At 35.2% G+C, this 72,089-nt stretch overlaps 5 protein-coding genes across 5 annotated transcripts; 2 read left to right on the forward strand and 3 right to left on the reverse strand.

Annotated features, from left to right (window-relative positions):
* Positions 1-959: 959 nt before the first annotated feature.
* LOC126773222 (myogenesis-regulating glycosidase-like) lies at positions 960-7,968 on the reverse strand. Its single transcript, XM_050493973.1, has 9 exons — positions 7,901-7,968; positions 7,012-7,128; positions 5,033-5,239; positions 3,939-4,599; positions 3,328-3,520; positions 2,727-2,836; positions 2,184-2,457; positions 1,767-1,923; positions 960-1,283 (listed from the first exon to the last, which is right to left on the reverse strand). The coding sequence occupies exons 1-9, from the start codon at positions 7,923-7,925 to the stop codon at positions 1,006-1,008; spliced, it is 2,022 nt and encodes a 673-aa protein (XP_050349930.1). The 5' UTR covers positions 7,926-7,968; the 3' UTR covers positions 960-1,005.
* A 2,727-nt stretch (positions 7,969-10,695) lies between these two features.
* Positions 10,696-18,126, reverse strand: LOC126773225 (myogenesis-regulating glycosidase-like). Its single transcript, XM_050493976.1, has 9 exons — positions 18,020-18,126; positions 16,473-16,571; positions 14,737-14,904; positions 13,978-14,638; positions 13,009-13,201; positions 12,780-12,889; positions 12,441-12,696; positions 11,625-11,781; positions 10,696-11,010 (listed from the first exon to the last, which is right to left on the reverse strand). The coding sequence occupies exons 1-9, from the start codon at positions 18,042-18,044 to the stop codon at positions 10,823-10,825; spliced, it is 1,857 nt and encodes a 618-aa protein (XP_050349933.1). The 5' UTR covers positions 18,045-18,126; the 3' UTR covers positions 10,696-10,822.
* A 2,098-nt stretch (positions 18,127-20,224) lies between these two features.
* On the forward strand, positions 20,225-21,449 carry LOC126773309 (tubulin-specific chaperone A). The gene is made up of 2 exons (XM_050494139.1): positions 20,225-20,488; positions 21,153-21,449. The coding sequence occupies exons 1-2, from the start codon at positions 20,280-20,282 to the stop codon at positions 21,280-21,282; spliced, it is 339 nt and encodes a 112-aa protein (XP_050350096.1). The 5' UTR covers positions 20,225-20,279; the 3' UTR covers positions 21,283-21,449.
* LOC126773276 (virulence factor-related M protein-like) lies at positions 21,333-24,037 on the forward strand. Its single transcript, XM_050494100.1, has 4 exons — positions 21,333-21,884; positions 21,973-22,159; positions 23,191-23,401; positions 23,853-24,037. The coding sequence occupies exons 1-4, from the start codon at positions 21,333-21,335 to the stop codon at positions 23,935-23,937; spliced, it is 1,035 nt and encodes a 344-aa protein (XP_050350057.1). The 3' UTR covers positions 23,938-24,037.
* Positions 24,038-24,066: 29 nt separating this feature from the next.
* LOC126773252 (DDB1- and CUL4-associated factor 12 homolog) lies at positions 24,067-33,145 on the reverse strand. The gene is made up of 10 exons (XM_050494060.1): positions 32,758-33,145; positions 31,629-31,785; positions 29,998-30,150; positions 29,718-29,839; positions 29,292-29,391; positions 28,800-28,953; positions 28,424-28,581; positions 27,468-27,624; positions 27,128-27,225; positions 24,067-26,684 (listed from the first exon to the last, which is right to left on the reverse strand). Exons 1-10 carry the CDS (start codon positions 32,853-32,855, stop codon positions 26,532-26,534), a joined length of 1,350 nt encoding a protein of 449 aa, XP_050350017.1. The 5' UTR covers positions 32,856-33,145; the 3' UTR covers positions 24,067-26,531.
* Positions 33,146-72,089: the final 38,944 nt, after the last annotated feature.

Here is a 72,089-nt window from a genome sequence, read left to right on the forward strand (position 1 = left end):
GTACTAGGTAGATTTTACTTGGTGATAGGGGTTTGTAAGCTCGTCTGGGTAGGTACCACTCAATCGTCAAAAACCCATCTTATTAAGTAATGATCTCCTGTTCTATGTGAAGGGAATTTGTGATATTGTGTCATTGGCTGATACATCCTTACTCTTTAAAGTTGACAGGGAGGGACTAAATAAAAGCTGTGACTTTAACATTAGCGAAGTTTACCGTTGAATAGAAGACACGTATTTTTGTTTCTCCTTTTTTTATTTAAGGAATAAAATATCTAAAATTCTCAGGAAGAATTATTTAATTTGGGACGTTATGTATTGTGTGTATTGTATTAGTTAATGTGTGACGGTTGTAAGCGATTGTAAGAGCACCTTCATTAATACGTATATGAATTCATATAAATAATTCTCAAACAATAATATGGCTAGCGAACATAACCGTAACCGTAACAGCCTGTGAATGTCCCACTGCTGGGCTAAAGGCCTCCTCTCCTCGTTTTGAGGAGAAGGTATTGGAGCTTATTCCACCACGCTGCTCCAATGCGGGTTGGTGGAATACACATGTGGCAGATTTCAGTGAAATTAGACACATGCAGGTTTCCTCACGATGTTTTCCTTCACCGTATAGCACGAGATGAATTATAATCACAAATTAAGCACATGAAAATTCAGTGGTGCTTGCCCGGGTTTGAACCCATTATCATCGGTTAAGATTCACGCGTTCGTACCACTGGGCCATCTCAGCTTTAGCGAACATAAGAATAACAAATTATATGTTAAATAAAATGACATCATTGTACACTTTATTCAAGTAATCGTTTGCGTTTAGTATGATTAAAGTTCTTTACTTAAATTACCTCCCAAGTGTATGAAGAGAATTAACCTATTTTAAGAGACGATGGACGAAAGTTGCTGCTTTTAACAATATCACTAGTGGGTTATACTTACAAGAAACAATAATAATTGAGTAACCGCTTATTTATTTACAGTAAATACATCGAAAAGAACTTAAAATTGATTGAAAATATTTATCAATATTCCCGTAAGTACCAACAGAGCAGAAACAATGGGAGCATTGCTCATATTTGTCTCATTGGATTTTTCCCTCACAAAGTACGGCAGGACGTCGAGGGGAGCTGGATAATTGTAAATCCAAATTGGACCTTCGTAAACCTTATCAGGGTTGCCCTCTTCTAACCAAGTTCCTACTGGAAGATATACGTCTCTGGAAGTTGCACCTTCATTGAATATCGGGGCAACTAAAATGTTCTCGCCCAGGAGATACTCTGCAAATAATTGTGTTTAAATCAAATTATTTTGTTATTTTTCTAGTCATTTTATGTTTTTTTTTATGTTACAAGTAGGTGGACGGGAAAATGAGCCACCTGATGGTAAGTGTCCACGACCGTCCATATATATTGGCGACGTAAGAAATAACTACAGTTCTTACAAAATCGCACTACTGCCTTTTTTCCCTTCCTTTTCGAGGTTTTACTTTTCGATGTTCTGTGTGGAAAACCTGGGTTAACCCTGGGTTATAGCATCACGGAGTCTGGACATTAGCACTGTGTGCTTCGCTATCAAGTAAAGCCGTTGGTCCTGGGCCTGAACTCTTCCGGACATTTACCGTTACCGGGAATTACCGTTCCATCGGATTATGAGATTGGGGGATAAAGACCACACTTGTGTTTGCGTACACACTTGTGCACCATAATATCTCCCACATAGTTGGCTAGTCTCTCCTGAGAATGGTATTATTTATATTTTACCATCCCATATTCTGAGCGCTTCTTCATCTGTAGGATCTATCCACCACAGTGGCGCGTTGACAGGGGTGCCGTTATCCACTGAGGCTTGCATTGCATCGTAAATATCCTGCGCATGCGCAGCATGGAGGTCAGTGTACTTTTTGCTTATGGTCACCGTCTGGAATTAAACATCGTTATGTAGACACATATATGATTATCATTGTATAACATACATACGTATGTAACGTATAATCATGTATTATTAAATTAAATATAGCGGTCAATAATATTTTTTTAAATGTCTCTATGGGATGATTATTTTATTTCGTGGAGAACAAATATTAATACCAAACTAAATATTGTTGCTTACTATATGATAGACCTAAGGTGATCAAAATAAAACAGTAATTTAATGCTAACTAACTAAAAATTTAATACCTCGTTATCAAAATTCCAAGGCACGTACGAGTACTGCATTGCAGGTAAGAATGTGTTCGCTTGCACCCATCGTATGAACAATTCCTTAGTCGGCAGATCGGCTTGGGGATGGTTGAGGTTATAGCCATTACCACCGATCATATCAGGCAAGACTAAAGTGTAACCGTTGAGGTTCATCTGGATGGTGGTGGTGACGATTGTGGGAAGACCATTGTTTAAGCCCCAGATGGAATCTCTGTCTACCATGCGAACGAAGATCGGGAGGTCTTGAGTTCTAAGAAATTTAATTAATCTTATTTAATACTAGCTAGCCGCCCTGGCTTCTTGGATAAATATATAATAATAAAAATCAAAAGAGAGAGGAATTTAAATAATACAGCAGTAATATCCCACAAACACGCTAACCCACCTACCCAGATACCACAAAGCCTTACCAAGTGTTTACGTAAAGGGGTTTTTACATTTGATGATAATATATGTGTTTAACTAATTTACCACAATTATATTAATTTGTATATTATAAGTTAATATACAGATTTTTACCTATATGCAGCACGAACTTCGATCATGTCTCCGAATCTTGCGCATGTCCTTACGTATGCGTCGACGATATTATGTGGGTGGAGATCGATGTCGCCATTTTGTACAGGGATCTAGAAAATTACCACATTAATATTCTAACCTCCCGTTTCTTAAGTACGGATTAAATATTTTATACAGACAAATTAAATATTTTTTTATTTAATCTGAATAATCAGTAATTTGGTTATATTTATTAATTTTACTTTGTAGCAAGTATGGTGAAAAGTATTATTATATGAATATTTTGGGGCAAAAATAATTTTATATTCAAATTTATTGAGTTTTTCTATCAGCAGTTCAGAGTTTATGAGTTGTCATTGTTAATACAGTTTTTTCTCGATAAACACGCATAGCCTTGTTATTGGGCCTGAACTCTTTCCGTTGTCCGGATGTCGTCATTGGAGTAAGAGTATTAGAGTTAGGGAATAAAGAGTGAACTTGTGTTTGCGCACACACTTATGTACTAAATGATGTCCTGTGTAGTAGTCTAGTCTTCCTCAAGATTGACCGTCTTGGCCAAACTCAGGAGGGTAACAGAATCTCCTTTCTGTCGCTAACTTACCTGGGGCGAGAAACTGCTCTCACCAGCATCAAATTTAATACTATCAATGTGATAAGTGTCGATGAGATTCTTAACACGGCTGTACCACCATTCCGCTGCAGCTGGGTTAGTAAAGTCCACCAGACCCGGAATAGAACCATTCGGATTCCACCAGTTTGCTTCTGGCGTACCGGCCTCATCTAGCACTAGGTACCTGGAGGATTTATTCATATATATTGTTAAATAATATACGAAAATTCTTTCTTAACACTAACACTAACAACACGGTTTAAGTGCCTTTATTGGCGATGGAGCGCTGGGTCAATTTTCATCAAGAGGACAAGAATTGCGATTAAATAGGTAGTATTCTTATTATATGTTTTTTCACCATAGTAGATTGTGCAATAAACTGAAAACTTGAATAGTGAAGTGTGAAAAACTAAGGGTGTTTGTCTGAATTTAAACCACTGTTGGTACGTCACAAGCATTCGACTTCGAAACTTACGAACCATTATGGAGACCATACGCTTTGTAGAAAATTTTACTCACTGTAAACAATGACTATTTTTTTAACAAAGTAAACAGGCTTTTTATGGTATAGTCATTAAATAAATTAGAGTTAAAAAAGTTACCCATTAGACAGAGCTTCGGAATACCACGGATCACAGTCGCTGTTAATAAACGGATGAACCCAAATCGTCACACGAAAACCTAAAGCCTTGATCTCCTCCACCAAATGCGTAAGATTAGGGAACTTTTTCATATCAATTTCTAAAGAACCGTAACAAATTTCCCAAAGATCATCAATTTCAAGTTGCGAATCATTGAATCCACTCGCTCTAATTTCTGTTGCGAATTCCATAACCTTTTCTCCGGTAATGTTTTGGGAGTACTGAGCCCAAGTCGACCAGATTGGATGTTGAACCATTTTAAAGTCTGGGAGTCCGGTCGGCTTACCCAAATAATTGGCAACAGCGTGTTGGTGGGCTTTTTTCACATCAGGAAGGAACCAAATGTCATAAGACAGCTCGGTATGGTTTCTTCTGGTCGAGTATGGGTCTGTTATTTGAGCACCGAAGCAAATATGGTTGGGTTGGATTGAATTGTAGTCCACAAATAATGGCACTTGTGGATGTACATAGATGTACTCTCCGGCGGAGTTGAGCCAGTATCTCTCGACAATCGCTCCATTGTCTTGTTCTTTCGAGACGTAGGCGCTGTAATTTTGCTGAGCTTTTTCTATTGGGTACACTTGATTTACTTGCATCGGACCTCCATACCAATGATTGCTTCCTAAAACCATAAGCTTTGATTTGAAATATTCTTTATATAATGCGTAGTTTATTACGGTATAATGAATAACCATTACAATATATAAAAGATAAATATGGAGCTGAGCCCAGTTACCACAACACGTGAATCTTAACCGTAGATTACGGGTTCAAACCCTTGGCACCATTAAGTTTTGGTTTGCTTAATTTGTGTTTATAATTATTATTTATATCGCCTTTGGCGGTGAAGGAAAACGTCGTTACGAAATCTGTATGCGTCGGATAAAATTCTGCGACATGTTTATCTACCCACCCGTATTGGAGTAGCCTGGTGAAATAAGGCCCAAATCTTATTCTCAAAAAGATCAGCTATTGCTTAGAAGTAGGACTGTGAACAAGGCATGACAAAAAATTGCCAATGTGAACATAGTTTGCAGAAATAGTAAGACAGTTACCGAAATTGAAACAATCTTCAAAACGAATAAGATCTTTCGTGTCCCATTTAATCTTAATGCCTCTTGCTTGTGCCAAGTCGTCGTATACGGTATTTAAGGTCAGGTTTGTATTGCCCATCTGGATGAGAACTCCTCCTTCCACCTCCTCGGATACGTACACGGAGTACAGAGTGCGGCCTATGTGACCGTAGACTGTTCTCTCATCTCCTGAAATATATTATTGAATTATTAAATAATAAAATACAATACGTATAATTTTTTTTTGTAATCATTATTAATCCCGATAAGTTTTGATTGTCTTAATTTATTTACGCGTAAGTATCAAAAGTTGTAGAACGGTATACAAAATACTCAACTAACGTTTACCTTATTATTAATGGTCACTGAGTTAACTTACATGACTTTGATCACACTCGGTCTTGACGCGGATTCATAGATAATACATGAAAGATATCGAGATGAGATCATGGAACAATTTTAGTACTTTTAATAGTTTTGACATATTCGTAACAGTTTGTATTAGTAATATAATTAAATATTGGGATTTCAGTCCACTTTGTAAAGATTTGCATACTCTATATGGCGGATTGTGGCGATTTATCTTTATGTTTGAAACACTTATCTCTATCTACAATCATGCAAACGGACGATTTGAATTTGAATTTAACTTACAAAACCCTCAAAGTAATATATAACTTGTAAAAGCCGGTATCGATATATCTATATATATATCGATTGTCAATAAAATAGTTTGTTGTTGAACAGAATAGTAGTTGATGTGCTGCAGCGAAATCTACCGTTGAATTTGAACAAAGTATCAAAAATTTTTCCTTTAAAAAATTAGTGTACATGTTAAATTTTATGGAAATCGTTCAAGTCTCAAGTGTATATATCAACATACTTATTTACCTATCTAATATAATGATTTTCTGTATTGGTTCATAACGATTGCATAAATATAATGTTACAGCATGACTTTTTATTTTAATAAGATTAGAGAAAGGTATTTCCACACTTAAGCAATGTTAACAGGTACTTAAATAGCTTATATGTTTCTAAGTGGTATGTTTATTTGACTATGGTAGGGCTTTGTACAAGACCGTCTAGTCCGTTATCACTCAGTCATTAGATATTGTACCACAAAACAGCAACATAATATAGTTGCGTTCCGGTTTGAAGGGTGAATGTGCCAGAATAACTACAGACAAGAGATATAACATCTTAGTTCCCAAGGTTGCTGGCGCATTGGCGGTGTTGTGCTGGTTAATATTTCTTGCGTTACCAAAGAAAGTGGTGACCACTTACCACCAAGTGGCCCATTAGCCTGTCTACCAGGTGGGTAGGGTTAACATAAAAGAACACAAATGATACATATATTCGAATACACTTTCACAGATCACTTATTACTTAATAATTTTTAAATGTTGTATTTACAATATATAACCTAGACCTCATTTAAATGCGCCGTTTAAATAAAAATCGATCGATGATAAAATAGCGATGACTAGATTAAGATGCTTTTTTATCTTAGTCTAGCCATCGCCACTTGATCCGTTTTGCAACAAAAGTCTATTTAACGTCTTAATAATGCACCATACTTTTTATTTAATATTTTCCTTAAGTTTAGCTTACTTTATAGAAGCTACCCTTGGTCAGGTTAGGTGTTCAGGTACGCATGCGATCGAGCTAAGCGCAACAATTACAACAACCGACACCTCAGTAAAAAATGGATAACAAAACGTTCAAATGCTTTAAATACCGCGTTCACTATTGAAATTGTATTATTGTGATTTTAAATAAAGTTTGTAACCTATTTGCGTTACTGATAAATATCGCCAGATCCCAAAATTTAAGTTCAGTCCGGGTCGTGACCAAAAATTTATCGAGTAATGAAGTTGAGAGTGTTGAGTCTCCGTTAAGAATTGCCGCCGTAGCCGTAATCGGTTAGGAAGATTAATAATTGGCTCCATTTTACTTACCTTTGGTTAAGACGAACTGGAAGCCGCCAGTCAACAGCGGTTCAAGAGTGAGATCTACATCATCAGCGCGTAATGTTATATCCGCCGAGAATGCCCGATTGGTTAACGTTAGAATACCTGTTAAAGTGTCATTTTGATTTTTTAAGCATTTCCATATTTTAAGCCAACACATTTTAGCCGAAGACTGCGGCTTCAAGCGGGTGAGTAGCATCGGTTTTTTATGTGATTAGTTATCTAATTCATTTCGTGCTCAGCGGTGAATCAAAAATTGAAAACATAGTGGTGAAATCTGGATGTGTCGATTAATCTGCCAAATCTGTATCCACCAACGCGCATTGAAGTAAAATAAATATAAATATTAACAATTAAAGCAATTAACCTAAAATTAGTTAATTTTAAACAAATCTTTGTACACTAGATAAAAACAAAATTGAGTTTATTTAAATTTCATTTGCTTATAACTTTCTTACGTTAAATAGAATTAGTTGTCAGGAAAAGACAATAAAAAAACAGTTTCAAAATTGCACTGACGAAACAGTGTGATGTGACACAAAATGTAGTTTTACGCTTTGTAAAATAAATCATTTTTAATGGTTATTTATTTGATAAGTGCCTGAAGAAAGCGAAACAGCATTATTTGATAACGCTGGTTGGCTTTACTTCTGTTCTGTTTTCTTTTTCAAAATCTTACGATCGGAATAAGCAGCTATGAATATCTTACAGAAAAGATTTAGTGGAACGGAAATCGTTCAGCAGCGATCATAAACGTGACTTACGTATACAAAGGTATTATCACATACCACATCTGTTTTGTCTGATAAAACTACAAAGTAACATCAATTTAATATTAATTTACGATTAACTCTAACAATATAACTAAAACAATTACCCAGAAGTATCCCTAAGACCGCCATCACAGTTCACACAGAATCAGCCGTTTAACGTTGACTGTTATCCAAAACCTTGTGATGATATCAGAAATAGCCAATTGTTTCATCTGTTATCGGACTCTCAAGATTTCTTTTTGTTTAGATAACCGCCATAGTCCCTTCTGTGTATGAGATAATTTTTCAAGAAAACAATTGTCGATTATATATGTTTATTTGCAGTAATCCGATCTGACCTTATTCGTTTTAATTTTAATTTTTACGTGGTGGTAGAGCTTTGCGTACCAGTCTGGATATGTACCACCTATCAGATATTCTACCGTAACTCATTCATATTCGGTCGGAAGGGTTAATGAGCCAGTAAAACTTCAGGCACAAGGGACATAGGTAATATCATAGTTCAGAAAGCCGGTAGCCTAATGGCGATGTAAACAAAAATATATTTAGCGGTATAAAAATATAGTAAAATAATATTATAGTGATATTACAAAAAAATTGACAAACGATAAACATTAAATAAAATGAAAAGTATAACACTTAATACGGACCCCTTGCGTTATTCCCTAGATATTTTTACAACATTTTCGTAGTTAATTTCAATTTTTAAATGTGCATTGAAATATATTTGATATAAAAGAAGAAAATTTGTTCGATAAGGTTTTTGACAGACTATAGTTTAACAGAGTTGATAATTAATATATTATTGAATCCAAATATTCATTCACATGCTAAAGATGAATCTATGAGTACAGTACTTTACACAGTCGGAAACTTAGCAGCCATGTCAAATATATTCCGATTTTAGATATTTAAGTCAGTTTAAATTATGTTAAATTAATAATATTATTTATATTTGATACATGTACTTTAAATTTAATATAATATTAATTGTATTAATTGTATAATGTTGATAATAATAATACGTTTAGAAATATATCTTGGAAAATACATATTCATTCGATTTTTCATCGGTGACAACATACGTAGATCTGATAAGCTACAATAGCTATTGATAAGATATCATTCAATAGTTATTGAACCATTTATAAGTGGTTATAACCATTATAGGTGGTATATATAGGTATTATAAATATATATGTTTATATTATTGAAAATTACACTTTTATTCTTGTATAGAGCACTTATCATAACTCCCTGGAATCAAATTATTAATTTCATACAATCAGTGGTAAAATAGACGGAAAACCGCTAAGATACAATGGGAGTCAAAAAAAATAATTGCCTAACAGAACAGGTTAAATTAAAAAAAATTAAGTTAAAGCTGAAGTTGAATTTAAAGCAAGAGTCTAATTAGCTTTAAAATCATATGAAACGGAAGCAACAATATTGCAGTTAAAAAAATCCTGATTATTCAAGAAATAAAACGACTAACGATAAGAATCAATAATTTCTCTCCCTAAACTCCCTCGTAACGTCCGTTTAATTTATTTATTTATTCAGGAACACAAACAGTATATACATTAAAATTATAATTTTATACATTTTTAAGCAAGACACTCAAACATGTTTACACGGCATGCTATAATATTAATACAGTCAGGCGGCAATTCCTGCAAATTAAAATTACACATTAATGTAAATTACATACGTCTATAAGTCAGACAGTACTCATCAGATATTCTACCGCAAAACAGCAGTACTTGGTATTGTGGTGTTCTGGTTTGGATGAGCCAGTGTAATTACAGGCACAAGGGACATAACATCTTACTTCCAAAGGTTGGTGGCGCATTGGCGTGGTAAACGATGGTTAACATTAATTACAATACCAATGTCTTACAATATTTTTAAATTTTGGGAAATTTGGATTGAAAATGTCTAATATGTTACTGTGTTTTTAAAATTAAAAGTAAATCGTTGTAAGTGTGGTAAAATGTGACTATTGAATTATAATATAATGTTGAATCTTTCTTGATGCTTGTGTTTAGTCCGGCCGTGGCCGAAATCATCGGTCTGGAAGACGTCATAGCCATTAAATTTTCTTTTCTCGGTCAGTAAGGTAATAATGGAATGTTGGAATAAGAAAATTGCGTTTTAATAAATAGTGACCTAGCTTTACAAGGATATTAAAATTTATAAAGTGAAATTGGACAGGCCATCACGGTCTTACCACACAAAGCACAAGGAACATAATATCATAGTACCCAAAATTGGGAGCGCATTGGCGATGTAAGGAATGGTTAATATCTCTTATATCGCCAATGTCTATGGGCGGTGGTGACCACTCACCGTCAGGTGACCCATTGGCCAGCATAAAATCAACCGTATTAATAATATTCGGTAGTTTTATTTGAAAGGTATCACAGTACAGTACCGGTACTACCGTGTATCCCAAACAATTGAAAAATTATTTGATAAATTATTTTATTTAAATAATATTTTATTAATTAATTATCGAACTATACAATTATTTATACATGAACGTAAAAAAAAATATTTCAAAATTATTACTGAATATAAACTAACAGGGGTGACCACTTACCACCAGGTGTATCATTTGCCAGTCGAGAAGCATAACCATGCTTTTACTCTTAAAAATTAATGGAATATATAGAATTGCTTTAGTATATTATATTTTTGTAATTACCTACAAAACATGCTAAGATACACCAATCAGGACCTAACCTTGATAGATAAGAGTAGTGTAACACAATCGTGTCCTTATAAATAAAAATTAAAAAAAAAAACAAAATAATATTAACTTAAGTCTGTATTTCAGTCATTATTAAATTATTAATAAAAAAAAAACCGTTTAATTTTAGTTGATCAATTAATTTATTTTACACTAATCGATCCATTACTTTTGTCATACGACCATTTGTTTTTGTTTTTTTAATTTCGTGTCATCGGCTAACGTAGTCCGTTGTAGTTGTTATATAGTCTGTGGATTTTGGTTTCTATATAGTTTAGTCTTCAAGAGTGAAATAGGGCAGAGTGTCAAGCGGTGCTGGGTAATCTCTGAGCCAAATTGGGCCCTCGATCACTTCATTTGTTACTCCGTCCCGCCACTGTCCACGTGGTAGGTAGATGTCACGTGACACAGCACCTTCTTCTAGAACGGGAGCCGCAAGAATACGCTCTCCAAGGAGGAACTCTGGAAGAATGATATTATATATATATTTATGGGACAGGTACATTCCTTATATCGCCAATACGCCACCAACCTTGGGGACGAAGATGATATGTGTTAAGGATGAGATATTAACCCAGTGGTAGATTTATAACAATCAATAAGTAAGTGTAACGTTTCTATATTGGATGCAGATTTTTTACTTTGACTTGAGTTTGACTACGTCCCTTGTGCTTATAGTTACCCTGGCTCACTCGCCCCTCAAACCGGAATGCAATAATACTAAGTATTTCTGATTACAATATCTGATGAATGGGTGGTACCTACACAGACGGGCTGGCACAAAGCCTTACCACATAGTATATAAATAATTAACATTAATATATTCTATAAATGGATTTAATTGTTGAGTTGCCATCAAGGTGTTGAGGGCTCGAGAGAGCTTGAGAGTGGACATTGATTAGTTATACTTATGTTAATATAATATAAGCTTTGGTACCTACCACTATTTCTTCTAATCGTATGTAATCGTATAATAATAAATCGTACCGATAAAATAAACTCAAATGGCTTTTTAGGAGCAATGATTGTATACAATTATACATTAATATCTTGTATAAAATAAATATAAGTCCCACCATCCCACACGGCGAGGGCGTCTTCATCGGTGGGGTCGACCCACCAGATGGGAGGATTGACGGGCGCGCCCGAACGCACCGACTCCTGCATGGCCGCCGCGATCTCGTCAGCGAATTCCGCGTGCAGCTGTGTGTAGCGCCGGCATATTTCTACCGCCTGGCATTTTAATTTTTAAAAATAATATGTAGCTATAAAATGCTCATGGTAATATTCATTTGCTATATAGGAACAGGTGTTTCCGGTCCCTCGCAAAGTATCTTACGGGGTTTACCTTCTCTAAATAATTACTGGTTAATAATAATTTAGAGATTTATATACTCCTTTAATGGCCAAAGGGATGCCAACGTTAAGAGTTTTAAAACAGGTAGTTTAGTCATTGTATGTCTATGTACAAAAGTAGCCGAGATGGCCTAGTGGTAAGAACGCGTGAATCTTAACCGATGATCGTGGGTTCAAACCCGGGCAAGCACCACTGAATTTTCATGTGCTTAATTTGTGTTTATAATTCATCTCGTGCTTAACGGTGAAGGAAAACATCGTGAGGAAACCTGCATGTGTCTAATTTCATTGAAATTCTGCCACATGTGTATTCTACCAACCCGCATTGGAGCAGCGTGGTGGAATAAGCTCCAAACCTTCTCCTCAAAAGGGAGAGGAGGCCTTAGCCCAGCAGTGGGACATTAACAGGCTGTTACTGTACAAAAGTATAAATTGTTGTTGAATACTTGATGTGCTTGCTCAAATCTATCAATACAGTGCTATTTTTGAGGTTTTAATTCTAATTGAGAACATATAATATTGACTAAACTACAAACCTCGTCATCGTGATCCCATGGAACGAACGAGTATTGAAGAGTCGGCATGAATACATTAGCCTGAAGCCACCTCACGAACAGTTCCTTGGAAGGCTTCGCGTTGTATCCATTACCACCGATCATGTCGGGCAGAACCAACGTGTAGCCGTTAAGGTTCATCTGCAGGAGGGTGGTGACCAGGGTAGCGAGGCCATTGTTGAAGTCCCATAGAGTATCTTTATCAACCATGCGGATGAAGACTGGAAGGTCTTGAGTCCTGAAGTATTGTTGGTAGAACATTAGACGGAGGAAGTTCCGAAGTTCAAATGTTTATGTAAAATTGTCAATAAAAAATGTTACCTCATTCCAGATCTGACCTCGATCATAGGACCAAACTTGGCGACGGTCCTCACGTAAGCTTGAACAATGTTTCCAGGGTGCAAATCAATGTCTCCATTTTGAACTGGGATCTAAATAACAATAAATATTGCTAATATATTCATAATAAAAAAGTTCATAACAAAATTACAAGCAAATGTCAATATTGCTAAATACTTAACCAGGTGATCCAAAAGTCAAAATAAATTACCTGAGGCGACCAGCTAGATTCTCCAGCATCGAACTTCAAGCTGTCAATATCATAAGTGTCAATCAAATCTTGTATTCTCGTGGTGTACCATTCAGCAGCTTCAGGGTTGGTGAAGTCGATATAGCCGGGAACTGATCCATTGTTGTTCCACCATGTCGTGTCTGGGCTACCTTCTTCGTTGAGGACTAAGTAGCTGTGGAATGTTTATAAAAATATATTATATCTATTATATATTATAAGTATTTTATATAGCTTCATAGGATAGCTAATAGATGGGTATATTTGTATTAAGATAAAAAAATGGGCTAAATGCTTGTCGGCCACGCGCAATGTTGGGTTCCGTAGTTGCCTATCATAGTAATGGGGACAAAGAGGAGGGTATTTTGTTGTATCATACTAAAAACTAAAATAACATTAACGGAATTAATTTATTAAGGGTTATGATTTTATTCTTGTGTATATTTTTACATGATACATATTTACTTCCTGTTTTACAGAACTAAAAACGTTATATCAGTAATTTTCAATGGAATTTGTACGACTATCGTACATTTTATAAGTTGGGCGATTATTATTACTCGTAAAGCCGTGATAGTTTTCTTTTCACTAAAAAAACTAACTGTTAACTGTTAGGCCTTAGAACAACGTTGGTATTTCTCAATAAAATATGTCTGTTATGAAATTGACTATTTTTTACCATTATATTTATGTGCATCAGCGCGCGCGAAGAGTTATTGATCCGGCGCTTAATCGCTCTTCACGAGAGTTAAATTGCCGTTCCAACAGGCTATGAGAATAATTACCATGAGAGGCATCTGTGTTTGTGCACAGACTTTCATACTATATAATTCTCTCGTGAAACCAATCACCATGACCGAAATCGAATCGAACCGATTAAGAGTATATTGGATATATTTATATATTTTAAAATAAATCTTATTTCGATTATTCGATTTTTCATTTACTTACCCTTTTTCTAAAGCTTCCGAGTACCAAGGATCGCAGTCCTTGTTAATGAAGGGGTGAACCCAAATAGTCACTCTGAATCCGAGGCCCTTGATATCTTGAATTAGTTTTTTAAAGTCAGGCAATTTCCTTTCATCAACGGTAAGGGAACCGTAGCAAATTTCCCAAAGGTCATCGATTTCAAACTGAGCATTTGGAAATCCACTGTCGTTGATTTCATTTGCAAATTCCCAAAGGCTGTTCTGGTCGATTTCTCTGGAGTATCTTGCCCATGTAGACCATACTGGGTACTGAATCATTCTGTAGTCAGGAATCCCGGAGGGCTTGCCAAGGTAAGTGTCGACAGCGTGTTGGTGGGCTTCTTTCGCGTCATCGAAGAACCAAAGGTCGTATTTGAGAACATTTCGCGTACGCTGCGTTGAATAAGGCGTTGTAACTTCAGCTACGAAGCAAATGTGGTTATCGAGAATATTGTGATGATCTACGAAAAGAGGTGCTTCCGGTTGAATGTAAATATACCAGCCCGCTGAGTTGACCCAATATCTTTCAGACACAGCGGAATTATCATCTTCTTTAGATATTATAGAGTATTTCTGCAGCTTAGACTTCTGAATCGGCCAGTATTGTTCTTTTTGTTCCGGACCTCCGTACCATTGTTTCGTACCTATTTTTTCAAAATTATTAGATTATATAATTAAAAATAATAGTAGGTAATACTATATAATTTAAAAAATATGCTTTAAATTTTGTATTTAATCTTACTAAAGTTATAACAATCTTCGAAGATTTTGTCGCTGGGTCCTTCCCAAGAGATAGTTACTCTGTATCCGCCGCTGGCTTGGTCACGTCCTTCAGTGATTTCGAAGGTAACATCTTCATCAAGAAGATTTGATTTACGTCCGATATGCCCAAGAAGGAGGCGTTTCGAATCTGCGAAAGAATATAAGAGTGGTTTATGATGTGGTGATATTTAGTTGCAGTGGTGGTAAAGGAATCTAACCAACCACGGATTGGCGTTCGGCAGGTTTGTTGTGATGACTCCATAATGACTTCTTTGGGTTGAGACCAGACGATGTATAAATTTAAGTGTATATGATTATTAAATAAATATTTTTTTATGAAATAGGCTAACTACAACGTTCCTCGCCGGTTTTTTTTATATTCTGAATCGATGATGGCTTTTAAGTTATCTTGAAAAATTACGATTGAAATGCGCTTGTAAGAAATATTCTTGACTAGTTTTATTTTTATTTTAGACTTGCTTGGTGTTTGTATCCGTTCGCAAGTTGTAATTACCGATATAGTCATCGGACTAATTACGGAAAATGGAGTAACCCTTTAGAAATAACAGTAACAGCCTGTTAATGTCCCACTGCTGGGCTAAGGCCTATATACAGAGACTAAAGACCAATTATAACAAATAATACATGTATAAAAAAGATCTATTGCGTTGTCAAAAATATCTTTAAAGTATATACGAAATAAATTAGAATATTTCTTATATAAGACTTCAGCTCCAGAATACTATCAAATTATATACACTAGCGAAGCCGTAGGGTATATTAATCACAGAAAGTAGATTAGGGATTTTTATTCTGTATTCACATTTCAAAAGATTAAAATAATATTAATATTCTCTGTATGTTAGCCTTTTTGTTTATTATAACAATAATTGTTTCTCGTAAACAATTATAAAGAAAAAATCATAACAATCGTGAAAACAAAAAAAAATTTGGCCTTTGTGAGATGCCCGGCTATTGTTAAGCTTCGAAATTGATGGTTATTGAATGAAAACATAACATTGCTATGTTATCTTATTATTATACTAAGTAAAAGAAACCCGATTAATAAGTATGAACTAAAATATATTGATAAATAGTGTTTCGTTAATATAATAAATATATGTTTTTTATTATTATTATTATAATATACACTCGGGAGTACGGAGAGACGACGGACGAAGGGTATTACTGCAAGCGTTCGTCACGCCGTTTGCCGGGACACGAGTCTTACCCTTACTTAGTACTTAGTACCACGTAGTAGTGCTAGTGGGAACATTAATCTTAGTCCTTAAGATTGTTCGCGCAATGTCTACGGGCGATAGTGATTATTTATTACTGGTGGTAGGGCTTTGTGCAAGCCCGTCTGGGTAGGTACCACCCACTCATCAGATATTCTACCGCAAAACAGCAATACTTGATATTGTTGTGTTCCGGTTTGAAGGGTGAGTGAGCCAGTGTAATTACAGGCACAAGGGACATAAAATCTTAGTTCCCAAGGTTGGTGGCGCATTGGCTATAAGCGATGGTTGACATTTCTTACAATGCCAATGTCTAAGGGCGTTTGGTGACCACTTACCATCAGGTGGCCCAAATGCTCGTCCACCTTCCTATTCTATAAAAAAAAAAAAATTACCATCAAGTAACTCAAGTCCTATTTTATAAAAAACAAAACCCAAGACAATAGAAGTTTCATGTAATAAATGCCGTTGGATGTACCTGTAACGGCTATGACATTGAAGCCAATATCAGTTTCTTCTAATTCAAAATCGCGGGCGGTCGGCTTTCTAGGCACAGCGCCTAGAACCACAGCTAGTCCTGGAAATTAATATTGAACATTTAGTATTATTTAATCGTGATATTTAGAAAAGTTGAAAGACATATAATAATATAAATAAATCTTTTTCAAATACAGACACAGAATATCTTGGCGTTGACGCCTATAATCGAGGACAGAAATACCTTACCTTGCTTAAAAAAGAAGCAACGTTTGTCAAAGCTCGTTAAGATTTCATTTTAAATTGTCAATATATCTTATTCATTATTTTAGAAGAGTAAATTTAAAGAACTCTTCAATATCATTCTAAAAAATATTTACATATAAATTTACATCGTATTATAAACTTTATCAAAATTGCATTAAAGTTCTTATTTAACTTAAACGTCAGCGTAATTTATAACTTCGAGTTTGACTTCACTATTGTTTGATTTGTTTAGTTGTAGTATTAGATATTGGGGATTTTCAGTTTTATATTATTTATATCTGAGTAATGTTATGTAATCATAAATCATAAATAAATTGTATATTTTTTTGTATACTTTTAATTTTCCATTAATGTATTTAGTATTTACTCATATTTCTTGCTTTAGAATTTAAATTGTTCAATAATGTTGGTACGATATACTCTAAAATACTTATCCACTCATCAGATATTCTTCCGCAAAACAGCAGTACTTGGTATTGTTGTGTTCCGGTTTGAAGGGTGAGTGAGCCAGTGTAATTACAGGCACAAGGGACATAACATCTTAGTTCCCAAGGTTGGTGGCGCATTGGTGATGTAAGCGATGGTTAACATTTCTTACATTGCCAATGTCTAAGGGCGTTTGGTGACCACTTACCATCAGGTGGCCCATATGCTCGTCCGCCTTCCTATACTATAAATATATATATATATATATATATATATATATATATATATATATATATATATATATATTTAAATAAATTAATATGTAAAAGAAATACAGCCGCCCTTTTCCGAGTGAAAGACAGAGTGACAACTGTCTTTCTCTTCCATATGTTCTATATATACTTATTCCGTATTGTAATTATTCTTTAATATTTAAACAGAAATCACATTATTAAAGGTACTACCATTGGCTCGGTGATAATGCGCTACATACCAATTTCGTTTTCTATTCTTAATGAAAACAATTACACAATAGATAGGTGTACAAACAAAGGTGCGGTTTATATTTCCCTAATTTCATAGTTGGATGGGATGATTACAGAAGATATTAGGTACAGAAACAACGGCTTTATTTACTTTACTTATTTTTCACTCCTAAACTCAACTACATCAGTAGTTAGTAGAATAGTATTTCTTCTTGACTAAATTTCCTATTTTAATATTGCTACGGAATCTTGGGGTCACCAGCTTCACATATATCCATAGACAGTTAACTTTTCTTTAATTAGCAGAAGTTCTCACAATTATCGCAACAAAAAAAAAACAAGTAGAAAGTAACCTTCAAAAACTACTCACCAGCCAAAAGCACTAACCACTTCATTTTGGATGGTGCCTATAAGCGGCCCGCGATGGAGACCGCCGTTTTATTATTTCCCATATCAACACTTATCTTTCCTCCTATGTTAACGGATAGCACATGACAGATTGACTTATCTCACAATCCCCAGTGGATATCACACAGGTTGATGAAATAAAATTGACGTTTTTATGCAACTATTATGCAACATTTTTTTTTTAGTTAGCATAATAAAATTTCAAGTTAATTCTTATATATAATAATTTATTCAAAAAAGGCATGTAAATATTAAAGTCTCATATATACCGCATTATTATAAAAAAGAGCAAAATAAAGCGACATAAATCAGAATAATTCAAGGGCTCTAACTTAGGTTAACGGCTAGAACACTGAACCGAGTTTGATGAAATTTGGTATGATGCAAGTTTGATCTCCGAGGAAGGGACATAGACTATTTTTTTATAACAATCCCTCCCCCATGACACCCATATCTACACTTTACATGCATTACATGCGGGCAAAGCCACAGACGAACAACTAGAAAAAAATAATTTCATTAAAAATTATATATCGTATAATTTTAATGACAACGAATAAATTTATTCCATTCTGTATAAGAATTAAGATAAATTTCAAAAATGTTTTAGCATTGTTGTCCATTTAAAATCCGTACCGTTTCACTATCAAAGTGTTCCGTAGTTAGTCAAATCGATAAGATACAGTCATTTATATCAAGTAGTTTGTTTACTCCTTTACATAATATTTATTTGCTTAGACGTATGACGTAGACAATGTATATAGTAATTCACCGAAACATCCCGATTTTATGAAATCAACGAATGCATTTTTTTATAGCAGGAATCCAAGAGTGCTGAAAAGGCCAATGGAAACGCATGAATCTTAATTGAAGTTCTCGGGTTCCTTTATTGCTTATCGACGTGCGCGGAGACTTAAAAATCTTCAAACACTTTCTACTTTGCTGGTACTGAAATTTTTTTGACGAAAAAACCGCAATAAATTTATATTGGCACGATCCGGCGTTTGAATCCAAGATAAGACCTGCAGCCTTATAAGCTAGCCACTAGACCGCAGAGGCAGTGGGTAATTTTATTATTTAAGTATGATGTTAACTAACAAAGCTATACTGGGGCACAAACAGGCTCCGTTTGCCGCACATTATACGTGAAATTTGAATTGTCATTATTTGTGGAAGTGTGGCAATAAAAATGTTTCTTTTATTTTCAATTGTGAAATGTATGCTTTGACAAAGAATGTAACTCCTGATAGAATTATTATATATTTTATACCGTCAATGTGCTCTCAAAGACGTATCCTTTGCGTTTGTTATTCTAATTCTAATCTCTTTTATGTAATGATACATAACAGAGATTAGAATGACAGCTGATAGTGTGGGAGAGTCCCTCAAGGATCTTTTTTTGGTCCATTGTTGAAATGTATTAAAATGCACTACTACCAATGTAAGATATGCAAAAAGGAACGTACTTTTAAATGGACAAGCATTTGATATTTAGGAACAACAGAATTCCTTGCTATTATTATAAATTATTATCTCCAATTAATTGATTGGCGAGTCGACACAGATCTATAACCTACGCGGTAAAAGTGTTGACTGATGTAGGCTCTTCTAGTTTATTTTAATTAATTCGACAATGTTATGTCTTTTGGCATGTTATATTATCAATATACGTCTTTAGTTTCGTTTATCTACCATTACGTATTAAATATCCAGCTTAGACGCTAATCAAACGTATATAACCTTATAGCGTACTCTAAGGAAACTTAACAAAGATATTAGGATGAAACCATAGACAATTTACTGCTTTTTACTGATTTAACATATTCCTAACATGACATTCTTCTCTGGGGTAATGATTAATTAATATTACTCCATAAGTATTTATTATTAATGTTTGTGTGATGTTGGTAATAATTTATTATTTTAAAATTATATTTTACATGGATGATTATTAGTTTTAATTAGAGTAGTTTAAATTGTAGGTGATATACGGAAAACTCTTTATTTTAATTTTAATTTAGGATTCATAATATAAGACAATAATTTTAGATTTTTTAAATTACATTTTATATAATGCATTCTGACCTATAACTAATATTTATCAGTAGCAGCCAGTGGTAATTTCTTAGCCATCACCTAACCTAAGGCTAGCACATGTCAGTGTCTAATGTCATTAATGAGTTTTCAATTGTCATTTTTTATTTTATGCTGTGACTTTAACAATGGCAGATCCGCGCATCAGGCAAATAAAAATTAAAACCGGCGTCGTTAAGCGCATCGCTAAGGAAAAAGTTGTATACGAAAAAGAGGTGGAACAACAGAAAAATAGGATACAAAAAATAAAAGACGAAGGACAGGACGAACACAACATAAGGAAGCAGGAGGAGGTTCTTCAGGAGTCGCTTATGATGGTCCCTGATTGCCAGCGGCGGTAAGATGTGTTCTATAATAAAATTTTACCTCCGGGGTGGTCGTATGATTGATATTTTTCATGAACTCCCAGTATTTGCATTTATAATTCTTATTATTGACGCAGATGTTAAGTCACACTTAGCGAATTCCATTGCGATAGTTTCTTTGTTAAACCAAAAAAGTGACTTAAGCATCAAAATTGTCGTTGAGTCATCTGAGCTAAAAATAATGTGGTTTTTTGTATATCTTACTCTTTTTTTATAGAAGTGGTCAAAATGTAGTTGAAATGTGAAGTACATTTAAGTTTTCAGTCTTTGTTTAACTAAGTCGGAGAAAGTGGTTCAATGGTATTCTTGCATGCAAACATGGCTTATAGTAAATTATGAGAACATATCATTTCATTCATACTAAATTAAGTTGTCTATGTGATACCCAAAAGCGGGAGATACTTAATGCTCCATCTTGACCAATATTTTGTAAATATTCTACATATAATTTAATTAATTTCCTTTTTGGCTTATTAAGATCAGAATAACTATCATTATATAAGCTTAGCAATACCACAATTACAATAATGAAATGTTTATAAGTAAGACTGTTAGGGTCTGGATAGAATTGAGTAGTATTTATATATACATTCACTTGTTTGCAGTTATATACTTACATTTCTTGAAAATTTACAGACTGGCGAAGGCTTTTGCAGATCTTAAAAACACCCTAGAAAGTGAACAAGACTTAAAGGAAAACGAAGATTATATTGCGGCCGAGCAAGTATTAAAAGACGCTGAGAGCCAGCTGCCAGAGTCAACATAAACTCATTAATATTTAATTTTTAATAATAGTTTTATATATTTAAAGTAATCATGTCTGAAAACCCCGGCTTTATTAATAATTTTCGATGCAACTTTACATTCCAAAATCGTATGCCTCCCCGTTATCCTTTTCCACCCCCTGCCCACATGCCACCACCTGAAATATCAGATGAAGAATTTATAAGGAAATTTAAAGATGGCATGCCTCCACCGAAACCAAAGCCTAGGATGAATAAGAATAAAATATGGAAAATGAAGGCTGATGTAATCCGTCTGCTCGGAGCTCTCCATGATATTAAACTTCAAGAGGAAACATTGTCAACTAATTATAGTTTGTCGGATGAAGAGTGGCAGTATGCTGTTCAAAATATAAACATCAATAAAAAAGTTATCAAGGATACAATCATAAAAATATCTAAGTCTGGATTGAATATTAGTAAGAAACTCGTCTGCAAAAGAAGAGCTAAAAGATTGCGTTTGAAGCGAAAGAAAGAAGAGAAGAAAGAAGAGAGAAAAGAATGGATAAGACAGAATGAAGAGAATTCTCTTAGGATTGATGAAAATTTACAGCAAATTAAGGATGCTATACAGAAAGCCAAACAGGTATAAATCAACAAAAAGTATTATGAAAATCATAAAACACATTTAATATGTAATGTTATTTACAAAGTAATATTTTATTCTTTTCTAGAAGGAAGAAGCAAAGTTCCAAGCTGACATAGTATTGAAGGAAGTGATGAGGAAGAAACATGATGCTAAAAAGAGTATTGTCAAACTTGAGGCCCTCGTGAAGCTCAGGAAGGCGAGAGAGAACACCGCTAAGGGCAAAGGACAAATTGTATCTGATAGCGAGAGTTGTACCTTTCAAGAAAATGTCGGTAAGTTAAGTCATTTCGTTTAAGCCTTTGGGAATTTTACAATCTGTAATCTATCATTAGATAATAATCTGAACAAAGAATCTAGGTAGATGGTCAAGTAATAGACATTTGTACCACTTCAGTAGACATATATATATCTACAACATACAGTAACAGCCTGTAAATGTCCCACTGCTGGGCTAAGGCCTCCTCTCCCTTTTTGAGGAGAAGGTTTGGAGCTTATTCCACCACGCTGCTCCAGTGCGGGTTGGTGGAATACACATGTGGCAGAATTTCGATGAAATTAGACACATGTAGGTTTCCTCACGATGTTTTCCTTCACCGAAAACCACGAGATGAATTATAAGCACATGTAAGTTCAGAGGTGCTTGCCCGGGTTTGAACCCACATTCATCAGTTAAGATTCACGCGTTCTTACCATTGGGCCATCTCGACTTACATGATAATAATAATTATTTAATTATGGTGATATAGTACAATTAAACTAATCATCATCATATTCAGCCCATATTGACCCACTGCTGGACATAGGCCCCCTTACCACCGGCGAGCGAATTCTCCCGGTACTGTGCTATTCGCGTCCATTGAGCTCCCGCCACTTTTCTAATGTGTCTGCCCATTAATATATATTCTAAAAGATTTTATATAAAAATATGCAAGTTTTGTATTATATAAAAAGTTTATTTTGATTGAGAATTTATTACAATTATAGGTTAAAGATAAAGGTAAATTCATTCACGCCTGAAAAATGCAATTTTATCAAAATAAAAAATATAATTTGGCAATTTTATCGAAAAGTAAATTAAACCAGCGTCGATTATTTAACATAAATTTACAAGACCATGCAGTGTTGCTATCTATTTTTTTATGTATGAGGTTAATTATGAACGACAAGTATTTTTTAAATTAGAAAAATAATCATGGACTGAATCAAAGCCACAATATTGTGTATATTATTTCGATTAGTAAGTTGCTTAGGATGATGTTAGAACTTTGCTTACATTAAAATAACGTTTATTTGAAATAATTAGACAGACTAAAATCTCTATGGGAATACAAATTGGCATCTTATGAGAAGGAGGAAGCTGAATTGCGCGCAAAGCTTGACGAACAAAACGAGGTTGAAAATGAATCGGAGATACAAGCAAGCAACATGATGAAATGGCGGAAGGCACTGTTTGGTGGGAAAGAAAACCCGCAGGTCGATTTTAATGGGGATCTTGACCGTTTTATCGGTGTGAGGTATGTGGTACCTTTTTCACTTCCTAAATAGCCCACGATACCTAACACATAAGAACATGAAAAACTAAAACTTATATTTTTTATTGAAGTATATTATGTACATATAAGATACCCTGGTACAATTAACTAACAAAAAAAATTACAGAATTGAATGCTAGGGGACTTACTAGACTCTCTCACTCACTTTACTTTTTTGATTACTTTCGTTATACTGAAATCGTGATTGATGATTACATATGGTAATCATAATCGTTAATCATTAATTTGATTGCATTTTGCCCAAGTCTGGCTATACATATGTTATTATGATATTAGAATAGAATAACCATTAAAAGACCAAAGCTGTGATAAGACATCAATAATTTAGCTTTGTTGAAGTTTTTTGAATTATTTTAATCATCTTATCCTTTCACGTTATATAATTAATTGTTTTCGTTATATTGTGTTTCAGAGCTGACTGGGATCAGTACATCGATGATGGTCCAGAATCAACCCCCATCCCCATCGGCTGGGTGTTCCCTAATGCGAAAACATAATTTGATTTCAATCACGCTTAAACTGCATTATTTTGCATATATTTTTTAAAAATTTCTATGTAATTTTGCATTTATGCTTAAAATAAAACTACTATAAATATTTGGTTTTTCATTGAATAAAAGAAAAAGTCAATATAATTTTTTTAATTCATCATTATAGTTCTGTTCATTTGCTTGGTACGCATACGTAAAAACACTTCGTCTCCAAACCAGTGTACAATTAAGTTAGTACTTAACTCCTTACTTTAAATGTTACAATGTTTCCTTGTCACGAATATATTACAATATGGCTCCAGGTAATAAACGTCCAATATCTCAACAAATATCCAGTTTTGTTGCTTAATTATAAAGATGGAGGTACAATTTTATATATTATATGATCGTAGCTAAGCCGGCCTGAAACTAAAACACATTCGCGCATGTAAAATAATAAAAAAAAAAATTAGAACAACTATTTATACAAACGCTTTTGTTTGCAAAATTGTATTGCGCAACTATTCGTGACTAATTTCTGACCGGCAAAGTTTGACGCGTATTTTATAGGCAAGGAAACATTGCCAGTCTCTATTGCGTTCTGACATATGGAGATATTACATCTAGTAAAATAAATTTTATTAAACAAATAATTTGGTTATATTAAAAAGCTGTTTACAAGAATCAGTTTTTACAATTTTATGAGTTGTTCTTATCATCTACACTTTCATTATTTATTTAACACATTTTACTTTCGATTGTCGTCAAAAATACATTTTGCAATCATTTTCAAAATATTAAAAACCGACAATGTGTCGGCCATTTTTAAGTTCCGCCCATATGTCAGATTCCAATATCAGCTGGTAGTACTTATTTACATCTTGACGCAACATGACTAAATTTTTTAGAAGAAACATAGCCCATTCCCAGTAGATAATTACGAAATAAAATAATTTAGCGTCTAGCTTTTTAATTAATAATAATTATACATTATGCAAGGCAGTGTCCCGGTTAACGTGTTCGACAATCACAGAATTGCAAAGGACATTAAATTTGCACAATATAATTATTTCTGTATTTATTCAATGCCTGTTTATCTTTGTGGAACTGATATTATTTATGAAGGAAATGACCAAATCGCCCGTTCTAATTTTCAAACATTACAGGAATGCTACAGTTAGTATCAAAAGGTTATATGTTTATAAGATCTGATTGCTAATTTGGCTATTCTGTTTGTGACGTCACATCTGGTAAGGAGTTAAAATTCAATATTTTTTTTATTAATATAATATATAATTTGTGCTCTTTGAAAGCACACGACTGATGGATTTTGTATGTCTCATTCGGACTATATTCATATTAACTTAACTAGGTTATTTATATGGTAACCAATACTTCAAAATGGGGGCAAGGATTTAGAGATTCTCATTTTGTAACTCGACTCGTAATAAAATGCAAATGGTTTGGAAATTGGCGCTTTTGGTCCTGAATCTGAATTATCAATTTGATTAAGAGAATAAGAAATAATAGTGCACCTGTATTTGAGAACTCTACTCCCTTGCAATTGAGTAAACTTTAAGAAAGACAGTTTTAACCGAAATATGTCAGGACATCCATGTACGATAAACCAACATATAATTTAAACAAAATCTTATATTATTTGTACCAGTATGTTTAAAGTTGCCTTAGTTTTTCTTTTACTTTTGTATCTGGACTCATTAAACTTGTAATAATGGACTTCGGTTATTTTAGATAAAGTTTTTTGATAGCAAATTATTTTAAATGAGATTAATTAGATGCAATATGCATTAACGGGTCTATAATTTTTTATTTCTCTTAGCCAATCAGATATTTTTATAGCATTGTTGTTGAAATTGTTCTTCTGCTTTTTAATTGTGAACTATAATGAGGTAACATGGCTTTACAAACAAACATTTCCTAATACATACTATGATCTTACAGAGGAGCCTGGACAGATATTTAATTATTTTTTTATTACATTCATGTATAATATTTAAAAGATAATTAATTTCATATCGACCTTTTAAACATGTAAAAGATATCTAAATTAAAAGACAATGCGTTAGTTTCGATATTATCTTTAAGTTCCAAAAATACCAAAATTACATTGAAAAAATAAAAGTCCACATAAAAATTAGATTTTACTACTTATATTTACAATATATATTCCGAACTGAACACTAGTAGGTACAAGTTTTTACAAATAGCTATGTTACAACTAACCTTACCTTTAGAAAGAAATTAAATGTTTTTAACTCACCCGATATTGCTATGACCTTTATAGTGTATTTTTTAAAAGACAACTCGACCCCTACATACTTAACAGTTTCATATATATTAGAGGCCAAGTTATAATGGACATAACTTAAAAAGGACTTATACCATTATGTCGACTGCAATATGACGATATGCCACACATTTGTAGTACAAAAAAATGTATATATATGTATATATATATATTTATTATTGCCAATCATATAAACAGGTATCACAATTGTTATTGTATACCTCGTTTTAATATTTTAGCTAAACATGAAGATGCGCGAGCCGCTGTCGTCGTAGCAGTGCGTGTAGAGGGCAGCACGTACGCGATGGTGGTGCTACTGCCACAGGCCGGCGTAGTTTCCGATGAGCGGCGCGGGCAGCGGGCCGCCGGCCGTGAAGATGCGCGTACCGCTGTCGTCATAGCAGTGCGTATAGATGGCCGGCACGTACTTCACCTGGTTGAACCCGTCCGCCTCCTCGTCCGGGAACTAGGAACGAAACAAAATATTTAATAAATCAAACAAATAATTAAAAAAGACAAAAATAATATCATTATACAATTTTGAATCGGGCTTTCTTGGCTGTATTTACGTTTGTTTGTGAATAATATAGAATTTTATTTCTATTCTTAAACACTAGATGTCGTCTTTTGTTATTTGTTACTAATCGTTATAGGCGTGCTTCTACTTTTGTATGTTATTCTTATATTCTCTTTTTATTTTCAGGAACAAATATATTGTTCAAGTTAAAATAGATAAATCTTGTTTTTTTTTTTTTTTAATAAAATTCGCTTAAATAGTGAAATAAGTTTTTTAAAATTCTTTAATAAATTATTGTGTATTATTTTGATTTGTAAGTTGTTTCTCATCTTTTCTTATCCTAGATAAAGTATTTTCAATCTATTTTTGTGTTGTTGTTATGATGTTCTCACCACATATCCTTTGGACGCTTTGAGTGTGACCGTTTTTGAGGAGTGAATGTTGCTCTCCAAGTATTTACCCGCTCGCAGGTCGTAGAACATAAGCAAGCCTGGAAGAAAGATTATGTAAATTACGAATGGTTCTGAGCAATGTTAGTATTTATTCAATTGGTACATTATCTACACTTTTGTGGTAAAGTTTAAGAGACAAATTTAGTATTTATATATAAAATTGTACTTAATTGCTTAATATTGGAGGGGTGGTATATACAGCGGTACTACTACAATATATAGTAATGTCTATGAAGTTGTAGGTGGTGTAGGGTGTAGTGAGTGTGGCGGGTGGTGTTACCGAGTCCGGTGCCGATGGTGAGCATGTTTCCGCGAAAGCTGGCGGAGCGGATGCCGCAGCCGTTGTACCGGGACGTGATCTTCTTCACGGACTGCAGCGTGCGACAGTCCAGCAGCAACGTGTACGACTTGCAACCGATCGCGTAAATGCCACTTTCCTGGTGGAAGGTAAACATATATTTCAATGTTATCCATTAAAGCAAAACACACGGTCCATAGTTACCACTGTAAGAAATAATAACCATTCGTTTCACCGCTATTGCGTACAACTTCGCGATACATTTTTTTAATAGTATTGTGGCGAGTGCACAATGCGTCTAAACGCAGCACAAACATCACCTGATCAACTACGTCATTGATCAGGTGATGTTGCAGTGGTCTGATGTATGTCGTTACACGTATGGATACGCCCCTTCGGCAATATGGTCGCATGCGCATCTATTGTCCTCGCAGCGACGTCACACGCTTGACCACACCCCCAGCAAGATGGCCGCATGCATCGCTTTTGTTTTCGCCTAGGAGGAGGTCCCAAAAGTGGCAAGCACGCGTGGTGGTCATCGTGAGAGGGGAATGCCTATATAAGCGCTGTTGTTGTTGTTTATTTTTAATTAATTAATTATTTCAATTATTTTTACTGTACGCTCTAATGTAAACATTGTTGACTTGTCACAATAAATAACTCTTAAAGTCTGCCGAAGTTTTTAATTGGTGGTTAAGCTACGACACACCCGCTTCAGTATAATACAGGCTATTATACTATTCTATTTATGTCTTTGTCTAAGCATAATGAACCTGACTGGGCACAACATTAATGAAACGATTCAGTATCGAATATGTGACTCTCATGTCATGTCCATTGTACCATAAACAACAACACTGAACAGAAAATTCGCTGACCGTGAAAGATTGAATTGAATTAAAAAATATATATACAATAGATTAAAATGTTGGAAGTACCTGTGTAGCGAGGCAGACGAGGTCCTGGCAGGAGGGCAGCTTGCGGGAGAGCGACTGTCGGAAGGTGCTGGCACTGAACACGTGAATGTATCCGTTGAGGGTCAGGGCTGCGATCTCCCCCCACTTCGTGTTAAATGTCAGCGCGCGGACTTTCTGACCTGACAACGAAATAGCAAGATTTTTAGATTAAATTCTTTAAATCTTCCTAGAGTTGGAGTTTACAGTGTTATATAGTGACGTATGGGTATAGTGTAGTGAAGTGTGGTAATGTTGTGAAGTGTGGCATAGTGTAGTGAAGTGTATAGTGCAGTGTGGCATAGTGCAGTGAAGTGTGGCATAGTGCAGTGTAGTGTGGCTTAGTGCAGTGCGCACTGACCGGCGCGACACTCGCGCACGGCGACGGGCGCCACGAAGCGGTGCTGCGGCGTGCGCGCGGGCGGGGGCGCGGGCGGCGCGCGCCACAGCGCCAGCTTGGAGTCGCGCGAGCCCGTCACCAGGAACTCGTCGTCCAGCCAGCACATGTCGAGGATCTGGAGCGGTGGTTATATATTATTAGAAACAGATACACACACAGATATACATATGTACAATGGCGCATCTATCATCTAAAAGGGTTTGCCCATAATCGCCGCACTGTTGGGCAGGCGTGTTAGCGAGCGTAGTAGGGGGGGGGAGTAAGTTGTTTACGGGTGGGACGCTGTTGCCCTTTCCCCCTTTTCCTCATCCCTTAGTCGCCTCTTACGACACCCACAGGATGAGATTGGGGGAGTACAATTCTAAGCCGGCACTCCACGGCTAGTGGACTGTACAAGGTCAATATTAATTAATTAGGACTCAGTCGTTGATAATATTAAATATAACAACTAACCCAGTCTTTGTGCGCCTCCCCTACGCAAACGGGGTCGAGGGTGGGTAAGCTGTATATCGCGAGCTCGCAAGAGTTTCGCGCTCCGGTAGCTAACAGTGTTCTGAAAAACAAATACAACAAACCTTTGATATGGTGATATGGAAAGTTAGCATCTACACCAAAAGACAAAACCGTGGTTTTATTGATATTTTTTCCATTTTTTAATTATAATTTTATTTAATGGTACACAAGTAAATTTGATGTATAATTTATCCTTTAGAAGTATATCACATCGCTTATATATTATGTCCGTTGGGTACGAGATCGATTGAATCAATGGATTGGAAAATTTGACGACGGTTTTCACGAAGGCGATTGATGAAGGCGACGATACTATCCAAGTATCTTCGAGCATAAATGCATCTTCGGAGTGTCGAGAGAGGGTACCTGGAGGGGTTGATCTGCAGCGCGTGTATGCCGGTCTGGTGCTCGGCGCCGGGCCAGGGCGCGCGCGGCCGCAGCGTGGGGATCGCGTCCAGCGAGCGCGAGCGCACGTCGTACACCATCAGCTGCAACCGACATGCGCCTTATAATAACCTGTGGCTGCCTCGATGGACCAGTGACTGGCGTAAAGCCGCGGAACTGGCCCTGGGTTCAAATCCCAGGTCGGGCCAAAGCCAAGTAAATGAGAGTAGTGAAATTACAGGGCGCTCCTTCTAATTCATACCTTATTGCATTTGGTACCGAAGACCACTTGTCTGTCTGATAGCCACTGTGAGCAGAACACCTTGTTCATGTTGCCGAGGTTGACAGGTGTCTCGCGGAACATATCATGTGTTAGCATGTGGCGAGTTGCATACGAGGGGTCCACGGATCGTGGCTGGAAAAATTAAATAAAGTACATTAAAAAAGGTCATATTATTACTAAAAAATATATTAAAAACAAAATGCGATAAATTATCTAAAAAAAAAAAATCCCAAGCCCAATAATTAAAATAATCCATTAATAACACTTAATCAGATAATAAAATAAAACCAAAAGTAACTTAATATGTGTAGGTTATACCATAACTTTTGAATTGTCCCTTTACAAATCTATTTAGAGATAATCGAGCAGCTAAATACAAATAGATTAATTCCACTATTACGAAAAAATAAACTCATCTGGTGACAATTTCTTAAATTTTTTGTTTTACCAAAAAAAATTCTGATCATGGTGACTTCTATAACAGAAATATATATAGTATCATATAATATATATAGTATCATAGTCACTATAATATAAAGTCAATAATAGCTTATATTTCAAGAGTATGTTTATAAATGTTGTATAATACTATATCGTTAGTTTAATGGCTAGCTTATAAGGCTTTAGACCCTAAGGTTCAATCCCTGTTGGGAAAAGTTATTGGCTTTTTTCTGTTAACAACATCTAGAAAGCAGAATGAAGTTTGGAAGTTGGCAGCATTTAATGTCTCTCCATACATTTATGACCCCCATTATAAAACGAAGGTCGGCTCCAAATTTATAAATTGAAAGTATAGAATATAGATTTAATATTATTATTTATTTACTTGTCCTCATGATACATTATAATATAAAAAAACAATGAAGAACCATTAAGCGGTATGTCTCGACTCTTTGCATTTACTTGGTGGTAGTTTGTGCAAACCACTCGCTCATCACATATTCTCACTATTATCAAAACTTAGTATTATTGTGTTCCCGTTTGAAATGACTGAGCCAGTGTATCTAAACACACAAAGAATCTTAGCTCCCAAGTTTGGAGGTGAATTGGCAATGTGATGGGATGGTTAATATATCTTACAGTGCCAATGTCTATGGGTGGTGGGTACAAATTATTATCAGGTATCCCATTTTTCTACAAGCCTTATTTAATCTAAAAAAAAAAAAAAACATAATTTGATCTTCAGACATAAATGGCACGAAATATCTGAAAACATCATTTAAAACGTAAAATCATATAACTGGTGAAAAATTACTACTTCAATATTTGAAAGGTCATCTTAGTGACAGATAACAGATAAGATTATTTTGTAAATTGAATTTTTTACCAAATTATCTTCTATACATATTATTATATGACCAATTTAAAGAAAAAAGACGACAATTTTTTTTTATCAATATTCCATATATACATAGTTCCAGTAGGATATATTATATACTGGTGTAGGAAATTATTTATATTTCTTTCGGTATATATACTTATGTAATCACTGTATGGGATGCCATTAGCCAATACAATACCGGTTTCCTCAGTTTAGAGTTCCAGGATAACTTTGAACGTATGTACATAAAAAAACATCAATAAAGACTTACTATTATTATTATACTAACCTCTGGTGCTAAAATTTCTCTAGATCGTACATAATCTACAAAATTATATGACGTGGACAGAACTGTGTGTTGTTGTGTAGGGGTTTCTTCTTCACTATCACTATCGGAATAGCATACAAAGTCTTCAGGCTTATCTGGTTTACGTTGTTTCTCCATTCTGTAAATTTGGTACATAATAATAATAATGCCAAATAATTTCATTATCAGAGTAACAATGCAATAGAAAAGTTATCTCATCGTTGGGATAAATACAAAGAAATAATGTAGTTTGCCCATTCAGGACAAAATATTGTGTGAAACTGGTTTAAGATCTGTTACAAGATCATATCCACACAAACAAACAGGTGAAGCTAAGTAAAAGCTTACAGCATAAAGACAGATATGTTTATATCGCTCAAGTAATAGTGGCCCAGTGATAAGAACATGTGAATCTTAACCTATGATCGTGGGTTCAAACCCGGGCAAGCACCACTGAATTTTGATGTGCTTAATTTGTGATTATAATTAATCTTGTGCTTGACAGTGAAGAAAACCTTTGTTAGGAAATCTGCATGTGTCTAGTTTCACTGAAATTCTACCACACGTGTATTCCACCAACACTCCCTATATAAATATAATATAATAAGCTCCCAAACCTTCTCCTCAAAAGGGAGAGGAGGCCGTAGCCCAGCAGTGGGGCATTAACAGGCTGTTACCAAAAACTAAAGTATTTATACTTAAAAACTAAGAGCAAGTACTAATACAACAAAATCTAGACAATTATAAAAATTCAATCCGTTATTATTGAATAAAGTTACTTATTATTATTTCATAGTACATGATAGATGTAGTTTAGGTAAACATGCATAAATGGAACACCAACATTATTGTTTATAAAACCTATTGGGAATGCAATTATTTTGATTTGGAATATATATGCTATATGGGCAAAACAAAAAGTATAAGCAGAAAGGCATTGTTTTATTTTTATTTGATAATTGAGGTTTTAGGTCACCTATATTTATATTGTTAAAAACAAACATAAGTACTCAGAAATATATATAAGCCTGTTTTACTTAATGTTTACAAAAAAATGTTGACACGTAGTTTTAAAAACTGGATCGATATAACGGTGCATTTCAGAACTTACCTCAGGGCTCTGGCTTTTGCCCTCCTTTCCTTAAGTCTACTAGGTATATAACATGAAGGATATCTCGCCTCTATGGCGCGTCTCACTGTCTGCGCCATTTTAAACTACAATATATAACTAAAATACGTAAAATCACTAATCACACGTTCAATTATAATTCACTTTCGTTTTGTTCGATTGTACATGGATCCATAATGCGACGACATCTTTCATTATTGTAATAGTTTCTTTATTAGAAAATTTTACACTAACATCGAATTCGACTCATCTATCACAGGCAACGCATTCTGAAAAATGTTTTGATAAGTAATTTATATAATCAATGAATCTATTTACTCGATTAAAATATTTTAGAAAAATAATGAGATGACGGAAAGCTAGCTGTCAATAGTATTGCTAGATTATGATGAGAATTAAGATTGCCATATAGATACAATATAAACATATGGATACAAAAATTGTAAAAAAAAGAGAGAACTTAAAAAAAATCAATGCAAAATATAAAAAATAATAATAAAATAAGTCTCGTTTTAATATAAATGTAACACTTGCAGTAAATATAATTAACTTCAATTTAAATAAATGCATTAAATTTTTTCTGAACCCTAAATTCTGCCATTATATTTTATATCTTACAATTTTTCCATATAAGCCAAAACATAATTTTGTTACAGTTAAAAAATCTATAAAGTTAAGTCTACAAGATTAGTTGCTAAGGTAAAAAAAAATAGTTTTTTTTACCTTGGCAACATTTCCATTTCATATTCTAAAATCGATTAATTTCATTTTAATAATTATTATTAATAAAGCTATGTGAACAGTCCTTATTGGTTCTACTGTTTTAATTGTAATTAGTTTAATATTATTTTTATGATACTTTCCTTAAAATATATTATTAAGTATCTGTTTCTTCATTAAGTGAAAGCAGAATGCAAAATCATAATAGATAACTAGATTAATAACGATGATAAAAAATACAATAAGTTCCAATTATGTGTATTATGCTTTTACTGAACCGTGTAAGTAGTATTATACGGAATAGTAACAGCCAGTTAATGTCCCGCTGCTGGGCTAAGGCTTCCTTTCCCTTTTTGATTAGAAGGTTTTAGAGCTTATTCCACCACGCTGCTCCAATGCGGGTTAGTAGAATACACATGTGACATAATTTCAATGAAATTAGACACATGCAGGTTTCCTCACGACGTTTTCCTTCACCGTCAAGCACCAGATGAATTATAATCACGAATTAAGCACATGAAAATTCAGTGGTGCTTGCCCGGGTTCGAATCCACGATCATCGGTTTAGATTCACGCGTTCTAACCACTAGGCCACTCGGCTTTTTTACGGAATACCTTGCAGCTTAATGAATATATGCATTAAGTATATATTTATATTGTCGCGTTAATTTTTATACCTAACCATTTTTGGGACTTTATAAGTCTTAATATAAAAGAATTATGATTGATTTTCTCACGCTGTTTTCTCTGTCACGCTTATTGTGCAATTTAACTTATTCAATCTAGTCTATATGAGTATATGTTTAAGTTTTTTTTAAATCTTAAATGTTTAATTACGACGATCTAATAAATTTCGCCACGCAAAAGAACTTCCAGCATTTCATATACATTGGGTATTATTCTACTTTTATACGCTATATCCATAATAAAATATTACAATTTCCTTTTTATATTCACTCGGGTAAGAAACGGATAAATATCCCGTCCGAGCGGCATCGTGCATCTAACGACCACTCGTTTCCCCTCGAGATCTAGACGCAGGTCGTTAGTCGTTGTTACTAGGATTACCTGAGGTGTACGTATATTTTGCACTATTATTATTTTTTCCCTTAGTTTATTTGAGTTATTAGATCTTATTTCCATGTTATATATACATGATATTATAATATGTTTTGAATATAAGCATTCATAGATTTTTTTTGAACTTGTAATTTTTACTATTAAGCTGTTATTCGAAATAGGTCGGCTTAAACCATAATAAAAACTATATTATGCAAATGATTAACCTTGACCACTGCAATCTTGGCTATGGAAAGCTATAAAGATTTAGCAATTAAAGTAATGTAACCGCCATATTGTACAATAAACCACTACTAAAATAGCGTTGCAGGACAATAATTCTTATTACATAAACGATACGAACCTTTATTATATTTAGTGATTATATGCTGTGTAAATGCAGTCTAATTGATGTAGGGTTGCCATTATAAAATTTTTAAAATTTAGGATTAGACAAGAGTAAAATAATGTATATATATGAGTAAAATAAAGTAGTAATACTGTTACTAAAAATTTTCTGACAGAAAAATTCAATAAATTTTCACTGGCCCAACCTGGGATTTGAAACCACGACCTTGGGGTATGCGGCCTCATATCTAGCCACTAGACCAATGAGGCAAACAACAAACAAAATGTGTAATAATGTTATAAATATATATTATTTCGATTAAAAGAATATATCTAAAATCAATTTAATAAAAATGCAATAGCTGTGTGTAAAATATTTTAGTTCAATTACTTTTTGGCTTAATTAATTAATTATGCTTTTACGTATTATGTTTTAAGTGATATACTGCTTCTATAAAGACCAACTCCCATCTAACCGATTAAGAAATGGGAGAACCATTTTCTGGAGATATGGAGAACAATCGGATATATATCCTGATAGAGAAGGAATATTTCGCTGGACACAAGCTGTCCTCCATAAATAGTTGCTGATGGCGACAAAGATGATATAATTTAGTTCGGTCAAGTAAGATAAGTAGACTCGCGTAACAAATTGATAAATACAGGTTATTTTCATTATTAATTTTTTGGCAAAATAATACAAAGAAAATCAAGAAATAGTTTTGGTCCCATATGAGTTCTAGAAAAATTATAAGCTCGTGTGTCATAATTACGGCAGACATTAAAGGTTTTATTGTGAGTTGTCTAACTTTGAACATATTTATCATCGGACGATCGGAGCATTTGCAGTCCAACTCTTTCAAACTTAAACCAATACGCACAAACTTTAATGGAAGGCTGTGTGGAGCCAACTTAACAGTTGGCAACGTATCTCAGGCTCTCAAATTTTATATTTTACTAATTTTGTAAATAAATATTATAATAACACCTTCCTTCTTCCTTCCAATCTTCCTGGCTCCGCCAAGTCAGGAAGAAATAATTTATTTTATTTTTTATTTTATTTTATTTTATTTATTTTAAGGACCACTAGTAGCTACTACATGTTTTAATGACAAATGTAAAACAATTTAGTGAAAATAGCTAACATGTGAAGCTTTTTAAAGTAGCCACAACAATTACAATAATTCTTTTATAGAATAGGAAGGTGGACGAGCATATGGGCCACCTGATGGTAAGTGGTCACCAAACGCCCTTAGACATTGGCATTGTAAGAAATGTCAACCATCGCTTATAGCCAATGCGCCACCAACCTTGGGAACTAAGATTTTATGTCCCTTGTGCCTGCCTGTACATTACTAATAAATCTAATAAAAAGTAATATTTGTTTTTATTTACATGCAAGATATATAGATAAATAATGTCTTTTTATAATAATGTATTATCTTATTTCCAGTTTTCGTTAGAATCTCGTTAGAATGGCAGTTAAAAGCATCGACTTATAAGTACTTTTAGCAGATGGATTTATTTGACTACAGTTGATGTAGACATACATTTTTAGAATGTCGTAAATAAATAACAAAGAGGAAGTAGGTGTGTGGAAGTAGAAGTGAATAATATCAAAATCCGAAAGTCAGGAGATGTCCCGCAATATTTAAATTATTGGTGACTATACGAAGAGAACATAGTACGTTTCTACCTCCATTAGTGCATTTGGCTACAAATTATACTCCTTTGTGGTCTTCCATGATATGAATAATTATGTTTTATGGAGTCTTCGCTTGAGATGAATATCACCGAAATAAAAGTATAATTATTAAACATGTACGATGTATAAAAAAAATTAATATTATAATCTGTAAAATTCAAATTTATTTTATTATAAATCTGCGTTTCTTTTATGTCTAAGTTGCAATTATATTTTTTACTAAAATGTATTTTAATTTGAAATGCGATTTTTATGATAAGAATCAGTTATTGCGAAATTGCAAGTAGTTTTTCAGAAACTATTTATGTAGGTCAATGTACTGTGAGATTAATATAATTTGATACCGTATGACCGAACATCAAACAGCGTATAAATGGGCAAAGGAAAACCAGTTCAGTATTTTTCCCCTCTGTTTATCAAACGATTTTCTTTCGTTTTGGTTTTTATATTTATTGGGAAAGCAAATGAATCCAGTCTATCTGATGATAAGTGTTAGAGTCTTTAACATTCTTCCCTAATGTGCTGGCCGATGTCACGTTTGGACTCTATCACTTACCATCAGGTGGAGTAGAGTCATTTGCCTTCCTGCAAATATAAAAAAAATATGTATAAAATAATATTAGTCAGAACTTGGATTATAAAACAAATATAGGTAATAATGATGACATAGTCGCTTGGTACAATTCTAGGTATTCAAATCAATTAATATAATCGCTAATGACTTTTAGATGTGACAAGGTTCTATATATAAAATCAAACATTTGCTAAAAGTGCTAAGTCGAATAAAATTTACGACGCTGATTCAACATTTCTTAAAGTGGGTTAATATTTTTTTATTAAAATGAGTAGCCGTTAGCGAGATGCATTCGTAAGAATGGACTTCATTTTGTTTCGCAACTGTAACGGAATATTTTATAAGTATATATACTAGGTTGATATATATTTGTACATTTATATAATCTCAAAGGAGATCTGAGTTTGCTTACAGAATATTGCACGGTGTTAAGAAGTTTTCACAAGTAGCTTTTAATGGTTGTATTTTACTCGTCTTTGTTAAGTTAAAAATGCCGGCGGGAATTTATACGTAGACTACCAGACCACTTCTAATTTTTCCGTCATTTTGTCTTTGATAACTTGATTGACTTCTTTTTCAAATAACACGCATCAGAAGAGGGAATTGAACAATGAGTAATAAACATGTTGTAAGCATAAGCAGTATACTCAAATTTAAATTATAATAAGAAGGTATCTTAAAATAATCTTATGTTGTTAGATGATTTCATTAATAAAAAAAATTATAAATACTTATGTAGATTTCGACTGACATGTGAAATAAATAATATGGTAAAAAAGTATAGTGATAAAAAATGATTTTTAAATAATACCCAAATAAACTTATCGTGTGAGATATTAAATTCGAAAAATTTTATCGACTATGTAAATTATTTTCGCACATAAGATGAGTGCTGTCAAATAATTTCACTCAATACACAATCAATATCATGCAAACATGTCGGATGTTTGATGACATGACATTAGACAGTTAGCCTTAAATGGTATAGTTGTAGTAGGTCAGCCATGACTTCGTGTGCGCTCGAGGCGTTGAAGCGGCAGGAACACCGGAGGGCTCTTGCGACGTAGCGTGACCGTCTCTGTGAAGAACGGTACGCACGCAAACGCGTCGTTGGAGTGATCCTGCCAGCCTTCGAAGCCTGGATGAGACGAAAGCGACGAGTCACCTTCCGACTTACGCAGGTAATGACCGGTCACGGTTGTTTTGGAGAATACCTGTGTAAGATCGGACGTGAATCGACGGCGATGTGTCACCACTGTGGCGCGGACCGGGACACCGCTCAGCATACGTTGGAGGTGTGCCCCGCGTGGAGTGCGGAGAGGGAGATCCTAGTCCGTGAAGACCTAACCTGGTCGGACAAGACCTGTCCCTGCGAGCAATCGTCTCGGCGATGCTTCGCAGGGACGAATCGGCGATTGGAATGGAGGGCCGTAGCCTCCTTCTGTGAGACCGTCATGGTTCAGAAGGAGACGGCGGAGCGGGAACGGGAAAGGGCCGATCCTGCTCGGCGGAGACGACGCCGTCGTCGTGAGGTGGGGGCCTCGCGTGTCCTATTTCAGACGGCCTTGTGGAGGACGGCAGCCGGGATGGCCTCGCGCTGCCGTACGCACTAGCGAGGAGTGCGGGGGGGCGAGATTCGCCCCCTGATGAGAGCTCCAAGTAGAGCAAAGCACGGAAGAGGCCCCCCATTGGACCCGGGTACCTTTCTGAAGGTTTCCACTGCGACAAAAAAAAGGTCAGCCATGACTGTTGTTAATTTGTTAGCAAAATCGGATACTGTCCTCCTAACCAATTTTGCTTGCAGGTCTAAGTGAATTTGGGTTGTATAATGTACTACTTTCGTCAAATGGGAAATAAACCAAACATATATATACAGTCATAAACAGTTATAGTATTAAAGGATAATGGCTGGCTTCATTATTAATAAATCGGGTTAAAGCCAAGGTGACGGCCCAGTGCAGTCTCAGCCTAAAGGACGCTTTTATTTACTCTAGTAATAGCAGCGTTTTTAATATTTTATCAAAGCTTAAGTGCTTTATATCTGGACCACATGGACGGTTTTACGTGTTTCATTTCATTAAAAGTACAAAATAAAACTTCAGTACATTACTACATTTTACAGTGATATTGGCATTCAAGAGCAGATTGTATTGCATAAAATAACAGAGCTATTAGCCAATCGTATGGAATAATATGTAAATTAAAGGTTTGTTTATCTCTGCTACTCCTATGATTGGACCAGGCTATATACTAGTGTGCTATTGTCAACATAACAAAGTGTAGAACATTTTAGCTCAGTCAGGTGGGGCATATTTAAAAGTGTGTTCATTTTATCCACACATAATAACACTTGTAAAAATAAGTGGCAAGCGAGTGGTATCTGATAGTTTTTTAAACAAAATTTAAGTAGGTATTGCAAGGCATAGTATTTCAATTTACTGGTGGTAGGGCTTTGTGCCAGCTCGTCTGGGTAGGTACCACCCACTCATCAGATATTCTACCGCAAAACAGCAGTACTTGGTATTGTTGTGTTCCGGTTTGAAGGGTGATTGAGCCAGTGTAAATACAGGCACAAAAGACATAACATCTTAGTTCCGAAGGTTGGTGGTGCATTAGCGATGTAGGCGATGGTTATTTATTGGTGTTGGGGGAGGGATCTGAAAAAAATCAGCCCTTGTCTGTCCTCGGGGCAAGCAGGCTTGATGCTTTGTATTAAATTTCATCAAAATCGTTTCAGTGTTTTAACCGTGAAAGCGTAACAGACGGTCAGGGTTACTTTCGCATTTATAATATTAGTATAAATTTATTACAGATTGATTAATCTGCTTAATTTTTAACTCTAATATCTAGTATTGTTTTGCTTATCTTCTGTAATATGTTCGATTTTATATGTATTTTATTTTTTTACTTTTGCTATAGCATAAGTTATTTTCTAGACTGAGTAAATATATATAATGTATATACCCATACGTGAAATAAATTATTATAGTATATATGTTAAAGAGAATATGTAAATTTTGTTTTAAAACTCACTAGAACTGTATTAATGGCCATGAATCGAGACGGCTGATTTTTAGATATTGCGAATGAAGTTTAACTAGAAAATGAAGTGAACATTTCGTAAGAGTATTCTACGATATCTTGGAAAAAGGGGGAAAATATTAGATATGAAAATTGTGATTATATATTTATTTTTAATTATATTTTTATATGTTAAATATAATGAGTGGACTTAAAATACGTTATGAGTGACAAATTTAACTATCAACGTAAACATATAAAAAAACCCAATGAGTTTCTTTCGCCGGTTCTTCTCGGTGCTAGATGTTTCTTTTCCGAACCGGTGGTAGATTCTAATTTGACTATTAATAACTAAATGTTTCTATATTGTATAAAGTACTTTGTATTTGATTTTCAAAGTCATGTTAATCAAGTTTTTCATCGGAGAGTATGGAAGTATGGAGTAATCAGGAATTATATGACTTTAATACCTTCTTCATTTTTCCACTATCGGCGTTTTTACAACCAGGCGCCGTGCAGGCGTACACGTTATCGACATTCCACCCATTACTTATGAGTTACGCGCATAGCTAAGGTGTCGTATATTCTTTCAGCGTCTGTTTTTCCTGAACATTATAATTCTTCTAAGGAATACACTTCTAGGCAAGCGCACTCCATCTTAGAATGCGTCAGTACTGATACCATAATAATGTTTATGATGATGATGTTTTTTGTATGACTTTCATTTTGTCTCTATTACTTATGTTTTTTTAATTGTCACGATGACGTATGGGTTTTGGAATAATTTATAATTTTAATAATATAGCAAAAGCACTTTTAAAGAAGTCTTGGGAACGATTAAAACTGCATAATAAGATTTAAAAAAATGATCAGTTTTTAACAGAAAATTATAAAGGTATGGCATACTTCGAAATACGCGATATTTTTATTACAATTTCAGAAAATCAACCTGTACCTTACTCATTCTTATTTAATCGCTGTTCCAGTAAATGATGGATGTCATAGAATTTCTCCCGACACATGTAAATTCCCTCACGACTTCTTCCTTTCCGAGGGCGAGATGAATTCTGATCACAAAGGTCAAAGGTACTTGAAAAATTTGCGGCATACATTGCATTGAAAACAGCGATTTTTGATGACACTTATATTTTTAACCGACTTCAGAATGAGGTTCTGAATTCGGTTGTACTTTTTCTTTTTTTATCTCTGTTACCTCAGAACTTCGCCAATTAAGAAATTATTTTTTTTGTTTGTGAGGGTATACTTTCCGTTTAAATTTGAAAGGGTAAAAATCCCCTATTTTTATGAAATTTAAAGTTTTTATGAAGTCGAATTGTATTGGTCTTTTATGTCGATAAATGTTGATAACCTGTGTGTGTGTGCACATCATGTTGCACTATAATATCTCCTGTGAGTTGGCTAGTCTCCATTGAATGGCCGTCGTGGCCGATCGATCGAATCGCTCAGGTGATAGAGATAGGAAATAGTATGTTATAAACTTTGTTCGTCGTGTCTCGCTCAGAAAGGAGTGGATGGATTTCATTCGCAGTATATATATAATATTTATGATTCGGATATACGTTTTAAATTACCCAAAGCTTCTTTGTTTCTATTGTTGTTTCTATACAGCGTCGTAGAGGGGAAGACGACATAAAAATAATAGCATTACATGGAGAAGGAGGTTGCAAGATAGCACTTTGTGGCAAGCTTTTTTTATATTATGAAGGCGGACGAGCATATGGTCCACCTGATGGTAAGTGTTCACCAACGCCCATAGACATTGTGAGAAATGTCAATGCGCCAACAACCCTGGGAACTAAGATGTTATATCCCTTGTGCCTGTAATTACTGGCTCACTCGCCCTTCAAACAGGAACACAACAATACTCAAGTACTGCTATTTTACGGTAGAATATCCGATTAGTGGGTGGTACCTACCCAGACGAGCATGCACAAAACCCTACCATCAGTAAAGCCCATGCTGGGAAGCAAGACAATCTTGGCGAATTTGGTGTCAAATAATAAAAAGTAGTTTAGGAAAGAATTGTATTATTTAAGATTGTTAAATAATGACTAATATTATTATTATCTGTGTTTCTTAGAAAAATTATTATGTCACTTGATTGTGTGTGAGATACCAATTAACTCTACTTAATGAAGCTACCTCAGGCTGTTTTTTTATTTGATGAACAAATACGGCCTTATTTATAATCGTTGTTTACGTTTTTAAGTAAAGCAATGCTGTTTTTTTTTCTCCGATGTCAAATAATAAGAGAAAGGGAGGATTCTGTATTTAATTAAAATTTCCAATAGAACTTTTATGAATAAGGCTGTTTATGTTGACACGAAGAAACAGTCTAAAAGGAAAGGATTATAGTATATAATGGTATCAAATGATAAATTCCGATCCAGAGCATCGTTTGTTAAATGATTTGATTAACACAGTAGTAGATTTAGAGTTATAATAATACAAAATTAAACAGGTTAAAGTCGGCACTTTATGAGATCCAATTAATCTATTGTAAACGTTTTACAAAGACGCCATCTTGAATAGGTTGAATGCATGAATAGAGAAATTGAAGTCAAGAATAATGTAAGCGTGTATAGAATATTAGATCATAATACCTTAACAATTGAGGCCATTTTACAATGCGGTTCGACTTGGATCCGTTTTCTGTTTGAATAGCATTTGTGTACGAAAGCGTCTGAAATCTGCTAATATTGAAATTTGTGAGGCTGGCTACTCCGAGCTAGCAATGATAGGTTACAAGTTAATCCGGTAGGTAAAGTCAGGTCTAACGAACAATTTGAATTTAAAGATATTTCTAGATTTTAGGATTTTTTTACAAAGTTAGAGATTTTTTCTCAATTTTTTTTATTGATATATTTGTACTGGTGGTAGGGCTTTGTGCAAGCTCGTCTGGGTAGGCATCACCCACTCATCGGATATTCTACCGCAAAACAGCTGTACTTGTTATTGTTGTGTTTCAGTTTAAAGGGTGAGTGAGCCAGTGTAACTACAGGCACAAGGGACATAACATCTCAGTTCTCAAGGTTGGTGGCGCATTGGCGATGTAAGGAATGGTAATTATTTCTTACATCGCCAATGCCTATGGGCGTTGGCGATATATCTTCAAACGAGGTAACAGAAATAAAATTATCATCTCAACGATAAACTATAAAAAACTTTTAAGAACTACTATAAACTTTTAAGAAAGAAGTAGGTAACAATTTTATCAGGAAGATTGCAATCGTTGGTATAATTTTTTCGAATGGCGACCCCGTGGCGCCTGCTGCAAAGGTCGACGGCCTGCCCCATTGCGGTTTTCCTTGCAAATCTTAGACGTACACGATAATGTGACATGGTTTTATAAAGTGGAAAGAAATGGAGTATTTTCTTTAATGTTATACATAAAGCTAATCAAACCAGGTCGCGAGTTCAAATAAAAATAATATTTACAATTCGAATTACCAACATTGCATTCGGATTTTTGTTATTTCTTATTTTATATTTATGGATATGATAAATATATTGTGTGAATACCAACTTAATTGGTCAAGTTGTTCAGAAGTTACGCGATTACTAACAGACGCCGACGATTAATTAAGAGACTAGCTATGAGCGCGGCGGCGTAACGTGATTCCTAATTATTGCGATGAATTCCTTTATTTATATATAATTCATAATTAATATATATATATACGTGTAATAGTATAAGTATATATATGTTACGGTAGGTTATGTTATTCGCGGTACGAGTGTGAATGCGTTCATGCTAGATTCGCGGTTCATGAATCCTTTGATGGACGAGAGAGCAAATACAGTATAGGAACGGAAAACAAGGCGCGAACATGCGTAAAACGCGAACTACATATAGATGAGAAATCCTACATGCGGCCACGTTGTGTGTCCACGGCACAAATGTGGAGTTCTTTTTTTTTTTTTTTTTTATAGAATAGGAAGGTGGACGAGCATATGGGCCACCTGATGGTAAGTGGTCACCAAACGCCCTTAGACATTGGCATTCTAAGAAATGTCAACCATCGCTTATAGCCAATGCGCCACCAACCTTGGGAACTAAGATTTTATGTCCCTTGTGCCTGTAATTACACTGGCTCACTCACCCTTCAAACCGGAACACAACAATATCAAGTATTGCTGTTTTGCGGTAGAATATCTGATGAGTGGGTGGTACCTACCCAGACGAGCTTGCACAAAGCCCTACCACCAATAAATCATCAATCTTCATATTCATGTAACAATAACATTCTTCTTTTATATTCAGAGAGTAAATAAAAAAAAAAAAACAAAATAAAAAATATATCAATATAATTTTAATTTCGTTTTAATATAAATAATTCTGTGTTTTGTTTTATTTGTTTGTTCTAACGTGATGTGTGCTACTTATAATTTATCACTGCATTTAGTTATATTAACATTGAACGAAGATTTTTTAATGTTTATGTTTTAGTATAAGTGATTATTAGTAAACCAATATCGCATATAAATTGTACTCGAATAAAATATTATAATATACTCAAATAAGTAAATAACAATTGCCACAAAGTATTTATCTTAAAAATATTTAGCTTATTTATAATAGAAATCTCTTATTACCTTTTTAGCAGGACATATAGCAGAGCATCGCGGTATTGTAGCTGAGTGGGTGGTGTACATCCTTATTTCCTTATTAATGTTATAAACGCGAAAGTGACTTTGGTTGTTTGTTATGCTCTAATTACTCATCATGAAATTTTGCATAAGTTGTCAGGCGTACAGAAAAGGAAATACCTGACATCTGTCTCTCCCTCACACGCGGGCTAATTATTTTGAACTTCACTCAATTAAAATCATAAAAAATGTCGGTGTAAGTTTAAAATATTAAGTGGAAATATTACATAAGCAGTATAACATATGCATTTCAAAAGTCAGATTATTTGGCTGCATTGCCTGGAATGATGCCAGATCGAAAAGTAGAGTATAAGTAATTTTGCTGACATTTTCAAGACTTGTACCTTGTCCAAAGTACTAGGAGCCGCTACCTAGCACGCTATGGAGCAATGCTGCTAATTTAAGATGCTCTCTCGCTTGTTTCATTTGTAACAATTTTTCACGTCTCTCGTACATATTAGGTTAATTGTTTTTTTCATTTTTTTGTTTTTAAAACTTGCGTTTTCAAATGTTTGAGTTATTTGTGTGTGAATAAAGTGATTTTATTTCTTTGCAAATAAGTACAGCAAATATTTCGAAACAGCAAGAACGGTATTCGATGGTATTTCTGTTCGAAAAATACATCTTTTTTTAAAATAGTTACTCGTATTTAGCTAACCTAACCCACATAACACGTCTACACAGACAACGTCGAAAATTCGAATTTTAAAATAAATTAATTTTGTAATTCGAATTAGAAATCTATCCTTGACTTACGCATCGATAGAAGGGAAGCTGTGAGATCAATTTATTTGTATTATTCCTGTAATATTCAAACCATGCAAAGTCGATTTACTAGGTATTATAATTTAACGAATCCATTAATATCCCATTAATCTTGGCCGCTTCAATATGCTTTTAGGTCAACCAAAAAAACCTTTCAATTTAAACTCTTTCGTAAAGTCAATATAAATTCCGCTTCCACTTTTAATATCGTATTGAATATTCATGATTTTACAAAAATAAACGTCAAATATTTGTGTTTCAGTAATAATTGCTTTATTCGTAGTTTGTTTAGCTTTTCAGGACACTGCGGTATTTGTTGGCGTAACGCCAGCCAGGATTTGACATTAGTGTATGACGAGCGTGTACGACACGGTCGATAAGGCGGTGAGAAGTTGAGTGTTTGAACTGTCAGTATTCATTCATATTATAAAAAAAGGATGACATCTTCGGTTTCTGGTACTTGTGTGAGTTTTCAAGGTTTACTAGCGTAATATAACGTAACGTACCGGAATCTGGAACTTGGAAGTGTGTATCCGTGCCTCGGAAAGCACGTAAAGCCGTTGGTCCTGGACCTCAACTCTTTCTGGTCGCGTCGGATTGCCGTCCCATCGAATTATGACAGTTAGGAAATAGAGTACACCTGTGTTTGTGCACACTTGTGCACTATAATATGTCCTGCGCAGTTGGCTAATCTCTCTTGAGATTGGCCACCGTGGCCGAAATCGTTCTGGAGGACATTATTATTATATGTTGTCTCACACAAAATCTATATTCAATTAATACTTTACGCACACCAATGAAATTTGATAGAATATGAATGTGATGAATGACCTTGTGATTTATTTGTTACAAAAAGGCTTTTAATGTTAGCAATTAAACTGAAAAAATACGTACTGAATTGTACGTAACAATTTATTAGCGCCTTGGGCGTCGTTTGCACTGACGCATATTTATACGTACTACGTACAATAGACATGGTTTGTATTAAATGAATGGGACATGACCGCAATAAAAAACTAAAAGACGGAATTGAAGAAAAGAAAGTGATTATTTATATATAATAAATTAGTTTTATGAATTATAATACCTGTCATCTGTAAATATTCAAGAGAATTGCTTGCATGGTGCAAGTGAGATAGCTATCGTGCGGCGGTGAGGCAGGGAAAAGTTTAAATTCGAGCTGCGGTAGTATGGACTAGGGACTCTTAAGATTGACGAATTTTAACGACTAAGGTATAATGCTCACTGATAGCTTACGGCTTTATAGTAACAGCCTCTGTGTTCTAACGGCTTGTTAACAGGCTCCAATTAAGTGAACATCCTGAGGTACCGGGTTCAAATCTCAGGATGGGTCAGTATAAGTCGTTATGTTTTCATGTTAAGATATTTTTGTGGTTTTATCGTATGTTTTCTGCTATAAATAAATAGTAATAATATCTTTGATTTCAGCATTGTAAAATACCTAAATGTATCGTACGTATATATGTACGTAAGTCCTATAAAACGTATGTAAGCACTGGAAAGGTTTAGAGATATCTTTTAAAGTCCGTCGAGGCATCGCGCGTCACTTCAATCAGAAAATTGAAGGAATCGAAGCGCGCCACAGGCCTCGAGGCCAGGGATGTGAGATCTAAAAACTTATTCGTAAAATATCATTTCTAAGATTAAAGTGACACACATAAAAAAATTAAGTTGATTGAAAAGATACAAAATTCAAGTGCATTGTCACGAACTCTAACCATAAGTTAATTTTTTTTCTTATTCACCGAGAATTTTATACTGCCTAGTCTAATAACTATTTAATGGCTCGACTCGAGATTAGAAGTAAGGACCTCGGGATCTGTGTCCAGTCAATGAGTCTCATAATATTCTGCGTAAGCGGTGACCATTGTCATCTGAACAATTTGTCTGTTCGCCTTCAAAAAATAACATGTTAAGTATACATTATATCTTTAAAATATATAGAATAGAATAGAATATGCTTTATTGTACACCAAAAGAGTCACAGAACCAGAAGAAGAATTTATATGTTATTATATAAATATTTATGTCTTATCGCTAAAAGAGCGATCTCTTCCAGACAACCTTTGGGTGAAGGACATGAAATAAATAAAGCGGTAAGGAGGTGTACTGATCATCCCAACTTTATTTTTTTAAATAAACATAAATTAAAAAAATATATACTTACTTCTAGCGAGATATATAAGTAAGTATTTAGTTTATTTGAATAAAGTACTCAAAATTCATAAATAAACAATTCGTGCTGGATGAAACTTAAAGCCATTTGTTGAAGATTCAGAAAATTAAGAATTGAGAAAATAACTATTTAAATAGGCTGTTTGCTTTTTGCTTATTAAAACCAATAAAAATTAAAAAAAGAGGATGTAATAAAACCTTTTCTTTATCACCTTCTTCTTCTTCGTCTTGTAAAAAAATTGTATGTATCCTATGCATTTCTAAAGTTTTCATCCGATTATGATGAAATTTTGGTGTTGCGGTTTTGTGTACAGCGTACACCAACGAGGGCCCTGATCCAAAAAATGTTTTTTCCCTGTATTGTCCTACAATAATATAAAAGTTTTATGTACACCATTATTATATTCGTGAGAAGCTAGGGCGGCTGGTTTTATATAATCTTTGATTGCCAATTTATAATAATTTTACTGGAAAACAGCTTTAAAATGTTGCTTAAATTAGTTTACAATTTATTTTAAGCCCACAAAGAAAAATATCGTATAGTAAGAGGCTTAGGGAGTAAGTCTGAAACATGTTATTTCCGTGGAACAGTGTGAAGGCGTTATTTATTTTACCTAGCTGTTCGACAAGCTGTTGGTTTAGTTTTATTAACATTTTAAATAGTCTCAGTTTGTATTCTTTGATAAAAAAAAACACACAACAATATTGATAATTTCGTTAATCAACACAGACCACAGATAATGTTTTCGATAAATAAATTCATAGAGAACTAATTTCGCGGCAGCAGTCTAGTATTAGCATTTCTAATTATATTTTTTTTTAGATTCTGCATTCTTTATTCAAAAATAAATATGATATGATTCCAAGTTTAAAGCTTTTGTTTTCGATGTTCTGAAGCTTATTAATTGTCTGACAGTATTAACATATACATATTTATTTATTATTTTAAATCACCAGTCTAACATCCTTGCCTGCGGCTTGTTCACGAGAAGCGAAGAGAAATTGCTACATTACTCGTACTCATACGTACTGGAGCGTGTAACCTTTGGACAGATGAGATTTTTATCAAGGTATATCTAAGAAGATATATTACTAAAGTTCTATTAGCCATTGGCATTTCATAAAAATAAGTAATGCTATATAGAATTATAAAAATAAATAAACTTGAATTGTCCGTCTGAGTTCGTCTCAATTTTTTTTTGTATCTATCAGTTTATAGCTTGGTAATTTTATGTGCCTGTCCAATCCAATACAAAAAATGCAATAAATTAATTTTATAAAAGGGCAAAATAGCTTCTAAATAAATATTTATATATTTAGACGCTATTTACGTAAACTAGTTTCCAATTGCGGCTTTGCCCACTTGATAGGGCAAGTAATAGGTTTTGTCTTGTAGCCCCGGGTCGGCAATGATGGTCGTGTAAGTGTAACAAACAAATAAATAAAACCAATTATTATAATATTCGATGTAAAAAGTAAAGTTATTTAGTTGGCAATATAGTAAGATGTGATTTTGACAAAGTTCAATATATAAGGCTTCCCGTATGAACAGCCTATATTGAACTCAATACACGGCTCAATAGCTGGTGTACTATCGAAAGATTGGTAGGAACATGCTTTGAATATAAAGTACGTTGTTAACAAAGTCGAAAGGACTTTTGTAAAACTATGACATACTTTAAGAATATTGTTAGGAGTTTCGAGTTTGAAAGTTTTGTATTATATTTTTATATTGCTTTATTTAAAGGTAGACGAAAGTAAATAGGCTTAACTAAGCCTCGAATAGAAATACTGTCGTTAAAAAATTACAAAGCTAAACTTCAATACGCAAACACTGGCTCATTGACTGGCATTTTATAGCAATACTAGTGATAATTGCTGGCGGAATAAATGATGATGTGGTGGTATCCAGACAGATAAAAACCACGCCTTGTTACGACTAAGTTTACTTGTTGGTAGGGCTTTTTACAATCCTGTCTGAGTGTCACATATTGATCACAAATTCTAATGCCATCGGCACTACTTAATATTGTTATGTTTAGATTTAAGGGACGATTTTTTTTTTTATAGAATAGGAAGGCGGACGAGCATATGGGCCACCTGATGGTAAGTGGTCACCAACGCTCTTAGACATTAGCATTGTAAGAAATGTCAACCATCGCTTACATATCCAATGCGCCACCAACCTTGGGAACTAAGATTTTATGTCCCTTGTGCCTGTAATTACACTGCCTCACTCACCCTTCAAACCGGAACACAACAATATCAAGTATTGCTGTTTTGCGGTAGAATATCTGATGAGTGGATGGTACCTACCCAGACGAGCTTGCACAAAACCCTACCACCAGTAAGATATAACACTTTAGTTAACTAGATAGAAGCATTGATGATATAAGGGATGGTTAATATTTTTTACAGTGCCAATGTCTATGGACGATGGTGACCACATACCAAATGGTGGTCCATTTGCCGGTCCGCTTGTTTTATCTATTTTAAATAAAAAAGTAAATAACACTATTGCAATATTATTCGTTGACTTATACATATTACTCGTGAAATGTAACGGAAATATTATATAAATAGGTTGACAATTAAACATAGAATACGTAATGATTCAACTTGTCCCATAATTCGCTTTTCAACTTTAGCTCTGGTGGCTACGGAGCTTTAAAACTATTAAATATAGAGTTGGTCATTTAAGCTCCGCGGGGACCACGTAGCTCTCAGACTATATTTAACAAAACAATTTACATACATATTATGAACATGAGCCGAGATGTTCGCGTGTTAAGTGCACGGAGTTTTAAACATGTTTAAAAATAATAGAACAATCAAAATAGTTTATTTACAGCGAAATATAAGTAAAAATATTACACACTTGATACAATAGCTGGGTTGTTTGCTGAAACGATATCATAATTTTATTTCCAGTGGCATCCACACTAAGCAAGCTTGTATCGTGGATACCTTGCTATGATTTACAGACAGCGTTTCACTTACACATACATTATAGAAAGAAAAAAAAGATAAATTTAAGACTATGCAACAATAATAATAAATGTAAAGGTACTATTAAAAATATATAAAATGTCAATAATATAACAATGTCCCCCAGACCGATTTCGGTCACGGCGGCAAATCTCAAGAGAGATAAGCTTACTACACCGTAGATATAGTGCACAAGTTTGTGCGCAAACAGAGTGCACCTGACTCTCTATTCCCTAACTCTCATAATTCGATGGGACGGCAATTCGACACAACCGGAAAGAGGCGCAGGACCAACGGCTTTACGAGCTTTCCGAGGCACGGGAGTGTAGCAACTTCCAGACTCCGGGCTGCTACTGAGAATTTTCTGACAGAAAAACCCAATAACTTTTTACTGGCCCAACCTGGGAATTGAATCCAGGACTTCCGGTTCTGCGGCCTTATATCAAGCCACTAGACCAACGAGGCAGTCAAATCAAATACAATAAAATTTAATTGTTAAATATATTCGATATTTTTCATTGTTATTAGTTTGTCAAACGAAACCAATACTCAATCGTTTTAATTTAGAAGTTACAACAATCCAAGACTTAACATTCTCACCCACAATATATTATACGAAGTATTTAATTACGTTGCTCCTTCCCAGCCCTTGGAGGGAGCGACCCACTTCCACCGGTCATTGCCCTGAAGGTCGAGCGAGATCGATCGCGCCCTTTGGGATTTTCCACAAGGATAACATATCAAACAGCTGAGACTAACCCTTGAAGCTGGTTAACATAATCTTGTGTCTTGTTTGGTTACGCGTTGTGTATCTTTAAACGTTTTAGTTAACTACGACGTTGTTAAGGAGAGTAATGGTGTTACCCTTTATGTTAACTACAACTATAATATATTAGTACATAAACGCAGAACTATAAAATATGAATAAAAGCGACACATTTTACTGGTGGTAGGTCTTTGTGCAAGTTCGTCTAGGTAGGTACCACCCACTCATCATATATTCTACCGCAAAATAGCGGTACGTGGTATTTTTGTGACTCAAGAGTAATTCATAACATCTTAATTCTCAAGGTGCATTGGCGGTGTAAGTGATGGTCAACATTTATTACAATGCCAATGTCTATGGGCGTTGGTGACCACTTACTATCAGGTGGCCTATTTGCTCTTCCGTCAACCATGTTTGAGATCAAAAGACTTCACAATACTTTGACTGATTAATTACATTACAGTTGGTACTATGTATTTTTTCTCAGAGAACCGAGTGTTGTTGCAGCTACCCGCTAGATGGCACTGGCTTCTATTTAACAAGTCCGACTTGTTTTAGCAAAGGCAACAAACATATACATATATACTCATAGTATTGCAACAAAAATAACCCTAAAAAAACGTTCGGTTACTTCCCGTACTAATGATATTTAATATTCCATCATAATGCAATGTGAAATGAGAGCCAAGTTCATTGATATATTGACATGATATATGCCTTGATTGTTGACTTCAACGACAAAAGAAGTGAGATCTAAATGGGTGCCAAATTCAATGATCAGTCCTGATATTTATTTATAACACCATAAAATATTTTATAACAACTTAAAATATAATTTTCTCTTATAACTTAATATATTGAAGCCTAAGTTCTGACTCGGCTAGTTCTCAAATACGATCCCGTATGTAAATTTTATGGTGCTAACCGTGTACTTTGGGCTGTGCGTTGATATGTCGAATAGATAGTTATTCTTTTATATACATAAGAACCGTGAATTGTCACGTTTGTATAAATATTTCGTACTAATAAAGCTTGTAAATTCAATAGTATCGTAAAAGTTTTCATTTGACTTTAATCTTATCGGCTGTCGGATTTTCTGTTCCTTTTAAGCTGTTTTTGATTTCTTATTACTAATCGTGCTTTATGTGGAGTATGAGCATTTGAATTTAATTTTACGAGCAATTTTAATCAAGGTTTTTGTATCATTTATTGAGTATTAACAGCAATCATACTTTTTATGTTTTTTAGTTTGTTTCGGTCATATCTTGCAAGCTGAACATATCGTAACAAACTTCCTATTATCCTACAGAATTGAAAATTTTACATGTTGCTTTCGTTCCGAATACGATGCCATAGAATAAGTAAGCATGAAAGATTCTACACCCAGACTGCTTAATGGTCAACGGTATACACACGAAATTCTGTATGAAAAACCATGTTTATGGGTGCGTGTGTGTGTGAGTGCGTGTAAGGAGTGGCTTAGAGTCAGTGTCTTTAAATTAGTCTTACCACCATATGTTAGACTGTCAGCCAAAGACAAATAAATAAAACTAACAACGTGAATGTACATACAGATTATACCATATATGTATATATTTTATATTTGTTAACATTTTATGTATTATAAAGCTATGGATATATATATTTCTGACTTATGCAAAAGTCTGAGCCAATTTCTAGTATTGAAGTATGAATTTAATCGATTAATGATGATGACGTCTTCATCACCAACTTCTTCTACCGTGACCGAACTGCGCAGGCGACGATATAGTGCACAAGTGCGCAAACAAAATTCATAGCGATAAATTGATCGAAATGAAATCAGACGCTGGACCAATTCCTTTACTAACATCCGGAAGCACGCGCAGTGCAACTTTCATAGCTCCGGACTTATATAGAGAATTTGTTGACAGAAAAACATAGTAACATTTTATTGGCCCGACAGTTTGAAACCGGAATGAAGCAGTTTGTTGTTGTTTGGATGTTTATATCATAATATAATTTAATGTGTAAATGTTAAAACTATGAGACCTTCCGCCAATGAACAGTCACTGCAGTCCGATGGAATGTTTACTTAAAATTTGAAAAGGAATGTTGGATGACCATGAAATGATATACAATGATAGAATGGTTCGAATATTATTTTCGATTATGATGATCTCTAATAGAACGGTCGATAAAGTTTATTATTTTGACGAGCCAGTTGGCGTGGTTGGTAGATACTTGCCTTTTCACGCCGAAGGTTGTGGGTTCGATACCCACCCAGGACAGACATTTGTGTGCATGAACATGTCTGTTTGTCCTGAGTCTGGGTGTAGTTTTCTATATAATTATGTATTTACAAAAGAAAGGTAGTATTTGTAGTACATCAGTTGTCTGGTTCCCATAGCACAAGCTTTGTACAAGCTTAATTTGGGATCAGATGGCCGTGTGTGAAAAATGTCCCAGGATATTATTATTATTATTATCAGTGACATTTTTCAATTTTATAGCCATAAAAGTCGTTTTTCTTTAAAGCCTAACTGAAAGAAACTACTAAACCAACTTACATAAAACTTATAACAGAAGACGAAGAGCGTTTCGGATAAGCTTTAAGTATATAATATTATATAAGTAGGTATTTTTTGTCTAGAAATGTTTTGTTGCGTTTTCTCTGGACATTATTGTAAAAACGATTGCGAAAACTGTTAGATTCTTATACACCGGAATTCTTGTTATTGCAATCTATTACACGGATCGAAGAGGCTCTACGATTGTTTTCACATAGGCGGACGAGCATATGGGCCACCTGATGGTAAGTGGTCACCAGCGCCCATTAGACGCCCATAGACATTGGCATTGTAAGAAATGTTAACCATCGCTTACATCACCAATGCGCCACCAACCTTCGGAACTAAGATGTTATGTCCCTTGTGCCTGTAATTACACTGGCTCAATCAACCTTCAAACCGCAACACAACAATACCAAGTACTGCTGTTTTGCGGTAGAATATCTGATGAGTGGATGGTACCTACCCAGACGAGCGTGCAAAAGCTCTGCCACCAGTAAATGCCCATCAGGGCGTCGTTTTCTTGAGAAGGCTTGAAGTTTATTTTACCACGCTGCTCCAAGGCGCGTGGTAGTTGAAGCACGTGAATTGTTTTATAAATCGATTTATGGTTGAACTCTGAACGTGTTATATGAAGAATATTTTATGAACATGACATTTGACTCCACCCCATCCATATTTTCTCGTCCCTTGGCATTTAGCGAAACCCGACCTTATTGTACTCATTGTTCTCGGTATTGGAAAAATCAAGGAATTCCTTTTATTAATAATACTCCACTTGGTGAAAATACGCTATAAATTTGTTCTATACCTAAATCAGTTAATACTTATTGCTAGTTCTTCACGATATAATCGACTTTTGATTGCTTTGCATTTAAACCTAAAAAATAATAATTCAAGTACGAGCGTAATTGAATAAGCATTTTTTTTTCGCGCGTGACAATGGCGATATAATCAGTGGTTTGTGAGCACAACTAAAGTATTTAACAACATAAAGTATTTATCTATTATTTATTTTTTATAGTATAGGTAGGCGGACGAGCATATGGGCCACTTGATGGTATCTGAATGGTCATCAACGCCCATAGAAATTGGCACTATAAGAAACGTTAACCATCGCTTACATCATCAATGCGTCATCAACTTAGGTATTAAGATGTTATGTCCCTTGTCAGGCACAAGGGACTAATTTCTAATTACTTTGGCTCACTCACCCTTCAAACCGGAATACACGGAATACATTAATAACAAGTACTGCTGTTTGCTGACAAAAGGCGGACTTAATGCCTAAAGGCATTTTCTACCAGTCAACCTTTAGGCTAAGCGGAAATTCGTGAAGGCGGTAATTAATAGTCGAAAGTATGTATACATACAAATATAACAACAACAAAGAATATATGAATAATATATACATATATGTATATATATACACACACATATACATATATACACACAAACATATACACATATATATATAGATATACATATATACATATGAATAATAATGCATTATAGATGTCAAAGATGAAGAGAACTAGGAGTTTTCTAACAAGATATGCTCACGGAGACGAGACTTGAAAGTAGGTTTTGAGGTGGCTTTCCTTATATGCTCAGGTACTTTGTTCCATAATCGGACTGCTTGAACGGAGTAAGAATTAGAAGCGAAACCAGAAGTATGAATAGGAACAGAAAGAATGTAAGAATCGAATGTAATTTTTCTATCGACTGTATCACGGCGAGTGCTTTTCTATCGACTGTATCACGGCGAGTGCTCTGAGGAATTATTCTCTCTAATTCCTGCTTCCCCCTTCCTTCTTAAGTCCACGCGAGCTGGTTCTCGATGTCACCGCCTAACTGTGACATCAATTCCATCGCGAACAAAGAAATTTGGCAACTCCTTTCTTTGTCGCACTTCCAAAAAATGGAATTCCTTACCAGCTCACGTATTCCCCTCCTCTTACAATCCGGGTTCCTTCAAACGAGGCGTGAAGAGGCATCTTGCGGGCCGGCAAGGCGAAGGCGGCTAGTACAGAACGTTTTTCCCGTCTGTACTGGCCGTCGTCGCGTTTGGACTCTACTACCACTTACCATCAGGTGGAGTAGAGTCATTTGCCCTCCCGGCGATATAAAAAAAAAAAAAAAAATCGTTAGAGCGCCGCTGACGATTGTGATTATCGCACAAAAATTTGAACCTCCCGTTCAAATAATCAGGAGAGAGAGGGTCAAAGAGAATAAAGAAAAGAGAAGATAGTAATCGGAAGTTTCTACGTTGTCGAATAGTAAACCATTTTAATTTATCAGGATACTGATAAATATGATCGAACTTACGAAGACAGAAGATGAAGCGCAAAGAGTTATTTAAAAGACGGTCAAGTTTATCCAGATGAATTTCGTTAAGGTCGGAATAACATACGTCTGCATAATTAATTATAGGAAAGACCAAAGCCTGCACAAGTCTTATCTTTTTATATTATAATGGAATTTCCAATTTTTAGCACTTCTGTCATTTTACGCACCCATTTTGTTATCCACGGTGCAGGTGGTATCTTAACAGGTCTCAGTGGAGCATGTTTATCGAACAGTGATAATATGGACGAATTAAAATGGGAGACTTTATCATCAAGTGGCGAAGAACTGTATACCAGGGATAAGTTTAGTAAGTTACCGTCCTTTATTATAACTTCATGTTCGATTTTAGCGAAATTGCGCATCAAAACAATTGGAGGTTTCATTTTAGGGGGTTTCAGTTTATATGCCTAATACAAGAGGTCATGTCGAGAAAAGCCGGGAGCCAATAATTGACCGTATTTAAAAACATCATCAATAGATGAAATGAAAGTTACGTCTAACCAAGAATCAGGAGCATCCGAATTATGATATGTAGGATCAGAAGAAAGAATGTACAGATCGATTGAATTTACAAAGTTAGAGGGTCGAAGAGAGCAAGCATTAGATTTTAAAAGGTCAGTGTTCAAATCTCTCATAATAATAATGTGTGAGTAATCCGAAGAGAGAGATTCAAGGACAGGTTCTAATAAATTAAAGTAATCGCAGGTTGGCAATAAATTACCCCAAGTACAGCTTTAACGCCCTTTAGTTGGACTTCAAGAAAAATTAATTATAGAACTGAGTGAAGGTTTAAGCCAACTTTCTGATACAAGAATGGCATCTAAAGGAGCATATGAAAATGCGTCTAAGAAATCAGAATAATGGGAAGGTAAACTGTGAGTGTTTAAATGGCAAACATTAAGAGTATAAGAACAATTGAGAAGGGAATTGCAAAGCAGAGAACCAAGCGTTTCAGGGACAAAGAAAGAGTCATCATCTTCTAGTGAAAACAACACCTCGTCATCATCATAAGACATAATGCACTAAATATGGGAATAATTAAAAAATATATATATAACAATATATACAAAAATATATAACAATATGTATTAAAATAAATAACAATATATTTAAGAATATATAACAAATATACAAAATAATACTAAAATTACGGATTACACTTAAGGTAGTTTTCTAATATTAACTACAAAAAATTTCTGCTTGTCCCGCCAGCAGGTGGTAACAATATTTAGATGTACACACTAAACCACAATAGTAACATCAAAAATACAAATATAAAAATAAAGAAAAGAAAAAACAAAAAGAAACAAAAAGAGAAAAAAATCCAAAATCGTTTAAATTACTTAAAAAAACTGTACTAAAACATTAAACACTAAAAAAATAAAAAAATTGTGTCCTACAAAAATAATATTGCTAACAAAAGGGACACTACAAGAAGTAATTTTTTTTTTTTTTTTTTATATTCGCCGGGAGGGCAAATGACTCTACTCCACCTGTTGGTAAGTGGTAGTAGAGTCCAAACGCGACGACGGCCAGTACAGACGGGAAAAACGTTCTGCACTAGCCGCCTTCGCCTTGCCGGCCCGCAAGATGCCTCTTCACGCCTAGTTTGAAGGAACCCGGGTTGTAAGAGGAGGGGAACACGTGAGCTGGTAAGGAATTCCATTTTTTGGAAGTGCGACAAAGAAAGGAGTTGCCAAATTTCTTTGTTCGCGATGGAATTGATGTCACAGTTAGGCGGTGACATCGAGAACCAGCTCGCGTGGACTTAAGAAGGAAGGGGGAAGCAGGAATTAGAGAAAATAATTCCTCAGAGCACTCGCCGTGATACAGTCGATAGAAAGCGCTCAGTGCTGCTATCTCACGACGCAATTGTAAAGGTTCAAGGGTGTTTGTGACCTTTACGTCGCCAATAATGCGTACGGCACGTCGCTGCAACCGGTCCAAGGCCTCAAGTAGGTACTTAGCGGAGCCATCCCAAAGGTGCGAGCAATATTCCACGCAAGACCGTACCTGTGTTTTGTACAGCAGGCACAGTTGTTGTGGCGTGAAAAAGCGCTGCACCTTGTTCAGAACTCCGAGTTTCCGTGAAGCTGTTTTTATAACAGCCTCGATGTAATCCCTTGGACTAAGGTCGCAGCGAACGTCAATCCCCAGCATGGCGATTTTGCTTTGCATCACCAGCGGAGTACCACAGAGGGAGGGAAGAGGGGAGTTGACTTTTTCGCCGTGAGAGCGCACACCTGTGTTTTCTTGGCATTAAATTCAACAAGATTATCAGAGCCCCAATTGGCGATGAGCTCTAACGTCCTATCGAGTTCAATGACAAGATTCTTCCGCCTCTCCTCAATTTCCGCTCGCCCAGCCACTGCGCGTCCGTGGTATCCACCATGCACTGTACTATCGTCTGCATAGCAATGTATGCTCCCAAGAGAGAGCATATCATTGATATGCAAAAGAAAGAGTGTGGGAGATAGCACAGATCCCTGGGGGACCCCAGCATTCACTACATAGAATTGTGAAGCGCAACCATCAACTAAAACAAGAAGGCTACGCTTGTGTAGGAAGCTGGCAATCCAGGTGCATAGCTGAGCAGGCAGACCATATGCCGGCAGCTTGGAGAGAAGACTTCTGTGCCAGACCCTGTCGAAAGCCTTGGAGATATCGAGGCTGACAACCAACGATTCTCCATGCTTGTCGATAGCTTCACCCCAGAGGTGCGTTACGTACGCTAGAAGATCACCTGTGGACCGTTTTGGTCGAAACCCGTATTGACGATCATTAATTAAAGAGTGATCTTCTAGGTAATGGATCAGTTGGTTGTTTAAAATCCGTTCCATCACCTTACAAAGTACTGAGGTGTTAGCTATTGGCCGATAATTTGCCGGGTCAGACCGATCCCCTTTTTTGGGAACCGCTTGCACATTAGCTCTTCTCCAAGCCTCCGGCACACTTCCCGAAGAGAGAGAAAGTTGGAACAGGCGCGTTAACACAGGAGACAGCTCCGCTGCGCACTTCTTCAGCACTATGGCTGGTATTCCATCGGGACCCTAGCGGTCCCGATGGAATACCGTACGTACTTTCCGTACATCAAGTGATTGCAGCTCCGCACGCACATCACGTTGCCTGATTTTATTGTCAGGCATCGTATGGCCACATGCAGGTATTGTAGGTGGCAGTGCACTACAATCATCGATGACGGAATTGTCGGCAAAGAGTTTAGCCAGGAGATCAGCTTGCTCTTGCGGACTGTGAGTTAGCGATCCGTCCGGATTTCTGAGCGGTGGCAGCGAAGGTTGGCAGAAATTGTTTTGCACAGACTTGGTCAGACGCCAGAAGCTACGGGAGCCCCTAGGATGCGAAACAAGGTCATGACCAATCTGTACAATCCGCTGTGCATCCGCTCTCGTGTATGCCTTTCTACAGGACTTGGAATTTTTATTATAGTTTGCTTTCAGTGAGTCAATGTTAGATGCCCCGCTAATGCAGCCGTTGATCCACTTGCGATATGCCGCCTGCTTAGCTGATACAGCATCGGCACATTCACGAGTGAACCAACGGTTACGCGTACTCCTACTGACGAGATCTGAGCTAGGAATGTAGTATTCCATTCCCAGCATGATCTCGCCAGCAACAGCAGCGGCACTAGCTGTCGGGTCATTCCCACTGAAGCAACGTTCCTTCCAAGGGACCGACGCATAGTAATCGCGCATACCGTCCCAATCCGCCGACTTATAGTGCCAAACGCGACGTTTGCATACCGCTAGTGGCGGCAGCTTGGCCTGTGGCACTCTGGTAGAAATAAGGCTGTGATCCGAAGAGCCAAGAGGAGCCTGAACCACAACCTGATATTCCACCGGGTGAGAAGTCAGCAGAAGGTCCAGTAGAGAAGGTGCTTGCCCATCAATGTCTGGGATCCTGGTGGGCTGATCAACCAGTTGGGTCAAGTCATGTGTGAGAGCAAAAGCATGAGCAGTCCTTCCAGCATGGTCAGTTTTGAGGGATTTCAACCAGGATTCGTGGTGAGCATTAAAATCCCCCAAAAACACCAATTCCGCGTTAGGAAATTGCTCTTGCGCAGCATCTGCCACCCGACTAAGATGGTCAAATAATCGGCTTGTCTCCAAGTCACCATTGTGGGATCTGTAGAGGCACACGTAGACTCGGCTCTGACGAACCAGGTCCACACGTACCACCAACATGGAGAAGGAGGGGTCCTCCAAGCAGCGCAGTCGGTGACAGCAAACATCCGTCCTGACGAACAAGCATACTCCGGCTTTCGCTTTGAAGGATTCTTCAAGCGTGTAGCCGGGATAATTAAGGTAGCTGGTATTGGCAGGACGGAGTATTTGTGTCTCCGTGAGAAACAACATTGCTGGCCGTGCTGTCTCGAGATGGTGGTGGACAGCGTTGAGGTTAGTGTGGAGTCCTCGGATGTTAGAGAACTCGACCTCAAACAGCGAGGGTATGGTGGGGGTGTGCACCGCTGTACGACCGTTATTTCTGTTTTGTTGCGCCATTTGGGAAAAATAGAATGGAAAAGAGACGTGAAGCGAGCGATGTATTGCCACGATAGGGATGGGCAAAGCGTGGAGGCGTGGAGGCGTGTGTAAGTATTATAATTCACAATAGTGTAAAAGTAATTAGCGACTAAAAACATTCTGTGGCATAGATGTAGCTACACTGATATAAGATGTCAGTATATAAGATAAGTCAAATAGATTAGTGTATAGTTAAATGAATAAATACTTATTTTCCTTTACGACCAATGATTAAGTTGTTGTTATAAGTACAACCACGTGCTACTGGTTAAGCATCGCAACTATAACTAAAATTGAATGTTCCTTTAGCTCGCAATGACGTAAAATAAATAAAATAAAATAATTTAAAATAAATTAGTGGTCTCAACAAGGGCACGTAAAATAACAGAGGTCTGTGGCATTATAATTATAAAAAAAAAACATCCACACCTGACTTTTCCATGCCCGTTTTTCTTGAGCGATTCAACTTGTGTGTTTTATTCATAAATTACACTGCATACATTAATGTTCTATATTCAGACTTTCTGTAACATTTATAAAACTGTTAGGTAATTAATTTTCACTTTGGCATATATTAAAATGACTTTAAAATGTTTACTTCACCTTCCTACCCTCGTCTGTTGTTAGCGAGAAAACTCGTAATAAACAATTTAATTGGAATTTTGTTGACGAAAACAACGTTAATCTTAAGATTACTCAACTTACTCTATACTATCCATAAAAGGAATATAGCAATTAGTATGTTTTTAACATGAGTTGGTGACAAGTGTTGATCTCATTTATTTTTATAGAATAGGCGGACGGGCAAAAGGGAACCCGATTGTAAGTCACCATCGCCCGTAGACATTGGTATTGTAAGAAATATTAACCATCCCTTACATCATCAATGCACCATTAATTTTGGGAGCTAAACTGGCTCACTCACCTTTCAAACCGGAATACAACAATACTAAGTAATATTATTATGCGATAGAATATCGGATGAGTGGGTGGTACCTACCCAGACGCAAGCACGAAGCCCTACCCAAAAGTGAATATTAAAAACTGAAGTGTGAAATGGAAAGCAAATATCAAGAATCACAAATCTGTTTTGTATTCATAGACATGAAACAACAATTGGCTGAACTGTTACAAATGAAAAAAAAAATTGTATGGTGAGAAAAAAATATAAAAGACTTAAAAAAAGATTTCTTATAAAAGTAAAGTAACTTAAACTTTAAATTACTTTTAGATAATTGTCTTGAGAAGATTTTTAGACAAACTTCATCATATCCAATGCGCATGGATGGATGGACATGTGGAGGAATGTTATCGGATACATGGATTTCTCACGACTTTGTAACCGCAGAGCACGAGATGTATTTATTATAAACACAAATTCAGCATATAAATATTCGTTTATATTCAGACAGACTTTTTCGCTTATGCGAATTACTCTCATTAGTGTGGGTGTACATAGCCGAAGATTTTATTTACAATTACAGTTGTGTTGCATACTTTGTATACTTTAGTAAAGCTATGGGAACTAGGTTTTATTTAATTCCCATTGTATTCACTAAATTATTTTCATATTAATGTATGTATTCCAACTATAAAACCCCAAGGCTTATCTAATTGCACAAAAATATGCGAATAGAGGGCTATTCAGGTTGTCGCTGGAAATACTAAGCGGATTATGTGTCCAGTTTGTATATAAGTCGATTTCTAAAGAAGGCCTTATTGTGTAGTTTATAAACGTATTTAGAGTTTTTAATAACACATAAGTTAGCGAAACTATGTCGGTTTTTCTTAAGTTAATTAATGAAATCGATGTACTAATGATTAGTTATATTTTTTTTGGTTGTATAAAATTGACTTTTTCTAGAAAAACATTTATGTAGATAAGTATAAAAAGGAAAACCTCATCTAAATATAAAGAATAGGGTGAAATCGTTAGAACCTTTTCCAATTAGATAAAATAGAGGCGAAGGTTATCAATTTCAAAGCTATGATAGCTTGAAAAGAGACGAGTCGTTATATAAAATCAACATCAAAATATTCTTTATTTAAAAGGCACATTATAGCACTTTTTAATCGTCACCGTCCAATATTGAATATATATAATATATAATAATGGAATTAAGTGTCTATTTAGTGGAAGGGTTTTGTGCAAACTCATCTAGGTAGATACCACAGGCTCATCAGATATACCGCCAAACAGCAATACTTACTTTTGTCGTGTTCCGATTTGAAAGGTTAGTGAACCAGTGTGTTGCTACAAATACGAGAGACATAAGATATTAGTTCTCTAAGTCGGTGGCGCATTGACGATGTAAAGATTGGTTAATATTTCTTACAGCACCTATATATATACGTGCTTTTCGGTGAAGGAAAATACCGTGCGGAAACCTGCATGTGTCTAATTTCACCGAAATTCTGCCACATGTGTATTCCACCAACCCGCATTGGAGCAGCGTGGTGGAATAAGCTCCAAACCTTTTCCTCAAAAAAGGAAGAGGAGGCCTTAGTCCAGCAGTGGGACATTTACAGGCTGCTACTTACTTTTTTACTTACCTATATATGTGGGTGGTAGTGACAACTGAACATCAAGTGACACCTCTGGCGGTCCGCCAACATATTCTATTATATAAAAAATATATAAGTATATCAACCAAGAAGAACCGGTCAAAAACTCAGTAGTTACTTTTTTTACCAATTTACTGTAATGTTATCGTCTTGTATTTGCCATCGGGTTATGTGAGAGGGAACAAAGAGTGCACCTGTGTTCGCTCACACACATATGCACTTTATATATTTATCCTGGCTGCACTTGACTAGTCTTCCTTAAGATTGGAATCGGTTATGTTCTCCTGACCGATTTCGGCCCTAGGATGTTAGGGAGTTGTACTCTTCCCCAAGCGTGTCGAGATAAATAACTTTATGGTATACATTAACGTAAGAAAGCATATTTGCTAATAAATATTTGGGTGTCATAATATTCATTAACTATTATAACATATAGTAAGTATTACATTGTTGTAGTTAAGATGAGCTCACACACCTCAACTCAAGAATTTATATATATATGATTTGAACTTTGTGAATATTAAAGCTATATACTTAAGCTTAACATTTGGTAAAATCTGTTAATAAATAAAAACATTTTTTGAATGTAAAAAGAAATTTTAAAATAATTGTGACATTTTAGCTAGGACGGGTCTGGCGTGTATCACCGTCCAGGGGACGGTGATTAAGGTGCAGGTCCACATAAAGTATCTCGCCCAGCAAGCCCTGATTCGCAGGTGGGAGAAGTATCTGATGTCTTCATCAGCAGAATCCCACATATCCCCTCACATCATATGAGGGAAACACGTAAGTATTTTTCCAGCGAGGAAAAAAAAAGCTCTGACGGGTCCGGTCGTTTCATATAATATAAATGTTTGTTTAATTTTTTCTGTTTTCCTTTGTCGGTAAATTGAATACTTTTATTATTTATTTATAAATTCAGAGTAAATAAAACAATACGCGAATATTTCACGATTTATAATAAATAATGTCTTGGATAAAAAGGAAAATATGCTATAATGGTGACGCAATTATATTAAAGTGAAAATTGAGTTGGTATTTACACAACTGTATATAAAAACAATTAAGATTTCTGTTTGTGTATTTTATTCAAGTTGGAATAGAGTAGCAGGCGCACTTAGCTATGCTTTTTACGAGGTGACATCCGTGAGTGCAACGGGAGGTACGTAATGTGTCGTAAGTTGAATACGCTAGGAGTATATATATGTATATCTTAATATTTAATGCAAGCTAAAGCCATGCATTGCAATGCTTAAGTTTATTTGAGTTATGAGTCCTGAGTTGATGCTACTGTACTGATGCCAGAAACCTTGACGTGAATGTCAATAATAACTGCAGTGCTATTTAATTATATTTATTTATATTATAATGTCCCCCAGACCGCTTTCGGCCATGGCGGCCAATCTCAAGAGAGATTAGCCAACTGCGCAGAAGATATTATAGTGCACAGGTGTGTGCGCAAACACAGGTGCACTCTCTTGTCCCTAGCTCTCATAATCCGATGAGACGGCAAACCGACACGACCGGAACTCTTTCAGGCGTAGGACCAACGGCTTTACGTGCTTTCCGAGGCACGGGAGTGTACACATTTCCAATTTCCACACTGCGGGCTGCTACTGAGAATTTTCTGACAGAAAAACCCAATAACTTTTTATGGGCTCGACCTGGGAATTTAACCCAGAGTTTGCGGCCGTACATCAAGCCACTAGACGAAGCAGTCATATTTATTTAGATATAGAAATATATCAATCATGGCAATCGCTTGAACGGTATAGAAGTTGACATGCTGCAGTGTCCTGTAGTAATGAGTTGCAACAAAATGTATAATAGTATAGGAAAACCTTCCCCATATAAAATATACATATATTTTTAATAACTGTTTTTTATAGGTTTTTTAGGAATTAATAATATTCCTATATACCTCTTCCATTCAATCTACAGCTTGTATTAGGGGAGGAATCGACATAAGCCCAAGGGGTCAGCATCAGACCTGTGACTTTTACATCGCTAGACCCGTAAACTATTGACGCTTGTTGACTTTGGTGATTGGCGAACATTGCTAGCCTTGGCTATTAATCTCAAACAGACATACCAATACCCATTACCATATATATAAGACTCCAGTTTTAACCAGTTCAATATTAAATATTAATATTAACATAATAAATGGATATGTTAAATAACTACATAACACATGGCATACATTTATATATACAGTACAGTAACAGCCTGTAAATGTCCCACTGCTGGGCTAAGGCCTCCTCTCCCTTTTTGAGGAGAAGGTATAGAGCTTATTCCACCACGCTGCTTCAACGCGGGTTGGTGGAATACACATGTGGCAGAATTTAAATGAAATTAGATACATGCAAGTTTTCTCACGATGTTTTCCTTCACCGTATAGCACGAGATGAATTATAACCACAAATTAAGCACATGATAATTCAGTGGTGCTTGCCCGGGTTTAAACCCACGATCATCGGTTAAGATTCACGCGTTCTTACCACTGGGTCATCTCGGCTATTAATAAATACAATATGTAGATGATAGTAATATATAATAAAACCTGTATCTTTTATGAATATATATATTTACATATAGTTTCAAGTATATGGAACAGGACAAGTATATGGCTTATGAAAATATTCGTCGTATGACTATCGACCCCGTGACCTTTGGCGCTGAACCCTGTTGCGGTGTCCACTGCGCCAACACAATTACCTTTTACATTTCTAGTTCAGGGAAAATAGTTAATGCGCTGGCATCTACAGTGCAGTGCAGTTGCATCACGGAGCTTTTTGTTGTTATTATCGGGTAATATAATATATTGTATAAGGCTCGTATAACGGTTATTTTGTTCGTATTATATGCATGAGCCAATACGTTCTAATATTAACCCAAAATGCGGATTCAAATTCGGGCAAGAACCACTGAATTTTCATTTGATTAATATGCGTTCGTTCATCTCGTGCTTGGTGGTGGAATCCCGAGAAATCGTTGGGCTATCTCGATTGTATATTGTAATTCCAATTTCCAATCCGGAATTCCCATTAATTTTGTAATTTAACACGTATTCACTGACGTTATATAAAAAAAAAATATTCTTATTTTTTTGTATTACAATTAACAAAGGAATTAAAATTGATTTATAGATATGAAGCTAAAAAGAAAACACAATTTTTTATTAAAGAAATGTTAAATAAGTTTAAATATTTTAATAAAGTAAAAATAGTGCTTGTTACTTATATTTCTTCGATGTCGCTAGATGTTCGTATAAACACATCCTATCTTATATATCTTGTTGTATTAAGTGTCGTAAGAAGTGATCTATCGACCTGCACCTGTCGGTTCAAGTACCAGCGCTAGGCAGCGCCATGTAGCGCTAATACGTCTTACTGGAGGTCCCACGCGTTTTGCGTTCCTCCAATAATCTTTTAATATTACCTGAGCTGTTGAAATACGAAGTTTATACGATATGTTATATTAACGAAATGTTTTTCTCATTTTTCATATTGATAAGATTTATCTTAGATCTAGTTTTTATTGATATTTTATTATTTATTTTAGGAACGGTAAACTGACATCCGGTGTTATATTGTTTTAATGCGTTAAAATATGTTATAATTATACAATTGGTAGTAGGGCTTCGCGCAAGCCCGTCTAGGTAGGTACCATCCACTCATCAGATATTTTACAGCTAAACATAAATGCTTAGTATTATTCTGTTTTGATTTTAAGAGTAAGCCAGTGTAACTACAGGCACGTGGGACATAATATCTTAGAAATGGGTAATATTTACATCTCCATCTTTGTGGTGACCACTTACCATCTAGTGGTGCATTCATCCTTTATTTTACCCGTACGAAGCCGGGACAGGTAGCTTGTATTATGCATGGGTTATCTTGCCTATGTACGTTATAACATATTATATACTTCTAAATTTCAAAAGTATCTCAAGTGAATATATTTAACAAAAATAAATCACTGAAAAACTAGACTATATTTTCCCATTGTGGGAGGGGTAAAGACAAATCAAACTCTAGATTTACATAGTCTATGCAATTGCTTATGGTTCTGCTATATTATGCTCCTAAAACAGTTCTCGATTAATATATCTTTATTTATAATAAAAAACCCTTTTTGAATAAACTGCTTATATCTAATACAATTTTATATCCAAAGTGCCGATAAAAACTTCGCCGACCTTCAAAAAGCTTCAAAATTCCACATTGAAGACCGCAGATTATTAAAAGAAAGTAACAGCCTGAAAATGACCCACAGTTGGATAAGCCCCTTTCATTTTGAGAGATAAAATAATTGAAAACACAAGTATTTGAATAGTCACTAGGATCTTCTCAGGTTTGAACTCGCAATCCTCGGTTAATATTCACGTGTTCTAACCACTGAGTCGTCTTAGCTTCCCTATAATTTATTTGGTATCCGTTAATATTATTTAATGGTATAAAAATATTAGAAACTTACTTAATATTTTTGTTTAAACTTTTTCTTTATAAATGTACCTCTTAATTTTGATTGCTTTTAATGAAATAATTATTATTCAAAAAATTTAAATGTTCTCAGATATTTTTATTTTATTCATTTTATACTAATCAAGTGATAATTTTATAATATTTTAATTGTTAATATATTTTCTATTTGTTACAAATATTTTAATTTTTAATTTTTTTTTTTGTTAACTCGAAATGTTGATATATTTTGCAACACCTATAATTTAGGAGACACTTAATTTGTATAACGTCATGTTTAAAGACTCAATTGTATTTATTAGTGTACTTCTTGTTGGTGTTGATATAAATAATATCAATTGTGGTGTACAAGTTGAATGTTTTTTGTTATTACAACATCTCTCCACTTGCCTCGAGTAATTATATGGATACGTTATTTGAGTTTAAAAACTTTGATAATTTTTTTCGCTACCACGACGGTCGTCATACAATTAAAAACTTTCCTAAATTATTCACAATAATATCTGATAACCAAACAATGGGCCCTGAAGTCTTCGAGAAAGCGTAAGAAAACTTTTAATGGAAGACGAAACAGGCGAATTTTCGATTTGATGACACGGTAAGGCTTAAAAGTTTGTGAAAATTTTATACACGTACTAAGTAAATTTTGAACTTAATTTAAATTTAAATTTTGAATTATGCTTTCATATTGATAAATTGAGATAATAAGTGTATTAAAATAAAGCTGAATTATATTTACACTGCATTTATGCATATCCTGAGTTTAGCAAGAGCCAAGTCCTTTGGAAACTTGAATCTTAACCAAAACGTGGCTTAAAATCTTGCCGAACAACACTGAATTTCCATGTGGTAATTTTTTACCAGTTAAAATATAGATGAAGACTGACAAATGGGCCAATTGATGATCATCTCCGACAATAGACATTGTAAAAAATATGCGTCAATGCGTCACCAATCTTGAGAACTAAGACGTTGTGTCTTTTTTTCCCGTAGTTACTTCTTGTTACACGCATCTTAAGCCCAGTGGTGAAGTATATCATCGTGAATATATGCCTCCCGCATTGAACTGCAAGGTGGCATAAGCACTCGACAACTTTCTCCTCGAACGGGGGCCTTGCCTCGCAGTTTGACATTTATGGAGTTGAGCAATGCATTCCATACATCCTTTACCCTTCAGTTTAAAATCAATTAAACAGTGATAGATATAAAGTACGGTAGTGAAGCTTTAATTTGAAACAACATTGTAAAGCAGTTACACTTTGTATACATAGTTCCACAGTCGCACCTGCGTTAGACCACAACACTGTATGTATACAAAACCGCACCGACGACATACCGGTGCCACGTGCTGCACAACCCGCTTTAAATAATAAAACAGTGACCAGTGTATCTATTTGATACCTTTCGACACTGATGGATCATCATAAAAATTGGCTGTTATAGGTATGTTTTTTTATATAGGAATATATAATAGGAAGGCGGATGAGCATATGGGCCACCTGATGGTAGGTGGTCACCAACGCCCATAGACATTGGCATTGTAAGAAATGGTTAACATAGCTTACATCAATGCGCCACCAACCTTGGGAACTAAGATGTTATGTCCCTTGTGCCTGTAATTACACTGGCTCACTCATCCTATAAACTGGAACACAACAATACCAAGTACTGCTGTTTTGCAGTAGAATATCTGATGAGTAGGTGGTACCTATCCAGACGAGCTTGCACAAAGCTCTACGAGAAGGTTGCACCACAGTCTTAATTATAGATCACCACTGATGCTTCTGCGGCAGGTCAAGCGATGTATCGCTATTACAATTGGTGTGTAATTAATTAAACACGTCGGTCGTGTTTTGTAATTTAATATTAAGTAATTATTATAACTATGCCGACGTCGATTTATAATATATAGATTCGATCTTAAACAAAATCTAGACTGTCATGTCAAGATGTGGTCTATCATGGAGCGAGCATACTTAAATCCCGATTCACTCCAGATCTAAAGGCATTTGGATTGTAAGTGTGGAAATACAGATACCGGCAGCGAATTCCACAACTTGGCTGCGCGTTATGAAGCTGTTTGCAAAGCGCTTGGTCTTGCTCTTAAGAATTTCCCACCAATACGAATTACATTCTACATAAACCGATATTTTAAAAAGCAAAAAATAATTAATTGTGTATAATGTACTATATTTATTATTATTATTATTAATATTAACACTTATTGTGTTCCAGCTTGAAGGTTTTAGTGAGTTAGTGTAACTACAGGCACGAGGAACAGGTGCGTGACGCATTGGTGATATAAGGGATGGTTAATATTTCTTTCAATGACAATATCTATGGGCGATGGTGACCACTTACCATCGTGGCCCATTTGCCCAACCACCTACCTATTCTATAAAATATGTTGTTAGATATTGTTTTAGATTATGTATGGGTTATGTTATGTTTTTGTTGAAAAATTTAATATATTACGAAGTTTTTAGAATTTCAGGAATAAACAACAGCTGTTTAGGCGGATACACGTAAGCGTAGCAAACACAGTATCAATCACGAGCACTGCTAAAAAAATAATGATAAAATGTTTTATGTGGACGTTCTGATCGTAGGATGTTATGTGTTGATTAACACTGACGATATTTTACGACTGTTGGTAACATTAAATTTATTAAAAGCTTAAAATTCTTCAAGTTTTTGGCACCGGCTTCAGACAGCTTTGTAGTACATATTAAATAAAGCCTTCTAATAAAAATTCCGACCGAGATATTCTAAGGTTTTTAATTAATTATGTATTTTTGAATTATTTTTTTAAAATTATTATTTATATATTATAATTGAATCTAGAGGAGTGTAAATAATATATTTCGAAAAAAGAACATAGTCCATTAAGAAAGTTTCGCAGAATTTTTGTCTATGAAAAGTACCATTCGTGTAAGAAGTTTTTATATCTCGACAATCTTTATTTATTGTATTTATCGGTTGCCAGTAAGTTACGTGATATTTTATCTTGTTGTTGCGTCCGTATCAGTCCTTTGATTCTTATTTTCTATGAAGAGAGATTATGTTGATAACGTTTTTATAATAAACAAGTCGTGTGGGTGAAGGGATTTCCTTTTAGAATCATTTGAACGAATATTTGTTGATCTACAGACAGGATGTGTAATTTGTATTGTGTTTGTTATCAATCCTTAGTTGGTAAAAGTAGATTTTTCCTGGGCCTGCCGCGGGATCTAGGGCCTTCGACAACAAAGTCCAGGCATCGGTTCCCGACATAGTCTGGTTGTCCGCGGCTAATGTGGCCAAACCAACGCAGACGGCTTTCCTGCAACTTATCCGCTACATCGCAAACGCCAAGGCTACCACGGATGTGCTCGTTACGAATGCGATCTAGTCGCGTAACGCCACTCATCCACCGCAGCATCTTCATTTCCGCGACGTGAAGTTGCTGAACGTGTCTCGCGAGAGCTGGCCACGTCTCGCCGCCGTACAATAAGACTGGTCGGATGATGCACTTGTACACAAGGCCCTTTAATTTTACCGGTATCCTGCGATCACAGATTACCCCGGTGACTTCCCGCCATTTGGACACCTCGTTTACGGTTATATATATACAAAAGCCTCAGAACTAAATTAAATTATTTTTTATTAAAAAAAAAAACTCCATATATATGATTTCAATAATATTATCGGAGTGCTCACCATTATAAGACTGTGCTTATGTGTCATATTGTCCTTCTAGGCCAACTGGTTGACGCTGTGATACAGTTAGGATTAGCTTATTCAGCAGAATAGTTAATTTTGGTTAAGTTATAGTATACATATGCAGTTGTTTTATAAACGAAATAACTGTAATTTATTAGTTAGTAATTATTATGTAAGTAGTTAGTAATTTTTTATTCCGTTTGTAGTTGAAACATGACCTTGGAGTAATAGTGTAAAAACCTTTATTATGGATTTAACAACCCGTGACTGGTGACTAAAGGGCTGGTTCGTTTTTCACCCACAGGATCGGA

The sequence above is a fragment of the Nymphalis io genome, chromosome 14 (assembly GCF_905147045.1).
Source record: "Nymphalis io chromosome 14, ilAglIoxx1.1, whole genome shotgun sequence".
NCBI classification, from domain to species: Eukaryota; Metazoa; Arthropoda; class Insecta; order Lepidoptera; family Nymphalidae; genus Nymphalis; species Nymphalis io.

Coding starts and splice junctions, on each gene's coding strand:
- LOC126773276 (XM_050494100.1), top strand. CDS start 21,333: ATGTCTGAAAACCCCGGCTTTATTAATAATTTTCGATGCAACTTTACA. Junction 21,885..21,972: donor CTATACAGAAAGCCAAACAG/GTATAAATCAAC, acceptor ATTCTTTTCTAG/AAGGAAGAAGCAAAGTTCCA. Junction 23,402..23,852: donor GACCGTTTTATCGGTGTGAG/GTATGTGGTACC, acceptor ATTGTGTTTCAG/AGCTGACTGGGATCAGTACA.
- LOC126773309 (XM_050494139.1), top strand. CDS start 20,280: ATGGCAGATCCGCGCATCAGGCAAATAAAAATTAAAACCGGCGTCGTT. Junction 20,489..21,152: donor GTCCCTGATTGCCAGCGGCG/GTAAGATGTGTT, acceptor GAAAATTTACAG/ACTGGCGAAGGCTTTTGCAG.
- LOC126773252 (XM_050494060.1), bottom strand. CDS start 32,855: ATGGCGCAGACAGTGAGACGCGCCATAGAGGCGAGATATCCTTCATGT. Junction 29,840..29,997: donor TCGGTACCAAATGCAATAAG/GTATGAATTAGA, acceptor TGTCGGTTGCAG/CTGATGGTGTACGACGTGCG. Junction 29,392..29,717: donor CTGCAGATCAACCCCTCCAG/GTACCCTCTCTC, acceptor TTTGTTTTTCAG/AACACTGTTAGCTACCGGAG.
- LOC126773225 (XM_050493976.1), bottom strand. CDS start 18,044: ATGAAGTGGTTAGTGCTTTTGGCTG. Junction 16,572..18,019: donor GTGGTTAGTGCTTTTGGCTG/GTGAGTAGTTTT, acceptor ATTAATTTCCAG/GACTAGCTGTGGTTCTAGGC. Junction 12,697..12,779: donor GAGGTCAGATCTGGAATGAG/GTAACATTTTTT, acceptor ACAATACTTCAG/GACTCAAGACCTTCCAGTCT.
- LOC126773222 (XM_050493973.1), bottom strand. CDS start 7,925: ATGGCGGTCTTAGGGATACTTCTGG. Junction 7,129..7,900: donor GGTCTTAGGGATACTTCTGG/GTAATTGTTTTA, acceptor ACACTTTAACAG/GTATTCTAACGTTAACCAAT. Junction 5,240..7,011: donor CCAGTTCGTCTTAACCAAAG/GTAAGTAAAATG, acceptor AATATATTTCAG/GAGATGAGAGAACAGTCTAC.